The sequence below is a fragment of the Carassius gibelio genome, chromosome B4 (assembly GCF_023724105.1).
Source record: "Carassius gibelio isolate Cgi1373 ecotype wild population from Czech Republic chromosome B4, carGib1.2-hapl.c, whole genome shotgun sequence".
Lineage (NCBI taxonomy): Eukaryota > Metazoa > Chordata > Actinopteri > Cypriniformes > Cyprinidae > Carassius > Carassius gibelio.
In genome coordinates this window covers 1,374,692-1,446,563 of record NC_068399.1, presented here as the reverse complement: position 1 = coordinate 1,446,563, position 71,872 = coordinate 1,374,692, and the positions used below count along the sequence as shown (strand labels likewise).

Below are 71,872 nucleotides of genomic sequence, written 5' to 3'. Positions count from 1 at the left end.
CTAGTCATAATTGACATTTTCTGAGTGATAAACTTCTACCTAGGTTTATGCTTTATAGGGAACCCTTTTACATTATAACGTTTTACGTTTCAACTTTACCCAATACTACGTATTTACTATTTATTTAACTTTGAAAGAAAATGTATGCAAACATTTAAAATTGCACATAATACAGTTTTTAAATGACCTTATAAATAATGAAATTTGGAGTAGCCTATATACTCAACACGTGCAAATGCGTGCAATGGACAAAAAAAATACATTTTAGTTATTAATAAACTGTCCGATTGTGAGAGAGGTCTGCCAGGCCCTTTTGAAATCTCTGAAAAATTAGTTTCTCTCCCTGCCAAAAAACAATGAGTAGCTCTCGATAATGCAAGATTTTTGAGACTGTGGAATCTTCCCAATTGTTTGGTGTGTGTGGATAGAAAGCATATAGTAAAACAACACATGTGTACCATTGTCCTTTTTCTCCGTAGTGTTGTGCCCTGTGTATTGGAATAGGAAATAACCCAAAGAAAGGTTTCAAAAGTGTTAATAACACACCTGTACTGATCATCAGTAAATACAATCTAATCCATATTCAAAGAGGAGACGAATGGAAAACTGCAGTCATCACACCTTTGGGTCACTACGAATATCTGGTCATGCCATATGGCCTTTCAAACTCACCATCCATCTTCCAAAACTAACAAATTATTTCATATTCTTTGTTTTGCCACCTGTGACCGTCTTGGGTGGTCAGTCCAAGTCTGGCAGATAGGGAGACGTGTCTGTGTAAGGCACACGAGAATCTTACCTTCATAGTGAATCAGCTTCACCAACACAAGCTTGTCTCACACTGCAACCTTGAAGAGCTAGTAAAAGAAATCATGTGTGACTCACAAAGAAAAGCGTGCATGTATGATGAGTGTGAGACATGCAAACTCACCAACTTTCCAATGAAGGCCCCTTACACACCAGAAACCATGGTCTCCTACGTTCAGTGGGGAATGGACTGAAGGAGGTCTGAAGGAAGTGAAAGTGTAGCATTCAAAATCACGGTAAAAAGGTAATTGTAATGGAGAGCACTCTGGGTGACTTTGTTGAAAAATGTAATGACCAGCTTGTAAAGTTCAAATAGTAGAGTTGGGTCCGAGTCCACCTTTGTCGAGTACGAGTCAAGACCAAGTCCACAAACATCAAGTCCAAGTCCGAGTCCGAGTCCAAAAGGGGCCGAGTTGGACTCAAGTCCGAGTTCTTAAAGGCCGAGTCCGAGTCGAGTCCGCCCGAGTCCAGAAAGTAATTAAATTAAAAAAGATTATAAATTGGTATTGTACATTTTTACATTCTATTAATATTTTAACCTTTCAACCCATTAAACCAATGGCAATATAAAAATGTAATAAAAAATACCAATATTACATCTTGTCATTGCCATTGAACATTTTTATTTTATGTCAACGGAACTAGTTTCCTATCAAAAAAGGTTTCAAAGAAAAGAAGGGTACATACAGTATAGAACTTTTATTGTATTTCAAGTGCATGAAAATACAAATGAACCTGTTTTATTTTTGTATCACACTATATTGTCCTAAATATTGTTGTTATTTAATGCTTCTCCCCCACATTTAAATAGGCTGAGGAAATACTTAGACTAGAGTTTAAATCTATCAGCTAGTCATAACAAACTTAAAGCTTTATTACGGTGCTTAATCAACAACAAACTCCTTTCTGAACACAGCTCTGGTCTCTCTTGGTCGAGTTGTAATGAACACTGAACATGAAATGTACTATAGTGCACAGTCAAGCACTAAACCAGGGCCATATTGCTTTTCAAAAATACAAGAGCTGTGACCATTTTATGAGTTAAGCGTGCATGATGTGGTCTCATGATGAGGCCACCGTTGCTAAAGACACGCTCTACTGGTGCAGAGGATGCTGGAATAGACAGCACTTTTACAGCCAGAGAGTAAAGCTGTGGGAATCTCTCCCTGTTTGTCGACCAAAATTCAAGTGCTGTATTTGTGTCTGTGTCTTGAATGGCATCAAAGTACTTGTGTATCTGAGTTGAAAGGCATGCATCCTTAGCTGAGTGGCTCAGGTGCTTGTGGGCTCGGTAGCGAGCTAGAAGTCGTGGGCATTTGCCAGGAGGAGAATCTGTGGTTTCATCAGCATCACCTCCAGAATGCAACATGTCTCCATCCGCTATGACCTCAACTTCTGCAGTCAAAGTATCTGAAAAATAAGAAACATGCACAAATAACAACGTTAAAATGCATTTGGATTTAGGGACCTAAGGACCATTATTGTATGCCTACTGCATATTTTTATGCTCTGCAGTATACAGAGTATATAGTAAACAATTAAGAAGTTTGCTTCAGAATAAAAAGCAGACATATCATTTTTAGCTTATTAAAGCAAATAAAATGAATTACCTATAAGTGTTCTTTTCAGATCCTCTCTGATTTTCTTCACCGAATCTGTACTCTCATTGTTGGTTACATCTAGATCAACCCAGTTCAAGCCAAACTGAGGATCAAGCATTGTTGCCAAGAAATAGACATTATGGTTGAACTGGTCCTCTTTCCCAGTTTGCTCAACCATTTTGGTTCTCAAAAAGATCCCAGTGAATCTCTTTAAAAGTGATTGCAGAAGGGCTGTGGCTAGTGGCCGGCAATGGCTTCGTGACTCTGAGATTTGGAGCAGATGAGTGTTTAAATCAAGTAGTGGGGACCACCATACTAATAGTGACCATTTTCTCACCCTCTGTAAGGTCTGTTGCTTCCGCAAAAGGAAAGAGAACAGAAACTAAATCCTTCAGTTGATTCCATTCACGAACTGAAAAAAGAACATGTTGAAAGTCTTAACTGCAAATTTGTGTGAGATCCCTATGGTCAAGTGCTGTAAGGGCCTGTAGCTGTTTGAATGTACTGTTCCAGCGTGTGGATGTAGCTGCAGGAATTGATCTATCTGTCCCAAATGTAGCCTCAAATCGTTCTTTAAATGTAGTACTTGTGTGAAGTAATGAGGTTAATTTTGACATTTTGGCAAGTGCTGAAGAAAAGGCCTTGGCTTCTTTCATTACATCCTGTACAACTAATTGCAGAGAATGTGCAAAACATGACAGCCTTTGTCTTGTTCTCACCATGATAGTCTCGTCTTCCCAGGTCACATCCTCCCAAAGACTCTCATCATCTAAATTTTCCTCTTCTGCATCACTGCCATCACTGTGCTGCTCTTCCTGTGGTAGCTTGACTTTGAATGCACACTTCATATTGGCTGCATTATCAGTTATAATGTACCTGACTTTACTTGCTATGTTATATTCATCAATGATCTCGTCAAATGCCATAGCTATGTTGTCTCCACTGTGTCTCCCACAAAACCTCCTACAGTCTAAAAGAAAGGATTCCAGCTGATTTCCATCTTGGTTTAATCCATGGGCTGTAACACCGAAGAAGGACCGCATGGATCGATCAGACCATATATCAGCAGTTATGGATGATTGGGTCTGGAGCTTCCTTTTAATTGAATCTTTCACCTGATCAACCAACAAAGGAATGTGTTTTTCAGTTATTGTTTTTCTTGCAATGGGAGTATATTTGTTGTCCATTACTTTCAAGACATGCCTGAAATGCTGATTTTCAACAATTGATAGAGGTAAAGTGCAGCCAATGAGGAGATCCTTAATTATGGCATTATTAATTTCTTGTTGTCTTGGGGAACTTGCATCATAAAGTTGCACTGCTTGTTTGGTCAAGTCTGGTCTTACAAATCCTGCAATGCTGGGCTGTGCAGCATCTGTTGGTTGTTTTTGCTGTCTTTGGTACTCTCTTATTCTGGGGAAAAAAATAGAAAACTTTAACAATACTAGTTATTGCAATTCAGATCACATTAAGTAACTGATAGAAAATAATTACATTAAATTAAGAGCAAATCATTTTAAATTAAAAAGGATTATATTTACAGTCCCTGCATTTCTGTGGTGATATGTTAATTTCCTTACTAAAATGTAATAAACAAATCTCAATCAGCAGGGTTTATATTATTTCCCACATTAAGAATTATATTTAATATTTTGTAAAATTAAAGATTGGAATCACCCAATGCTAATGTTTAGGGGTGGGCGATACTAAAATCTTATTTCACAATTATTGTTTTTTCAAGTAGGTCCAAATAGTAGTAAGAGTAAATACTACTGAAATTAAATAAATCAATTAAATGTAAAATAACACATGACATGCACATTGAATTTCACTATATTTAATAAGTTATTTATCAGTAGAGTGAGTGAGTGATTTTGTTAACATTATGGCAACAGATTTTTGATATTTGACTGATATTGACGATTTTTCCCAACTTTTTTTTTACATTCACTTAAGACACCAATGTAGATAACCGACTGTTTACATGAATACTCGGCCAAACTTACATTTTGACATGATGTGTGTGAACTTATTTGACCGTGCAAGTGTAAAACCATTTGATAATTCATCAGTGATGATGCACATTGAGGGCGGCCTCAATTCTGACTGCATGATTTAAGTTTGTGCGCGCACAGACGCGTCATATCGCCCAGCCCTAACAATGTTATTTGGATTTAAATCGGTATAAAAGTTATAATAAGCAACTTACCTTTCTTTATGTTTTCTCTGAACATGTCGGTAGAACTTTGAAGTCGTGCCAGAAACATCAGTAAGAGTTGTTTTGCAAAATTTGCAATCTGCAGAGTGCTTCTTTTTACCCGATGTCTTGCAAATAAATTCTTTATGATTTTCATAAAGCAAAACATATTATCGCTGACTTTGAAGACATCGTCCTAGCCACACATTGATAGCCAGTGATTGATGTGCGTGTTTCGCATGCAAGCATTGGATCATATGCTACTGCTGCCTGCCGGTGTGGTGCAGTAAAATGACAGACGGGGAGACATTAATTAATTTCACATCTCAATTTTATGCTGGTTTTATTGTTACACATGACGCGGACTCGACTTCACTCTGAATATTTTCCGAGTCCAAAATGTTCAAGTCCGTGTCAAGTCCGAGTACAAATTCAACCGAGTGCGTGACAAGTCCGAGTTCATTCAAAATTGGACCCCAACTCTATCAAATGGAATAACTTCAACATCAGCAAGCAATTTGCCTTTTTCAGAGCCCTGAAGGCAGGGCTCACCGATTATGAATGTATAATTCATATTGATTTCTCAGAGAACTAAGTGGTCCTCCGAGATCCAGGCCGCGCAATTTGGGGGGTCACAGCAACAGGCCATCTTGCATTTAGGTGTACTATACACCGCGCCAAATGCCACACCCACCTGTTTCTGTACGGCGACTCCCTCAGGGAAAAAAGGATCAGCTGCAATATGAGCTTCTTAGGCCAGTGCTGACATACGTCAAACAGGAGCATCCTACTGTGAAGGTGAGGCAACTTTTTCCTCTTCTGCACATAATTTCACAAATGGGGCTTCACACAAGGCACATGGAACTACTCGAGGTCATGGGAAGGGGGCTCCTGAAGGAGTAGGAGGTGCACTGAAGGGACAAGCTGATGGCCTTGTCATCAAAGGCCATGACATCATTGACGCTAGGTCTCTGTGCTCAGCGCTGATCAGAGCACACACCTCCATCAAGCTGTTCTATGTGGATGAGGATGATATAGATCAGGCAGTGCAGGCTATGCCTCAGAACATCCCAACAGTTCCCTCAACCATGCACCTTCATAAAGTTGTGACCTAAGAAAGAGGTGTCCTTATCTGCTGTGAGGCTTCAGTGCCAGTGCCCTGGATCTCAGGCCTTCAGTTTGCTGCGTGATAACCAAACTCCAATACACGACAACACCGTTGACTGGACCAATTCCAAGGTCATTGGAAAGCAGGCATGTACTGGCCATCGGGACTACCGGGAGATTCCCGGTGGGCCGCGGTCTGGTTGGGCCGGTGCGTTATGTATTTTGTTTTTAAATCATTAATAATCGCAAATATGTTCGTTATTATATTGTTGTATGGTACAATTCCGGCCTTTTTTTTTTTTTAAGGTTAGTAACAATAATTTATTTTAAACATTACAAAAAGCAGTATAAAGAACAGATAAAACGACGCGTGCGCATGATGCTGATGCGAGCTGCGAGGCGTGACGTGTTCACTGCTCATTGGCCAATAAGAATGAAGTTCTAGCCTTGAAAAGCGGCCCATTACAACAACGAAATTAAATACTTTAAATAATAAAATATCTAAGCGTAAAGGAGGGGCCGAACGTTGAGAGAGAGAAAACGACAAGCACTTGAGGCAGATAAATGTGTCAAGATAAATAAATTATTTGCTGGAAGGCAAAGAACTATAGACTCAGTGATCTATATAAATTACTTTAAAAATTCTCAGCCCTCAGGTTCTGTCCATTTTATTACAAAATTCAGACAATACCGTTTTGGCGTAAAAAAAAAAAATGTGACGTGGCAGATCGCTTTAGCGCCCAGTTCAAGTAAACGGATCATCTGTTACTTTGTTTAAAGATACAGTACAACTTACCGAAATGTATATATGCCTCATAAATAATATCGATCAATCAGTCATCAGTAAAAACAGCAGGAGAACAATTTTGTCACAGAACATTTACATTTACCTCAAGAAAGCCATTTAAAGACCATAGCAGGTTAGTTGAGAAAAATAGCCATAAGAAAGGAGTATTTTGCTAAATATGTGCACTATAGTACATATTTATTAAATATTTTTTTTACCTGTCATTAAATAATTGTTATTATAATGAAAACTGCATTACATTTAATTATTTTTAACATTTAATAATACAAGCTGATGCTCTATGTCTCTGTATATTTACAGCATTTATGGAAGATATATTTTTTCAATTTGTAATTAATTGAGAAAAAAATCTCTTAAAGTGCCAGGCAGAAGCCTTATACCTGCTGTCGGTCTGTGTCATTGTGAACAAAAGACAAAGAGAAATAACTCACTGCTCTTGAATAACAGCTTTAACAAGGATATATGTGTGTGTGTTAAGTGAAGTATTTTATATTTGGATGTGCAATATCTGTACCTGAAAACGGTGCTATTTATTATATTTTTTTCTTATTTTATTACTGACTGTTCACTTGTCTTCATTACTGTTTGAACTTAATAGTTAGTGTTTATTGTGGTATTGAAATTGGAATTGTGAAATGAGATTGCAGCTTATTTACAAAGAAAACAATAGCAATTTTTGTAAGTATTTATTTTTAGCAGGGCAAGTACAGTTTTGAACCCTTGCATCGAGCTCTGCATTTGAACATATCAGCCAGTCTACTTCAAGGATTTTTAAAGGCCTTTGATCATGTTAAGAATTTTTTTTAAATAAATCACTACACAACGTTCTTTGTCTTAATTACTCTTTTATTTTATTGTAGATCAGTGGTCTTTATAAAACATTTAGTGTAGATCAGTGGTCTTAATACTAGCCTACTATAAGCAGACAACAGGTCAGAGGTAATATGTGTAATATAATTAATAAAAAAATAAAAAAGTGTTATGTTGCTGCACTATTAGATTAATAAGAAGCACATCAATTAAGACCTTTAGATATATATATTAATAAATATCTTTAATCTTTATTGCAACATACCAACCTGACTATGTCCTCCTTCCCATTTGTCACGGTCGTGACAAATGTGGGGGCTCGTCCTTAAATTTAAGTGATTTGTTTGGTAAAAATATTACTCAGTTTTATTGATTTGATGATTGATTCGTTAAATTAATATTTCTGTTTGCTCTTTTGGTAAAGTTTAATATTTGGTTCTACAAATTCTGGAGGATCTAGTGGTTGGTTTGTTTGTTTTGTTGCTCTGCGGGAGTTCAGGTTTGGTAAGTATTGGCTACTCTTTGTATATATTTAGAGGGGAAGTTTATTATTGGATTTGCTTTTCCCTGGTTAGGCTTAGCGGGGTATCCTTAACGGGATACTCTGATCTTCTTTATTTTAGTTTTTTTTTTTTTTTTTGTACGGTCAGCAGTCAGAGCAGTTGTCTCGGGAACACATCCGTGTTTTGTGGTAGTGACTTGTTAATGGGTTGCTATTGCGAACACTGGTTTATGGTGTATAAGAACCCACTGCAAGTAACTGTATGAAGATTAGGGATGATTTTATGTAGTTTTGAAGTTTAGTTAGAGGGAATTGCTTATCCAAATTCTACCCCTCAAATATGTTTGGAAAAATTAAGTAGCCAATTTGTTGTTTGACCATGGCCTCAAAAATTGGGGAGTTTATTAGTGCTCCATCTGAAAGTTTGTTGAATAATTTAACTAAGGATCAATTGGTAGAACTTGCAGGTCACTATGAAATTAACTTGGTAAGCCAAGATAAACGATTATTTTTGATAAAAACAGAGCTAATTGAACGTGGAATTTTAGACCCTCAGTCTCCAGAAGGTGCTTCAGGTTTCATTGATGCATCTGCAATGTCTCCTTTAACGTTTGAGCAACAAAAACAACTCTTGTTAATTCAGAATGAGATGAAAGAGAAGATGTTAGAAGCGCAAAATCGCGTGGAGATGTCTAAAATTCAATTACAACAACAGCAACTTGATCTTGAACGTTGTCGTTTAGATTTGATAAGAGGAGGAAAACTTGGGGTAATGGCAGGTGTAGACCGTGACTTGACTTTGTGTAAATTTGATGTAGTGACTAATAGGAGATTGATCCCTAGGTTTGACGAGAAAGATGTCGAACGCTGCTTTTTGTTGTTTGAGCGTGTGGCAGATGCAAGAAAGTGGCCTGATGAGGAACGTACACTTATGTTGCAGTCTGTTTTTACAGGCAAAGCTCAAGAAGCTGTCTGTTTATTTCTTCCTCGTCCGTGATTTAGTTAAGTTAATGTTGTACCCTACGTTTCTATATTGTCTTATGTTGGATGTGCCCTTATTCTCCTACGATTATTAAAAGTACCTTTTTGTATATAGTCACCAGCATAACAGTAACACTCTCCACAAGGACTTGGCTAGTTGGGCTACTGCTACAAGCCAGACCCACAAGACACTAAATTAGCTTCTTTATGTGCTCAGATGTCATGGCCATAGGCTTCCCGAAGCATTCTTGATACTCCACAAGGACATGCATTTCACAATAAACGCAATGGACACTATATTTATAAGTGTCATTTTAATTAAGAACTTTTCAAAAGAGACACTGCCAGGGCAAGTTCACCTGTGCATTAAATTGGATAGTGTGGCATTGTTTAAATGAAGTAAATGTAAGAAATTAAGTACAGATGTAATTACATGTCGTTTTTTTTTTAAAATATAAGTACAATGTAAAAACATGTATGTACACAATAAATACATTGTACTAAATTATTAATTAAAATGTAAGTACATAGTAGTTAAGGCCACTTAATATAAAGTGGGTCCAGTGTATGGTTGAGAATGGCCCACAGAAATGTCCTGATGGACCAGAGTAGAAGGAGTTTTTCCAAAGCTTACTGTTTTCGCTCAATGTCCAATGGAGAAAAAGTGCTGCGGAATTGGTTACTGTACTCTAAAAGCACAAATAAAGTGTATTGTTTTGCATGTAAGCTTTTTGGTAGAGCTAGAGTTGTTGGCACACGTCTTATTGTGGGGTACAATAACTGGCAGTGGTGATCACATAAATGCTTATCTGTTGTGGAAAGAATTAGCATCACGCTTATGCCTTGGTAAAACTATTGACAACATTGCAAAGATCCATAGATGCTGAAAATGCACACTACAGAAGTGTGTTAACGAGAGTGATTGACTGCATACTATTCCTTGCAGAAAGGACCTTCCACTAAGGGGGAAGAATACTAAGTTAGGAGATCCTAAAAAAGGAAATTTCCTGGGTGTCCTTGAGGTCATAGCACAATATGATGTCACACTAGCAAAGCATCCTAGGAAGGTAGCTTCTAAAGAAACCACAGGATATCTTCCCTGGTGCACTCAAAATAAATTTTTAGATTCAATTTCAAAATGTGTACTTGGTCAAATTTGTACCCAGGTCCAAGCCTCCAAGTACTTTGCAGTGGAGTTGGATTGCACACCTGACATTTCAAAGCAGGAGCAGGCCTCCATAATAATCTGGTATGTTCATACAGACGACAAAAAGAATGCCACCTTCAACTCTTTTGTTAGTTTCATAGTAGTGAAAAACACAACTGGTAAAGGCCTCACAGAAACACGGACTGGGGTGCTGGATAACCTGGGGTTGGAGTTGGCTAAATGTAGGAGCAGAGCTATGACAATGGCTCAAATATGAAGGATATACACAAGGGTGTGCAAGCATTGGTGCAGTAGAAGTGTCCAGAGGCACTATTTATCTCATGCTCTAACCACAGTCTGATCCTTCGGATATGCGATGCTGCGTCATCAAACAGAATGTGTCTAACCTTTTTTGGCTCTCTCCAAAGACTTGATGTTATGTAAAATAGATACTGATGCAAGTTGCAAGTAAAATATCTTTTATTTGAGAGAACAGTAGAGGTCTTTCCGTTGCAGCCAGCAGGAGAGTGGTGACGCAGGGACTTCGGTGGGCAATCCAGGTTAGAGCTGTAATCGGGCCTCAAAAGTTAGGCCCGACATGACCCGAGCCCGACAGGTTTCGGCCCGAGCCCGACAAGTACATTTTGATTGACAGCTTTTTTTAAAGCCCGAACCCGTTTACAGCCCGACATTATTCAAATGTGCGCACGCACACAGCTCTTTTGCCAACAATGAGCAATTTATTCATGTTTTAACATAATTTACTCATAACTAACGTAGACTAGACCACTTGGAAGTTGGAATAAAGAAATAAAATAAGTCCTGTGTCACATCAAAACATCTCAGCATTCTAGACATAGGGCTCATTTAACCTATAAATAGACCAACGCACCAATAAAAACGAGTAATTAAAAAAAATTAAATTAAGATAAATTTTAAATTAAGATGGGTATTTGGCAATAACGAAATTAAGATAAAGGCTCCGCCGGATTTGTTTTATTTAATAAAAGAATAATGCCAACATTAGCGTAAACACTCTGTCAACATTATGCATTTAAGACTCAATGAATATTTAGTTATCATTTGAAAAACCTTTACTCACAGAGATTAGGCTAGGTCTACATGTTTATGTGGAGGAAAATGATTGAATCCACTGTAGATGTCTTCAGCGCGCTCCTGCGCTCAATGATGGTGCGTCATTATTCACTCATTATTCTCATTATAAGCATGGTCAAAACTTTTCCACACCTCAGACTTCGCTTTAGTTGCTGGTGCAACCAAAACATAATCACCAGAGGCAAGCCTCCGTTACACCTGCTCAGCATTCATTTTCGCATCTTTCTCGCGCTAATCGAAACACATCACATGACCGCTCGTTTACCTCGCAAACCGGAGCGCAAGCCCGAGCCCAGCCCGAGCCGGCGTAAGATGATAGAAATTAAGCCCGAACCCGACCCGCATTAAATAGGCTGGGGAAATTACATGCAGCTGCCGCTGATCACTGATGATCCCACATCAACAATAAGTGTAATGAGCCATCTAACATACACAAACACACAAGACTAGGATGAGACAGCGGATCACCAACCGTGACAGTACCCTCTCCCTTAGGAATGCCTACTGGCGTTCCCAGACGATCCTACCTGTCGATTGTAATCATCGATAAGGGAGTGATCCAGGATGTCCCCAGCAGGTACCCAACTTCTCTCCTCGGGACCGTAACCTTTCCAGTTCACCAAGTACTGGAATCCACGTCCCCTCCGTCTCGAGTCCAAAATACAGTTGACCGAATATGTCGGTTCCCCATCCATGAGTCGCGGCGGTGGGGGAACCGGAACCGGCGGATTAATATGTGATTGAAACACGGGTTTGATCTTTGATACATGGAAGGCAGGATGAATTCTCCTGTACACCGGAGTAGTTTTTGGTAGAAAGCCACACTTTTTGACCCACGATGTATACGGGAGGCTTCAACCGGTGGTGATTGGTCTGAATCTTGGTGTGTGCTCCCACCTGAAGAAAAGTCTCACTGGCTGAACTCCAAGTTTGGCGGCACCTCTGGATGAAGTTGTGGAAGAAGGGGACCGCGACTTCGGATTCCAGACTGGGAAAAATAGGTGGCTTGTAACCTAAACTACATTCAAATGGAGAAAGGCCCGTGGATGACACTGTTAATGAGTTATAAGCGTACTCAACCATAGAGAGTTGCTGACTCCAGAAAGAAGGATTCTTGGATACCAATCATCGCAAAACTCTCTCCAAATCTTGGTTGGCTCTCTCGGTTTGGCCATTGTTTTGGGGATGGAACCCCGAAGATAGACTAACAGATGCACCCAGTATCAAAACTCCTGCCAAAATTTGGACACAAATAGGGGTCCCCTGACGGAAATCACGTCCACCGGGAAGCCATGTAGCTGAAAGACATGACCTATGACAGTTACCACTGTCTCCTTGACAGATGGTAATTTGGGCAAGGAAATAAAATGAGCCGCCTTCGATCATGGTTATATCAATCAATCAATCAATCACCTTTATTTATATAGTGCTTTAAACAAAATACATTGCGTCAAAGCACTGAACAACATTCATTTGGAAAACAGTGTCTCAATAATGCAAAATGATAGTTAAAGGCAGTTCATCATTGAATTCAGTTATGTCATCTCTGTTCAGTTGAAATAGTGTCTGTTTTAATTTGCAATCAAGTCAATGATATCGCTGTAGATGAAGTGACCCCAACTAAGCAAGCCAGAGGCGACAGCGGCAAGGAACCGAAACTCCATCGGTGACAGAATGGAGAAAAAAACCTTGGGAGAAACCAGGCTATATCTCTCTATTAGTTTTATTGGATCTTAGTGCTGCGTTTGACACAATTGACCACAACATTCTTTTGCATAGACTTGAACACTTTGATGGCATAAATGGAAGTGCATTAGCATGGCTTAAATCGTACTTATATGACTGCCATCAGTTCGTAGCAGTGAATGAAGATGTATCATATCGATCACAAGTGCAGTATGGAGTACAAGGCTCAGTACTAGGGCCGCTACTCTTCACGCTTTATATGTTACCCTTTGGAGATATCATCAGGAAACATGGTGTTAGCTTTCACTGCTATGCTGATGATACGCAGCTCTATATTTCCTCGCAGCCTGGTGAAACAAACCAATTTGAAAAACTAATGGAATGCATAGTCGATATAAAAAAACAAGATGATGAGTAGGTGTTAATTATAGGACCTAAAAACCCTGCATGTAACAATATAGAACACTGTCTAAGACTTGATGGTTGCTCTGTCAATTCTTTGTCTTTCCTTAGAAAGCCACGCTTTTAGCATTTGTATAACTGCATTTTCCCATCTCAAAAATTAATCTAAATGACGGCCTATGCTCTCGATGTCAAATGCAGAAATGTTAATCCATGCATTTATGACTTCAAGGTTAGACTATTGTAATGCTTTATTGGGTGGTTGTTCTGCACGCTTGGTAAACAAACTACAGCTAGTCCAAAATGCAGCAGCAAGAGTTCTTACTAGAACCAGGAAGTATGACCATATTAGCCCGGTCCTGTCCACACTGCACTGGCTCCCTATTAAACACTGTATAGATTTTAAAGTCTTGATTATTACTTATAAAGCCCTAAATGGTTTAGCACCTCAGTATTTGAACAAGCTCTTGTTAAATTATAGTCCTCCACGCCCGCTGCGTTCTCAAAACTAATATTATTAAACACCCTATGTACTTGCTACATCATTAGAAGAATGGCATCTACGCTAATATTTGTCTGTTTCTCTCTTGTTCTGAGGTCACCGTAGCCACCAGATCCAGTCCGTATCCAGATCACAGGGTCACTGCAGTCACCCGGATCCAGTACGTATCCAGACCAGATGGTGGATCAGCACCTAGAAAGGACCTCTTCATCCCTGAAAGACAGCGGAGATTAGGACAACTAGAGCCCCAGATACAGATCCCCTGTAAAGACCTTGTCTCAGAGGAGCACCAGGACAAGACCACAGGAAACAGATGATTCTTCTGCACAATCTGACTTTTCTGCAACCTTAGGTGAAGCTGTGCACTTGTCATGGCATCATCCTATGCAATGTGGTGAATTATTAATTGCTCATAGGCTATTTTTGTAATTTAAATAACATTGGTTATCTTAATATATTGATTAATGAAATTGTATTATAATAGCCTATTACACCACTCAAATATATATTTACTTCATTCTAATTTTTGTTGTCAGTGCAGGATTGTTTAGCTTCTTAACTAATTGTTATGAAAAGTGTAGCCTGCATAAAAAAGTCTTGAGCATAAAACAACAGGACAAAAATATAGTTAATGACTAGACATAATCGTTTCATGTCACTTAGACACTTCTTTGTGAAGACAGTAGCACTTCTTTAGCCATATAAAAACAGCTGGTATATGCGTGGGTAAAATTTACACGCTGGCACTTTTATGTATACATCGACCTCTGGCGGTTCTAGTGTTAAGCTCTACATAAATAAAGGTGACTTGACTTGACTATTTGGTGCAAAAAGATATGTGAAAAGTAAAAAAAAATGTGAGTTATTTTATTTCTGCTGAACTTTAGCAACTGTATTAAAGTTATTATTATAATATTACCTATAAAATAATAAATATATGACCTATTAATGGTCAGTGTTGGGGGTAACGAGTTATTTGAGTAATTCAACTAAAATTGTGAAACTTGTGTTAAAATCATTTCTAGTGAATTGTTGTCCTTCTGGAAACTATGTTCATTTACTGTACATGTACTCAATACTTGGTAGGGGCTCCTTTTGCTTTAATTACTGCTTCAAGGCAAGGAGGTGATCAGCACTGCTGAGTGAGTTTGCTTGGTGAGGCCTACCTGGAGCCCTGGGCTGTGCTGATCTGACTTGGGTCTGTGCTGAAGGTCTGGGCTGTGCTGGTTTATGAGTATAACTGGTCTACACTGCTTCTCGTACTCTGGACGCTATATCACAACAAGTTATCATTAGCATAATTGGAAACAGATTGTGAAAATAAACAGTTTGCTGGTGGCTGACAGGTCAACAGCCAACATTTACCCTTACAGATAGGATATTATGTAATTTCCTTTAGTTACCTTCCAAAATAGTCAGTTAGACTGACTTTCCTCTTCTCCCTTATTCCCACCATTTTCTATATATGAGAAAAAGGCCAGACAGACTTGTATTATGCATCATTAAACTACCATGGTCCACATAATCTAATGTTGAGCTGCTAGTGTTTTCAATAATCTGTGTGTTTTGTTATTTAATGCTCTGCACCACAATGGTTTACACTCTCATCACCATACAATTAAATTATATATCAAATTGCTTTGGATAAAAGCCTCTACTAAATGAGTAAATGTAACTGTATTCTTGATAAGAACTTTTCAACAAAATATTGAAATAGGCTATAGCCAAGTCAGCCTTTTGTGTGCATCCTTGAATAACCTCATAATGTTTAATTAATTCCTAAAAATCAGTGAGTAATTCCTTTTATTTTGTTGGTGGATTAAAATAAATAACACGGCCACTAACAATTTTTATCACAAATGTTGCATTTAATTAATACATAACAGACTATGTTTGATGCAAATACTCACCACTCGTTTTTTTATCGTGAGGCGCCTTACCAGGCTCACGTGAAAAAAAAGGGGACCTGTACCTAACTGTTCTAAGAACTGTTTGGCCCGATAGTGGACCAGCATTAATTAGATTGTGTACAGCACTGAGTTTGTCTGTGGCTTGTCTAACAGGCTAACTTTAACTAATTCAAACAACAAACAGGCACCGTCTTTGATTTTCTGATTCATGCATGCTTCTTTATCAAGCTAGAACATTAATAACATAAACAGTCCTGTGCTGCTTGAGTATATCTGGCGATATATGAAACCATCTGGAAAAGGCATACATTTATCTAAATAATGACAGCTGAAGAGTCTAATTCCCAGTAGTGTTGAGCACACTTAAAACAAATTTCAATTTCAAAATCATGCTGTGTGAAAAGTGTTCTGACTGACAACTACATCGGCGATGACCGACTGGTAATAAGAGAACAAGATACAGAGCAGCGGGGAGTTCGGGGAGGAGTTATACACCACAATATCAGCAAGCATGGCTTCATTTCAGAAAAAAGCTTTCTTCTCAGTCTATTTGGACCCAAGGAGCAGGAGGAGCAGCCTTGTTTGATGTTTCATCTGAGCTATCCCAGTCTAACGTGAGAACTCCGGTCTTGCACGTGTGATATAGTTGTTTACTTGTCACATCTCTCATGTGTTGGTTGTGAATTGAGTTTGCGTCCCAGACAGTTGTCTGCAATTCTTCCTATTGTAAAGTGATGCAGTGTGAAACCTTCTGTCACCGATCCATCTAATGGGAACACGGCAGTGATTGAATGCTGGCCAAGATAGTCATGCAGTGTGAAAAGAACAGTTACACGACTACTTTGAAATCGTGCAGTCTGAACTCGGCTTAAGATTTACTTAGGTTTATTAACTCTAATTCTTAATGAGTAAATTTAAAGGAGTCATGCACTGATAAAATTACCCTGATCTTTTGACATACAAGAGGTCATTGTACTATAAAAACATCCTGCAAGTTTCAACCTTTCAGTTTAATCTAAAAAGCCCCCTCCTCTTCACTCTGCTGACCCACGACTGCACACCGTCACACAACTCCTACCTCTTCATTAAGTTTGCAGATGACACGACTGGTGGATCTCATTAGCAACAAAGATGAGACAAACTACAGAAGTGAGGTGAGCCGCCTGTCCGGGTGGTGCAGTGACAACAATCTCTCTCTGAATGTGGAGAAGATGAAGGAGATTGTTGTTGACTTCAGGAGAGCGCACACTCAGCACGTTCCTCGGTGCGACTGTGGAGAGAGTGAGTAGCACCAAGTTCCTGGGTGTGCACTTCACAGAGGACAACGCCGGTCACAGGTGATCCCACCCACCCATCACACAGCTTCTTCAGCCTGCTGCCATCAGGGAGGAGACTGCGGCGTCTCCAGGCCAGGACCAGCAGACTGAAGGACAGCTTCATTGATCAGGCTGTCAGGAAGCTGAACTCCCTCCTGACCTTGCCCCCCCCCCCCCCCCCCCCCCCCCATCCCACTTCTGCCACTGAACTATGACACCCCCCCACCCCACATCCCCAGCTCATTCCACCCCCCACCACTAATATACTATGACATGCACCAGTCACTTTGTGCAGCATTGGTCTGCTCACTACCTCATTCAGCATGGAACTGACGTCATTCCACTACCTCATCAGTTAGTTTAAATAAAACAACTGTTCTTGAGCCCTTTGTCACTTTAATCAGACATAATAAGCTTTTGTTGCACTAAAAATCTTTTTATCTGCAGTTCACTTCTCTGATTTGCTCTCTGTTTGCCATGTGCCTTGCACTGCTTTACTTAGAATTTTATTATATGTCTTTTTTTACATTCTCTTATTGTATAGCTGTATCTTATATTTGATCTAGATTTTCAGGCTCTACTGTTAATGTTATCTGTGTCCACTGGGGGTCTGACAGTAACGCAGTTTCGATTCTCTGTATGTCTGTACTGTACATGTGGAAGAATTGACAATAAAGCAGATTTGACTTGAAAAACAGCTTAAATTGAAGGCAGTTTTCCAAAACAACAGCTTTTAGATGTTCTACTCTATGAAGTAATATCAGGGGCGCAGATGGGATTTTTTAACTGGGGGGGACCAAGCTGTCCAGCAGTCAGATTTTTTCAGTCCAGAAAAATCACCAGCTCAATCATAGACAAGGTCTTTATTTTTTTTGTAACAATTCAAAAAAGAAAACTTTCTTATATTCTTAGATTAATTGCACACAATCTAATTTTTGTTTTTTTAATTTGTTTTAATTCTCATGGTTACGACTTACATCTTAAGAAAATTCAGTATCTCAAAAATGTTAATTTTCTATTTTGAGGTTGATTAGTTTGGTAAATTTTGATTATAAATACAGGGTACCTCCTGGGCTAGTTTAGAACATGCAACCACAATTATGGGAAAGACTGCTGACTTGACAGTTGTCCAGAAGAAGTTCATCAACACCCTCCACAAGGAGGGTAAGCCACAGAAGGTCATTGCTTAAAGGGCTGGCTGTTCACAGAGTGCTGTATCAAAATATATTCATAGAAAGTTGACTGGAAGTAAAAGGTGTGGTAGGAAAAGGTGCACAAGCAACAGGCATGACCACAGCCTTGGGAAGCTTATCATGAAAAGCTGATTAAAGAACTTGGGAGGGTCACAAGGAGTGGACTGTAGCTGGAGTCAGTGCATCAAGAGTCACCACACTCAGACATCTTCAGGAAAAGAGCTAGAGCTGTCACATTCCTAGAACCAAGCCACTCCTGAACCAGAGAATAACATCAGAAGCATCTCACCTGGGGTAAGGAGAAAAAGAACTGGACCGTTGCTCAGTGGTCCACGGTCCTCTTTTCAGATGAAAGTAAATTTAGGATTTCATTTGGAAATCAAGGTCTGGAGTCTGGAGGAATACTGGAGAGGCACAGAATCCAAAGTCCAGTGTGAGGTTTCTGAAGTCAGAGATGATTTGGGTGCTGTGACATCTGCTGGTGTTGCTCCATTGTGTTTTATCAAGTCAATGCAACCATCTACCAGGAGATTTTGGGAGCACTTCCATCTTCCATCTGCTGATTAGCTTTATGGAGATGCTGATTTCCTCTTCTAGTAGGATTTTTCTAAGCTGTAAGTCACCATCAGAATTAAAACAAAAAAACTTTTATTTTCACTCTGTAAATCTAGAATATAAGAAAGTTAGCTTATTTGAATTAAATTACACAAAATAAAGAACTTTTCCATGACATTTAAATTTTTTGAGATGCACTTGTATATTATCACTATGGTTACCGCTACAGGCACATTTGAGGCAGCTACCAGCTCTTCGTAGGACCCCGGGGTCAGGAGTCATAGCAATACACACACAGAACGTAAACGTCAGTGGAAGTACCATTGTCATGTGTGTTTATTAACAACAGAACAGTGTGTAGTGAGAATGTGGGTAAAGTAACGGTTAGACTATTATTGTCCTTCAGCCTGCATCTGCCCAGACCCGATTCTTTAGCACCAAAACAAACACACCCATACCCCAACAGGACCTGCTACGGTGGCCGAGAGAGAAAACATGCTGCAATTGACAAAAATACCTGTAAATTATGAAAACATCTTCATCAGTTTGACAACACGTGCTGCAAATACTCACAATACAAACAAATAAAGAAATGTGCTCCAAAAAAACAGACCACATCGGAAATATTTAAGGGAACCGTAAAGTGACAAATGTGGCTGGGACATCATTTATAAATGTTTGCTCTGAAAAAATATATTTTGTTCATTTTAACAATCCTAGTCATACGATTCCTTAGCTTTATGGATATTATTAGCCTAAATAAGCTGACTAAATACACAATTTCAGTACCTGTGAAATGTTATGTAAGCTTGCTTACCTTACAAAAACTAACCATAGCCTGTGGTTTTACTATTGAAATGAATTAATAAATAAATACATATATATATATATATTAAAAAAATGGTTTCTGTAATCATTAACAAATTAACCATGGATTTACTACTATAACCATAGTTTAACCATGGTATTTGTACAAATATGGTCATAAAAATGGTAATCAATACTCAAAAAAAAAAAACACATTGTTTAAATTTTCTTTTTGTTGGGGTAATTTTGTTTGGTTTGACTGAGTATTTGCTGAGCGTTTCTTTACTTGTTTGTGTTGTGAGCATTCCTAGCTTGTTTTTGTATTTCATTGTGTTGAGTATTTGCAGCACGTGTGCTGTCAAACTGATGAAGAGGTTTTCTTAATTTGCTGGTGCTTTTTCTATTTGAATGTGTTTTGTTAAGTTGAGCTCTCTCGGCCACCGTGCATCGCCCCTATTTTGAAATCTTCACCCTACACGTACATCCGCAACCATGGCAACAACGATCGCGGAAACAAGCGAAGATGACACACAAGCATATTCAAACAAAAGCCAACATGGATAAGTTGTGTAAAACAACGCAAAATCGTTACTCACCTATCAAAAAGAAACAAATAAAACTCGGCGTCCGATTCGAGCCCTTTCCAATCCTTCAGTTTCTCTCCACCGCTGGAAAGCTGCTCCGATATTTAGGCGGGTCCTACCTCTTTCTTGATTGTAAACCCTCTTTTTTATCCGCCATCCCTCTTAATAAAAGCGTCACCTAAATGACTAAACGTAAATGTAATGTAATATGCGTCCTGTCCACTCAAATTGAGCGCTCTCTTCTCGCTATCAGGACAAGACACGCCCCCTTACCGCTGATTGGCTACAAGTGTGTTTTGGGACTCGGTCAGACACAGCGGTCAAAAATCGTGTAGTACACGTTTAAAGGAGCGGCGGGCCGGGTCGCTTCTACTTAGGCTAATGTACATCGCGGAAACTCAGATGAATCCTCTGTTTACCAATAAAACCTTTCATTGAGAAAGTGAGGGGGACGGATCTAGTTACTATGAATCTGGGGGGGTCATGTCCCCCCCGTCCCCAGTGCCATCTGCGCCCCTGAGTAATATATTATGATACTTGTGAATTAGCTTAGCAAAGAGCTGTCCAGACTTGGTCTTACTAGGCATATTAGAAAGTCCAGATGTGTTTTGGGGCAGTTTGGAGCTAAACTCTACTGGACAGTGGCCCTCCATCACCAAGTTTAGACATTTTGAAAATACACAATGTGTTTTAATTTAAAATTATGCATTAACGCAGTGATCCTTAAATCTGGCTTGCGAGATCCACTTTCCTGCAGAGTTTAGCTGTAACCCTAATCAAACACACTTCAGTTTGCCAGTCAGTATCTTCAGGATCATTAGAAAATCTAAACTCTGCAAGTAAGCAGATCTCCAAGCCAGAATCGAGGATAAATGCACTAACCTTACATACTTGTCAAAGTCAGACATCACTGTTTCCCCTACACTAGCTAAAGGTGGTCTGGATTTAGGATTAAGAACTGGCATTCTACAGAGGGTTTTAGCTTATAGGCTGTGTCTCATGTTCTTCTTTAGTATTAAGTCAAGCAATTATCAAGTATTTTTCAACAATTAAACTGCTAATGCAGGACATAGTTTAAACATTACTAAATCCAAATCCATATCTCACCAACATGACCTCCATGCAAGCAAACATACTTACCTCTGAATAACAAAATCATGGTTAGCACACCCATAGTTATCAATAAAAATGTAGGATCAGTTTTAAATTGTTGTTAATAGACAACCCCCAATTGTAACTGTATCCTATTTTAGTGTTGAGGAAGAATTAATTATGAGAAAAGTAAAAAAGTAAAGAAGACAAGCTTACACAAATGTTCCAAGCAAAATTGTGGCATGTGTTTACAATTCTCAACATAAAAGAATGGAGAAAAAAAGAGAGCAAGACCAACTCACATACATGATATGCACAACAACATGTACAGTTTCAATCATAAACATTAAATTATGTTGTTTTTAAAGTTTTCCTTTAAGTTTTCTATACAAAATTAAGCCTTTGGGAGCTCTATAATAAACCCTGACTTGCTTCAGCAGTGATGCATAAACCCCACCCATGAAGGTATTCACAAGGTGATCTACATTCATGGGAAAAACAAAGGAGCTTCCACAAAACCTGAGAGAGATCATTTCATCACACCTGTAAGGCCTTAGGTATAATAAGATTTCCCAAAAACTTACATTACAAGAGACACCATCAGGAGCATAACGAAGTTTAAGGCTTATGGAACAGAGGCAAACATGCCTGGCCATGGAAGAAAACCTAACATTACATCAAGGGCACATAACAAGTTATGGTGCTTTTCCACTGCATGGTACAGCTCACTGAACAGCTGGATTTAAATCAGCACAGACAGCAAAGGATCGAATGCAACTGTTTTGAATGAACGCACCTTTTTTAACAACCAAAAAATGGCTGTTTCGGTGTCTGTTGAGGAAGTACAGACTTTCCTCTTGTTGACAGCAGAGGAGCAGATCCATCGAGAACTTGATGGGGGTTATTTTTTCGCAATGACGCAAGTAATCCCACGCACTCTAAGGTGTTACTAAACTGCAGTGGAAATGCAAACTGAGCCAAGATGTACCACACAGTGGAAAAGCGGCATTAGTCAGGATAACCAAGAAAAACCTGTGTGACTGCGAGACTCCTAGCCTGGAACAAGACCTTCAGGAGCAACTATAAGACATGCACTGAATAAACAAGGACTTCATTGCTGGACTCCAAGACGCACTCCACTCTTGACCACAAGGAACATCAAAATTCCACTAGAACATGCCAGGAGGAATTTGAATAAAGCCGCGTTTCCACCGAAATTACCCGGAACATTTGTACCAGGAACTTTTTCCCCCCCCAGACCTGTTGCTTTCTGCGTTTCCACCGCGGTGTAAAGTACCGGGAAGATTAGGCAAATAGACTGGTGACGTAGGTCTGCGCGCGTTTCTCAATACAAAGTACCGCTGATTTAAAAAAATAAATACAAAAAAAATAATAATAATTACTGATTTTGGACGTGCATCATCGGTAGTTAGTTCAGACTTTGTGCATTCGACTGGGGAGTGTGATGTCAGCGACGACGCGAATACTGTATATTACCTCTGTATATTTACAATAAAACGAAATAGGATATCAAATACCAACGCCTCCTTTGGTTTTCATTTAAGCATAATAACAGCTGCAGAAATGTACTTAGTTCAGGGATATGTGTATATGCAGCCATTACAATGAAACGAATATTATATAGATTCGCCTTTTTATTTTCATTTTAACATATAGATAAATTGAATACAGACCAAAGAAAACCTGTTAGATTTACCCTGCAACTGAATTATATGTTATGTTTAACCACTAAAGACACATCAGAGCCAGCGGCACATATCAGAAGGTCTATCCCAGGAGAGGCTGCTCTCTGCGGATACATGAGGACTGAGCTCCCGCTGATCGAGTGGAGCTCACCGTCTCAGAGATCGGCGAAACACATTTTTAAATAGGCGCTGTCTTTGTAAATAAACCACAGATTTGAGTTTTAAACAACTACATTCTCGCCTGAAATACTTTTAAAATTACATTTCATGACACAATAACAGTAATATTTTGAAAATGTTGATCCGAATAAATGGTGGTTAAACTCAACCAATGCTGCGTGAACTCAACCAATCAGGATGTTTAGCGCCAAAGTCCCGCCCCCGAAAGTTCCTGAACTTTGAAAAAGTACCACCTCGCCAGCAGGGACTTTCTGAGGGGCATTTTTTTACCCGGAACTTTATTTAGTTCCTGGTTCCTGCGGTGGAAACACACCAAGTACCAGCCCAAAGTCCCTAGTTCCTGTGGTGGAAACACGGCTTAAGACTTTAGAGTTTTGGTTGGACATAAACCAGCAGTATTTCTGGCATGTAATTGTTTTCATGATTGTTCATCGATATCACTATAATGTATTTTGAGTTGAGGGGGTTGAATATTTCTGATTGCACCTGTAAATACATAGTATGGTGATCAAAATATAAAACAACAACATATAACATTGTGCCCTGAATGTAAAAATATGTTCATATTCATTCTTGTTTATCTTTTTACCCTGGCCATTGCAACATTTTTTTTGTTCATTTTGTGAAACCACATTTTTAAATATAAATAACTAACAATGTGTATTTTTAAGAGTAAAGACAAAACAAATAATACAAATATGGTCTCACATTTCTCACATCTTATATTGTTTTCCTCCAAAATGAATGCACAACTGATTACTGAAATTGCTCTTTTTTTGTAGCACTCCACATTTCAGGGCCGTTTGATTTAACTCTTCACACTAAAGATGTGAAATTCTTTCTTTATCGTCTCATTTAAGACTTCTGTCAGATGAGAGTTACTACATGACTCCAGAGTGGTAGGAGTTTCAGACAGGAAACAGTTTGATGACATTCTCTCTTAAGTGAATCCTCAAGGAGTTAGCATCTATCTGAAACTCCACACTAATCACATATAAATGGCTTCTTATTGTTCTGAGCATTCATTAGCAAGATATGGATTTATTTTCAAACTTAACTTCTGCCGAAAGTTCCACACTGTTGGTAGGTAAAAGGGTCTCTTCAGTATGATTTCTCATCTGAACTTCAGTGTGAATTTTCATGTGTCTGTTGAGAATCTCTTTTTGAGTGAAGCCCTTTCCACACTGTTTGCAGATGAAAGGCTTCTCTCCAGTATGAATTTGTGTGTGGTAATTAAGGTTTCTTTTTCGGGTGAATCCTTTCCCACACTGTTGACAGTTGAAAGGGCTCTTTCCAGTGTGAGCTCTCATATGGACTTTAAAGTTTCCATGTTGATCAAAACTCTTTCCACACTGAGGGCACTTGTAAGGCTTTTCTCCAGTGTGAATTCTCATGTGGACTTTAAGATTTCCATGCTGATCGAAACTCTTTCCACACCGAGGGCATGAGTAAGGTTTCTCTCCCGTGTGTATTCGCATATGCCTGTTAAGGCTTCCTTTTTGAGTGAAACTTAGTCCACACTGCTGGCAGGTGAAATGGCTTTCTCCAGTGTGTACGCTCATGTGATAATTAAGGTTTCCTTTTCGTTTGAAACATTTTCCACACTGTTGGCAGGTAAAAGGCCTTTCTCCTGTATGAACTTTCATGTGAATTTTAAGGTTTCTATGTTGATGAAAACCCTTTCCACACTGAGGGCATGTGTAAGGCTTCTCCCCAGTCTGAATTTTCTTGTCCACATTCAGTAACCCTTTTTGAGTGAAACTTACTCCACACTGTTGGCTGGTGGAAAGGTTTTCTTCGGCGTGAATTGTCATGTGTTTTTCAAACTCTTCATTTTGAGTGAAACTCTTTCCACACTGATGGCATGTGTAAAGCTTTTCCTCCCTGGAGTGAATTCTCATGTGGTACTTAAGGTTTCCTATTCGTTTGAAATGCTTTCCACACTGTTGACAGGTAAAAGGCCTTTCCCCTGTATGACTTTTCATGTGGATTTTAAAGTTTCCATGTTGATCAAAACTCTTTCCACACTGAAGACACTTGTAAGGCTTTTCTCCAGTGTGAATTCTCATGTGGACTTTAAGATTTCCATGCTGATCGAAACTCTTTCCACACCGAGGGCATGAGTAAGGTTTCTCTCCCGTGTGTATTCGCATATGCCTGTTAAGGCTTCCTTTTTGAGTGAAACTTAGTCCACACTGCTGGCAGGTGAAATGGCTTTCTCCAGTGTGTACGCTCATGTGATAATTAAGGTTTCCTTTTCGTTTGAAATGTTTTCCACACTGTTGGCAGGTAAAAGGCCTTTCTCCTGTATGAACTTTCATGTGAATTTTAAGGTTTCTATGTTGATGAAAACCCTTCCCACACTGAGAGCATGTGTAAGGATTCTTCCCAGTCTGAATTTTCTTGTCCATATGGGGAATCTCATTTTGAGTGAAACTTACTCCACACTGTTGGCTGGTGGAAAGGTTTTCTTCCATGTGAATTGTAATGTGTTCTTCAAGCTTTTCATTTTGATCGAAACTCTTTCCACACTGATGGCATGTGTGAGGCTTTTCCTCCCTGGAGTGAATTTTCATGTGGTACTTAAGGGTTCCTTTTCGTTTGAAATGCTTTCCACACTGTTGGCAGGTAAAAGGCTTTTCTCTTGTATGAATACTCATGTGGAGTTTAAGGTTTCCACGCTGATGAAAACTCTTTCCACACTGAAGACATGTGTAAGGCTTCTCTCCAGTGTGAATTCTCATATGCCTGTTGAGAATCCATTTCTTGCTGAAACTTTCTCCACACTGTTGACAGGTGAAAGAGTTTTCTCCAACGTGATTTCTCATGTGTACTTGAAGCTTTTCATTTTGATCAAAAGTCTTTCCACACTGTTGGCAGGTAAAAGGCTTTTCTCCTGTATGAATACTCATGTGGAGTTTAAGGTTTCCATGTTGATGAAATCTCTTTCCACACTGAAGACACATGTAAGGCTTCTCTCCAGTGTGAATTCTCATATGCCTGTTGAGAATCCATTTCTTGCTGAAACTTACTCCACACTGTTGACAGGTAAAATGGCTTTCTCCTGTATGAATTTTCATGTGGACTTTGAAGTTTCCATATTGATCAAAACTTTTTCCACACTGAAGACACTTGTAGGGTTTCTCTCCAGTGTGACTTCTCATGTGGACTTTGAGATTTCCAAACTGAATGAAACTCTTTCCACACTGAGGGCATGAGTAAGGTTTCTCTCCAGTGTGAATTCTCATGTGCCTGTTGAGGCTTCCTTTTTGAGTGAAAGGCTTTCCACACTGACAGCAGGTTAAACAACTTCTAGTTCTTATCCCTTTTTTAACTATTTTTCGTGAGAAAGTCTTTGTAGTCTGTGAGCAATTAAAAGGTTTTTCTTCAAAACTGAAATCATGACTCTCATTCTGATGATCTTTCTCTTCCATTTCCTCTTTAAAAGATGTCAGGTCTAAGGTGCAAAAAAAGAAAAACAAAGAAAACAAATATTTTGAACAAGTATTTTTGAACAACTTAAACAACGTGTTATACATCTTTCTACAGACCAAGGTACTGAAAGTGGTGTAGAATGTAATTTCAAAACCTTTTTTAAACATTGTTTCAGTATTTTGTAACTGATTGTATTGTATCTTCCATGTTTAGCATATCTGATGCACACTTTTGTAACAAATCACTCAATTCAGTTATATACTGTGTACATTTATCTGCCATCAGAGTATAAGACGTTGTCAAAGCATTACATTTTTACCTTTATGTTTGGCAGGACATTGTTTTTACTGCTAAAATCACTTATTTTTCTTTTTTTTTGTAATGGTCTAAAAGAAAATAATCATAAACACCTAGAATGGCTTGAGTGTTGATAAATCTTGGGGTAATTTTCATTTTTGTGTGAACTATGTTTTTTACTGCCATTAGAATGTGAAGACACTTTCTACCAGTATAACAAAACATTTTTTTTTTAATCAAATAAGCTACTTCGCCTTTAAACAAACACACCTGATTCAACTCATCTGCTCAGTGGACTTCTAACATGGGGGTAGTCACGAAAAGGATAAGGAAAAGCTAAGCCCCTTTCACACTGCACATTGGTGGGTTCCCGGAAAATTGCCGGATCGCCTTCTGTGAGAACGCAAACACATCCCTGGATTAATCCCTGGTCGGGGATCTAGTAACCAAGTTACATTGCCGGGTTCAGTCCTGGAACAAGCTCTGTATGAACAAAAGCCAGAACTAATGCCGTAAAGGGTGTGTCGTAGTGATGACGCATGTTATTCACCAGTAAAATGTGGAGTGCCACAAGGATCCGTCCTAGGTCCCCTTCTACTTTTCATATACATGTTGCCCATTGGTAATATTATTAGAAAATACGGGATTAGTTTCCACTGTTATGGTGATGATACTCAGCTATATATCTCAACGAGAACAGATGAAACTTCTAAATTATCTAAGCTAACAGAGTGTGTTAAAAATGTTTGGATGAAAAAGATTTGATGACCAATAATTTTCTCCAATTAAATTCGGATAAGACGGAAATGTTAATTATTGGACCAAAAAACACTACACAGAATCTTGTAGATTACAATCTGCAACTAGACGGATGTACTGTTACTTCCTCTACATTCAGAAATCTGGGTGTTATATAAGACAGCAACTCTTGAAAATCAATCTTTTGAAAATCATATTTCCAATGTTACAAAAACTGCACTCTTCCATCTTAGAAACATTGCCAAGCTACGAAACATGTTATCTGTTTCTGATGCAGAAAAGCTAGTTCATGCATTCATGACCTCTAGACTGGACTACTGTAATGCACTTCTAGGTGGTTGTCCTGCTTCGTCAATAAACAAGCTAAAGGTAGTCCAAAACACAGCAGCTAGAGTCCTTACCAGGTCAAGAAAATATGATCATATTACCCCAATTTTACAGTCTCTGTGCACTGGCTATTATCATTACTTACCTATAAGGCCCTAAATGGTTTAGCTCCTGCGTACCTAACTAGCCTTCTACCACATTACATTCCCATCATGCTCCCTAAGGTCACAAAATACTGGACTTTTGGTAGTTCCTAGGATAGCAAAGTCCACTTAAGGAGGTAGAGCTTTTTCACATTTGGCTCCCAAACTCTGGAATAGCCTTCCTGATAATGTTCGGGGTTCAGACTAGAGGTCTTCAAAGTGCACCCGAGACCCGTCGACCTAGGACCTGTAAGGGTTCGAGTCTATACTTGAATTGATCAGCCGGGTACGGGTTGGGTCCGAATCTATTACTTCGGGTCCCGGGTCTGTTTAACATTGTGTGTAATACCCGTGCGATCGGAGTCTTTGGACTCGGAGAACACCCGGCCGTGATCAGACACTGCTTTTGTTTCTTGTAACTTGCAACTAGGAAAATTAGGAAAAGAAAAGTTTGAGCCAAAGAAAGAAAGAAAAAAAGCGTCTCTATCTCTCTCTCTGCAGTTAGAAGCAGAGTGCGCAGACTCAGAGTTAATGCAAGGGCACGCGCGGTAATAATGCTTGCACTCTCGACACACACATATTTAATATATTTCAAACCAGCAACAAGATCTGAGGTGAACTGTCACATGAATGTTTGCGATGCATATTTCAGGTTGATCCGGCTAGCACGCATGTGCAGTCTCTCGAGCGCGTGTCATGTTTCTATGGCAATCAGTGAGGGACAAACCGCGCTTTACATTTTCTACCGTTTAATCTTAAAGTTTTAGTGGTCAGATTCAGACTCGATGCCGAGCAGAGAGTACAGAGATGATAGCAAATAAATAAGGTCAGCGGCCGTGGCACTGAACGAGCAATCGTTATTATAGTTCAAAAGGGCAAACAGTCTAAGTTATTATGCGAGTTGACCCGAGTCAGAATGTACATGTGCACAGTTGCATTTGTCATCCGTCACTGTGACATCAAGTGGACTAGTGTTGTCAAAAGACCTGGTACTTCGGTACTAAAAAAATTTAAATTTGACGGTACCAGGTTTCTATAAGAACCGGTAGTACCGAGTAGAGGTCGACCGATTTATCAGGCCGATATTTGTAATTTTTGAATATATCGGCATCGGCCGATATCCGTGTTTTGTAGCACCGATTTAAAGTCAGGCACGTCGGCGGGCAGCCCCGTGTTATTGGTGCGGTGGAAAGTGCTTTACTGATAGCACTGTTCCTCACACATGCAAAGAGGGAGAGAGAGCGAGAGTCTTACCACGCTGAATCGACACGCTATAAACTATTCTTTGTTGTCTCCTCCTGTCAAAAATAATGGAGTTCATTTACAATTATTCATATTCATTTTTGAACAAGCAGTTCGAAATCAGTGGCGGTTCTAGGATTTTTCTGTAACAGGGGCCAATAAGGGGCCACATGTTATTCAGGGGCCAAGTACAGGGTACATTCAAGCACACAAAATAATTTATTCAGTACACAACTTATTCACTTTGTACAATTCAGAACATCATTCCACACTTTGACATGGCGAGCGGCGGTGAAGTGAGGCAGTACGAGGAAGCGCCGGCATCTTTCAAATCTGTGGTGTGGAGACATTTCCGAGCAGTTGAGTATAATTCAGAGGAAGAAAAAACGGTAAACAAAAAAATTACTGTTTGCAATCATTGTTTTACACATGTAAGCCTACTAAAACGGAAACACTTGCAACATGACTGCACATCTGTGGACCATCACCCAGCAATATCACTGTCTGAAGACAGGATAGCAGAGCAGCTAATAAAGTCCTCCTAAAACACTGTTGTGAGTGAGAGAACCTTCTCCACTGCCGGGGACACTGTAAGTGTAAAACACTCTCGCCTTGCTGCAGGCTTATCTTCATACAGAAGAACCTCAAAATACAGGAATAGATAGCTGACCTACGTGAAATGGCACTTTACATTCTGAATGAAGGATACTGTACTGGAGTACTGTTACGTTTAATCAAGATGGTATATTTATGTTTACTGAAGTACGTGTATGTTTATTTGAAATGATCAATTTATGTTTACTAAGTTTACTATGTTCATTTTCAAAATTTAGGAATTTATGTGTTAAAATAAATGTTATACAATACACTAGAAATTAGTAACTTTTCTTTGCTTTTAAGTAAAATATAGGAGTATTGCAATAAATGGTTTTTATTACTCTTATGTGTCAAGCCATCAGAACCGAACAGAACTGAAAACTGTGGTTAAAAATAGAGCCCGACCGATATGGATTTTTGGGGGCCGATGCCGATATTAACTCGAAATGAGCCGATTTATAAGCCGATATTTTGATTTTGAAAATAAACTGGATATTAGACCCATTTCCTATAAACTGCACTTACACAACATTCAATAGCAAAATATCTGCCTGTTCGATGTATGTGGGCTGTATAAACCATTTTCCAGAAGGGATTTATGTAAAAAAAAAAAAAAAAAAAAAAAAAAAAAAGCCTTAGATTACGGTCTCCATCACTAAACAATTGCACATCAAAAGTACATATTTTTTAATGATCAAAAAACAGTCTGGTTTTAAACATTTAACACTTTTACTTTCTTCCAGTTGAAGCTGGTTTTAACAGTCTGTGTGTGTACTGTAAATAAATTATAATACTAAAGTTAAAGTATTTGCAGAAGTAGTCCCATACTTCGCTGCTACAGCATTCACCTTTTTCAGCCATCTGTAGGGCAGAAAGAGAGAGAGAGAAAGAATAAGCATGTGTATTAATAATATCACCATGTATCATTACTCATGTCATCATTAGAATTATAATAATAATAAACAGGGATCTCCTACATAGGCAAAAATGAGAAAAAAAATAAATATTTTTTTTATTTGTCAAGCAATAGGTATTACCTACTTATATTTAACTATATTATTTCAACATTTCCCTGTTATGTCTGTAAAGCTGCTTTGAAACAATATGTAAAAAAAGAAAAAAAGAAAAAAGCGTGTGTTCAGCTCACATTTATTTACATGTCCCCTCTGGTTAATCATTTCTGACGCATCTACTGTAGTTACTGTAACTACACTATATTTGCTCTCACAGACACATTCACAACGGACCCGTATATCTTCTCCTCTTCTCTTTGTGCAGTCTGAATCAAAACATCTCATGCGCTGGCGAACGTAAAGTTAGCCTACTGTTACCGGAAGATTACGGAATCAATTCGAAGTTGAATGGTTAACGTTAGTGTCATGAACACACCGCTGTCAATTTTGAGAAGAACCACCTTCAAACAAGTTAATAGCAAGCATTTAAGGGGCCTGCTAAAAAGGAAGCTATATTAGCGTTAGAGTAACGTAACCAGCCTGAATTCACCAAATTGAATTGGGTAGCCTCTTCTTCCTTGCATCTCTCTTAATTCTCATCAGCAGGACTAGCGCTATCGCTCGCTTCTTACAACGGGACAGATACATGTTTGCTGCTGACCGAAAGGAGTAACAACAGACTATGAAAGAGCTCCCGCTAAAAGTTTTTAAAACTCCGGCAAAGCCATAGCACAGCGCAGCGCAAATCGCGTTGTATCTGAAGGGCAACACTAAACCCAGCGGCAAGCGCCGTATATACCGCGTCCTGTGTGAAAGGACCATTACGCGGTATTTATGTGGGAAACACACCTCAATAGAATAAGAATAAGTTAAATGCTAACGTTATAGTTTGACCTCTTATTAACGTTCACGCTCTTCCACTGATAAACATGGTATTAGCTTTGTGGCTAATCTAATATAGCAATGCATTAGCAGCTGTAAGTGATGTTGCAGAATATTTATAAGTGATGATGATAGGACCGTTAGCTAGAACTACCACATCATTTTATATACAGTGTATGAACTAAATCATTTCACATGACGAACGACAGACTCACCTGGGTGGCTTGGCTGATCGCTTTCTTCTTTGTGGATTTCTGGCGCTGTTGTCAACTCTGGAGTTGCAGACCGCCCTCTGGTGGGCAAACTATGCAACACTCATAACATGAGTGAAGCATGAGACTCCGTTTTTCATGTTTCATCGGCCGTTATAAACGCCGATGCCGATTTAAATGCAATTAGCTCATATCGGCCGATATATCGGTCGGGCTCTAGTTAAAAACCAAGGTATGTATTGAATCGTGGGCTAACTGTATTGTTGCATCCCTAGTTGTTACATATTCATTTTGAGTTTTGTAGCTGATTTTTTGGGGGGATTATTATTATTATTATTATTATATATATTATTATATTATTGTGTGCTGTTATTCAAGTTAAAAATGATTCTTTTTAATTCATTTTAATTTCATTTTAATTGGTGGGCCGTTATCGGCATTAACGTGCTGCGTTAACGCGAGACTCTTATGGGGCGATAAAAACAATATTGCCGTTAATCTATTCTCAAAGTTGGGTTGGGAGCTGGGTCTATACTAAGCAAGCTATTATGCCTTTCACCTTGATATTTTATATAACTGACTCGCTGAGGCCAGCCTAAAAAGATGCTCAGGACAGTTGACGGGCCACTGCTGCGCATCGTCACGAAAGCTAATCTTTTTCACATGATTTTAAGCCTTGCCGCTTGTCGATTTAAACTTTAAAGCATCCAAACACAAGACGCGGAAAAGCTGAACAAAGTTACTGGTGTTCGGTGCGAAGAGAGAGAGAGAGAGAGAGAGAGAGAGCCGCATATCACGGACAGCGACACTGAACCGAGCTCTCTTCTGCAAAGAGAAAGGCGTCTCAAAACACTTGAACATCGAATTTGCTTATTTTTGCTCTAGTGCCGACAAATATATACAAAATGTCAAAATATCCACATTGGAAATTATGCTCGAAAAAACCGTCAGTTATTTCTTAAGTGAAAGTAAACCGTTGAGGGAAAAAATGGGATGTGTATTATATTGTGTAATAATATACAACTCCATATACATCGGGAAGGAGGAGGCGGGAACTGGCGCACAATCAAAAACATAATTTTAATATTCAAAAATAAATACAAAACGGCGCGTCAGTCGCAAATAAAAGCCAAAACATAAAATATTGTCCAGGCCTGGTCCTCTCTCGTCCTTCACGGTCGTCACTCCAGTTTTATATCCTTCCATCTCCTACGTGGGACTCGATACGGGCGGTGGGGCGCAGGTGTAGCTCATCTCCAATCACTACACCTGGCCTCACTCCTCGTTCCCACGCCTCTTGGCCCCGCCCCACTCGCCACATATTGGATGCGTTCATCGTCTCTTAAAGTGACCGCGTCTAATTTAGCTGCTGTCTGCTGTAATGTTAATCCAAGAAAACTCACTGCTCTTGACTGAATTACTTTGTATTTTTAACAGTCAAACCAAAAATTATTCAGACACCAGATATAAGTTTTGATATATATAGCAAAACTAATAATGTGAGAAATGTTGAAGGTGTCTGAATAAATGTAGGTTTGATTGTATATTTAATTTTTACATTGAAGACTATACAGTGCTATTTTACATTTTATTATTTGGTTTCTGTACCTTGACATCTACAAACTTGAAAAAAACGTAAACATTGGTGTGAAACAGGCGTAAGGTTGTTTGCACCTTGTGTAATGTGGAATTAGTTTACAGCTTTTTCAAGCACTTTGTGATGCATTTTGGAAACAGGAGATGAGCCCCTTTTCTAATGCACCACCTAGCTTGATAAACCCCTTCTCAAAGACTCACTGTTTGTCAATTTTATTTGGGTAACACACATATTCTGAATGCCTTCGGCAGAATTAGAATTAGCCATTTTAATCTAGATTAATTTCAAGATCACAGTGAGATTAACCTAGATTAAAAAAAATAATCTATGCCCACCACTAATTTTAATATACTGCAAATGTATTCAAAAATGCGATGGGGGAAGAAACCCCTGTATGTTCCTTCTTCAGGAAACTCTTCCCGCATATAAACGCTGAAAGAGAGGTGGTGCACATGTATGTTGAAGTGGAGGATACAAAAATGTTTTATTTATTTTAAATGCATTTAGTTGTTTCCTATTTATTTATATAAACTTTGATCTTTCTTCCTGGAACTAACCTGTTTATAACGGTCTCTTCCATCTCCCTGTATAACTGGACGTAAGTGCCATATACTGCTGGTAACACAGGTATCGGTACAAGGTGCATAAAATGCTTGAAGTACTGGAAATTCAGGTCAATCATATTCATGAGGTGAAAAATCAGTTTGAATCTTTCTCATGGTAACCTTTCAATCGTTAAAGTTTCCACAGTCATTGCATCTGCTGCACTTTATTTTGCACCTTTGTTTTTCCTGTTAATTCATATGAACTCTGTCTTGTGTATAGCACGTATTAGATTAACTGGACCTAACACTCGTGGTCTTGTCATGTTTCGTAGCTATACCCGGGGTATCTCCCTACAGCACACCTCTCTAGCAGGGAGCACACCTGCACCTGCTGAGACACAATCATTTATAACTCTAGAGGGAGACTTAAAATCTCGGTTTTCACTTAATTATTAACACTAAATCATACCAAAATTAACCTTAATGCATGGGTTTTAAAATGTTGGTAGTTTGTTAGCATTTGCGATTAACCTTAGCCTAATTTAGTCATGATGCTAATGGCTCTGACCAGGGGTTTAATTACACTTTAAAGCTCAATAACTTTTGTGAAGAAGGACATAAACATTTTTTTTTAATCTCTTTTTACTGGCGTAGAGAGGATTCAAAAGAATCCACCTTCAGGGAAATAATCCAAACAGGTTTCAAATAAAACACACTTTACTGAAAAAATTTCAACAAATCTGACTTTTTACCTGCATTTATTATGAAATCGTGAATATATACAATAACATAAATTTAATATTCCACCTCTGTGCTTAAATTGAGAGGTTTTTCTGTAAATTGAGCCAATGTTTTATCAATTTTCTCCAGTGTATGTGAGAAGGGCGCTCTTTTAAATTCAGATAAGGCTAATTCTCCAAAAAAAAAAAAAAAAATGCTGCAGAGCTGAAGTGGTTTTAATAAGGATCAGACTCTTTGAGAAAGAAAACCAACCTGTTTGTTTCTGGAAATCCTCTAGTTTGAGACTGAAAACCTCTTCGATCCTGAAGTCTTCGCTCTCCTCTTTAATAAACGCCATGTTTCTGTGTCTCTGTCACTCTGTCCTGATGAAGAAGAGAATAATTAACAACAGAAAGACAAAAACAGGAAAACTAAGTCTTCTGTGTGCGTCTCAATCAGAATGAAGACCAAAAACAAGCCAACAAACAGACTTACACCTAGCAATACACTTTATAATCCAAGCTCATATGTACATTTTTTACATATTATTCCATGACAATATTTATTACGCTTGAATCAAAAACATTGCGTTTTAGTAATTGTAAAACTTATCACCTGTTTGTTGTTGTCATTTAGAAGCTCCTGTTCTCAGAGACACAATTCATGTTTACTAAACTGATTCTCGACTCATATGAAGCGAAATGAGACGCTACTTTACTGTTGCTCGTCCGTGGATGCGCTTAACTTACACAAGAAAGTATTACGATGTTAACATAAACAATAGTTAACGCATTTCATAGTTCGCTAGGCCTTGTGATGATTTAAATGCGTTAAATGAATGAAAACACAAAGTTTCCTCAGATCACAGATGACAGGAGCGCGGCGCAGCCTTATGACGTCACCTCGACAGACCAAAACAAAAGTCTTGTCCACGAGAACCACGCAAATTCAAGTATACGGAAGAAAATAAATAAATAAATAAATAATAAAAACGGCTAGCAGATTCACAAAGTTATCAATACCATTTTTTTTCAAAAGCTTATAGTGTCTCTCTGAATGTAATTATGAAGTGCTCACAATTCATAAAATCAACTGCAAAGCATTTGTGTCATAGATAACTTCATCCTGGATTAAAATGTCAAAATTACAGCCAGGATTGGAAAGAAGAAATATATTGAAAGAACCAAGAGCTTATAATAATAAAAAAAGCATCCTGTTTTTCTTGATACTACAAATGAAAGCACAGTATTTTAATTGATCGTGAGTGTACACAAATAAAAGTAAACTGTTTTTTTTTTCTCATGTGTCAATTATTTTTCACACATGTAGATTTTTTCAGATAAGCTTTAGGCTGTAAAAGGACGCAGTAGTTTGCAAATGTTTACAAACAGACTGCTAGGTAAGCATCCAAACAATCAAACACAGAACGTTCCTCTAACGTTTGTTTTTGGTGTCAGTTTGGTTATATATATATATATATATATATATATATATATATATATATATATATATAAACATTAGAGGAATTTTTTTTTAGTTTTCTTTTTTATTATTACTATTATTTTTTTTTAAACCATAAAATAATGTAAATAACCTAAACATAACCTATACAGAACACCAAACAGGGGACGTCCCCCGGAGGGGTACATCCGCTTTATATCGTTCGCGGACGGATTTTCAGATTTGGTCAGCTGTGTGATGTTCCCTGGCGGACGTTTTGAGGACATTTGTCCGAGCCACGTCCCTGTTTTATCCCTCATCTCCCATCTCCATCACAACACTTGCAATTTAAATGTAAAATAAATGTTTAACTGTAATCTGTTACAGTTACTGATTAAATGTAGTAATAAAGTGTAATTAACTGACAGTTACTTATGAAAATGTTCATGATTACAAAGAAAGGTAGGCAACATCTGAATATTTTCACACATTTACATATTTAAAATATGAGACACCAATGTTTTAGGAGTTAAAGACAGAATATGACACATGCTTATTCCATAACTTTTTTATTTCCTAATTTGGTTTATGTATATAATTATTTTATTATATTTTTTTAAATGAACTGCCTTTTTTTCAAGGCATTGTTAGATGCCAGTGTTTCCCATCATAGCTATGCAAAAGATTGAAAAACAGTAATAATAACAGAAAGCAAAATGCAGAATGCAAAAAAACTTTATAATGCAGATTGATATTATTATTATTATTTACTATATAGATTTGAATACATTGTAAAATAAAGTTAATGTTAAATGAATAATTTTCATTTCTGGTAAAATTAATTTGGAGTAACTTAAAGATGTCGTCAAATCAGAATCATGATGCCCTTCAATAATATAATTTAACATATAGCAAGCCTCACCAGACAGCTTCAGTTCATATCTTATGTACAGGATGGAGTTAAGGGTCTGCAAGGACTTCTTATCTTACTTTTGACCACACTCATCCGGCTGAATACTCTCTCGACTTCAGCGTTCGAGTGTGGTGAGGACAACACGGACACAGCATCCATGGCAAGCTCTTGAAACAGGTTGCTATCAGCTGCATCTCTGAACTAAATCTCACTCCACAAACCCAGTGTGTTTTGTCTCATTTCATTTACTAAGATGGATGGCACGCCATTGCTGGATAATCTTGTCTATCTCTGCAAGGGAGTAGTCGAGGAGCTCGGCTATATTTTCTATTTCTCCAGGACTCTTACTGTGCTTTAAAGTTATCTCCACATTAAAAACTGACATGTACTGCAATGCTTCGATGTAGATGAGGATCTACTTGCTCTCCCTCAAATGATGGCCAACAGTAGCTCACCCAGCACTGAGCTCAAAAAAGTCAGATACAAGATGTTTTGAGGATCTCTATACATGGAATATAAAACCTCAGCCATGTAGCAGTGTTCACTGGACTTAGTAACCGAGAAATGCAGCCTAAGCTACTCCCACTGGTCCAAAATGCGTGAAACTGCAGGTTCAATGGAGAGCCAACGTGTGGCACAGACTGTGGTAATCTGTAAAGGTTTTTCCCCACAGCTGATGGTCTCATATTTGGCCTTGTAGGCCTCACTGCGCTTTGGAGACACTGAAAACCAGTTATAAGTCTCTCGTACCAAGTATTCCTCACTAGGGGGATGGTGTCATTGGAAGCAAGACTTACAGCAAGCTGCAGAGAGTGGCACACACAGCGAATAAGAATCAGATCTTTGCGGCCATACTCTTCCTTCAGGACTTTATGGACTCTATTATTAATCCCTGTCATAACAGAGGCATTGTCAGTCCCTATCCCCAGGAGTTTCTCTTTTTTAAGACCACACTTCTCAAGGAAAGCTACAACAGCACGGGCTATAGATCTGGCCTCTCCTCCGTCCAATTCAATAAGCCCCAGAAATGTTGAGACAATTGTTTGGTGTCACTGAAGTACCTTATCACAACCCCCAGGTATTTAGAAACACCTATATCCGTGGACTCCTCGAGGAGGAGGCTGAAACGCTGGTCACCCACATCTGCAACCAACTTTTTCATAAAGTATGGTGCTAGAACACCATTAATCATTTCTGTGCACTTTGTCCTGTGCATCTTGAAATGGGTAGCAGCAGTGCAGTCTGATAAAGCAGCATTACATGCTTCTCCAATGTGGTCACATGCTAGCATGGAACAGTGCTCAGCGATAGCTAATGCCATGGTGGCCTCAGCCTTTGTTTTGGGTGGAACGAACATAAGGCTTTGCCTTTTGAGTGTGTTTTTGAGTTGTTTTGTGTTTCTTTACATCGCTAAGTTTGGAGTAGAAATCATCCTTACAATACAGACAGTATGCCCGTGTATTATCTCCAATAAACGGCTTTAACCAGCCTTTGAATTCAGAGTCTGATTCCCACTCCTTTCAGTATTTTTGAGTGTACAGTTTCGACATGATGAGCTAGTCAGCTAGTTTAGCTTATGTCAGAGTGATTTAGCTGTTTTAGACAAAGATTTAACATCCCGTGCTGAATGTAAGCAAGGGTGGGATCAGCCAGCGGTGTGTTTGTGGCAGTTCACGCACATGATGTGCTGCCGCGTGATTCATTTGCAGTCTGGACACGGAGGGGTGAACATCTCCTGCTCTGACTGCAGCTGGGAGCGGATGCTACGTCGTTAGCCTGTTAACTGTCACCCGTTCCCTCTGTGGGACGCCTACATTTACTTCACTATATTACAACTAAATCTAATCTAGACAAACTATATATCGTTGGAAAGGTCTAAGTCTCCCAAATATATATTTTACCAATGTTTTTTGTTAAATATTATGTAGGAAAAGTAATCAATTAATTTCTGACAAGAGTGCACCCTCAAAAAATCTACATTATAACAGGAGTTTTGACCCTTGTTAAAAAAAGGTTTTGTTTTAAAGACATTAAAGATCATTACCCCTTTTGAAAAGCAGCAAGGCACATCTATGGCCAATCCTCTGTGCCATTCATCAGACACCATCAGAGTTGTGAGACTTGGTCCATTCAAGCCAACAAACCCAAATTTCATGAGGAAACCCTAACGACAATCAAGAAGTTGTTAGAAGGGAAAACTTGAGAACGAGAAATATTAATTCACTGATAGAACTTCACGTGTCGACTAAAACTGTTCATTAGGATATTGTTCATTAACAACATTCATGTTAAACTATATTTTAACTGTAAAATATTCTGATTTTGTACAATGATGATGATGTACTATGATGTAGACTTTGATTTTCAGATTAAACCTTTACTGTTTTATATACAATAATGAATAATGAACAATGTAATATACTGCACATACTTAAACGCATTAAACTCTGACAATGTTTGAGATAAAGGTATTAAACCAACTGAAAAATATTCCAAATATTATCCCCTATATTGCACAAGGCTTGGTTTTCAGATTATGTTTTTCCTATACAGTACTGAAACCATATTTTTCATGTTTAATATACTGTACCTACTTAAATTCATTCAACTCTGACCCCGTTTCAGTTAAAGGTGTCAAACCAACTGTAAAATATTGAGAAAATGATTCACTCTAATGCACAGGGCTTGGTTTTTCAGAGTACGCCTGTATTGTTTTTCTATACAGTACTGAAATCATATTTCTAATGTTAATGTTTAACTCTGAAACAGGGCTGACTTGCATCTCATATCTTCATCCTGCTGAAATGTTCCTATTATTTTTTTTCAAAGTGCATTCTGAACAAATAAATGTATTTCCAAACTAACATGCTTCAGTCAAGTTCGTCTTCTCATAAACAATGTTTCCTTTACTGATTATATTTTAAACCTGTTTACATTTTGTACAATTAATTTGATTAAACATCCTTACAAAATTAACCATGGTTTTAATGTAGTAACATTGTTTATATATTTATTATTTTGCAGAATGATTCCCATTTATATTACCAAATTATCTTATTTATATTTGGTCCTGGTCCACTTGGCGTTCACAATGGCATTTTCGACAGCCATCCTAGAGGCTGATTGGTCGGCTTGAATGATGTATATATCGTGACGGAAGTATGGTGACCCTTACTCAGAATTTGTGCTCTGCTTTTTAACCCATCCAAATTGCGCACACATAACAGTGAACACACACTGTGCCTTGCTCAAGAGCACCTCAGTCATGGTAATGCCGGCCCGAGACTCGAACACACAACCCTAGGATTAGGACTCAAACTCTTTAACCACTGGGTCACGACTTCCCATAGGGATGCTTTATAGGGAACCCCATGTGTATTTATGTCACTTGGCTGTTAAATAGTATTTTGCATGTTACTAATCTTTAGTAAAATGTAAAACTTTAACCAATTGCCAATAAATCTATCTGAATCTAAATCTGCATCTATTGTCAGTTTCAAATTGACAGACATTTGTTTGAAAAAAAAAATAAAAAAAATCCAAAACTGGCCACTAAAGATACTTTATTTGGCCAATCTCATTACATGATCCATTTCAACACGGCTGGGCAGCTGTGACCTAATGGTAAGAGACTTGGACTAGTTACCGGAAGGTCGCCGGTTCGAGTCTTGGGGCCTGCAGGAGTAGTTGGGTAGGTAGTGAATAACAGCGCTCTCTTCCCCCCCTGCAAACTCCAAGAAGAGTCAAATCAGTGACAAAGTCAGGGATGGAGTGTGTCCATTTTAACTTAAGGGAGAGCCTTAGTCAACAGTTGCAAAACTACCCGAGGGATATAACTGAAGGAATAACAACACTGGAGATTTCTTTCAATATAGATGGATTGCCCATTTTCAAAAGCAGCAAAGCACATCCGTGACCATTCACCTGAATCTTGTCAAAGTTTTCCCTGTTAAACTGACACTTAGTTCTTCTAAACCATCAAATTTGGATTTTGGCGAGGATGGCATCAAAGACATCCAGGAACTCCTTGACTATGGTTTCGAGGGAAAACAAATTAAAATTAAATGTGTTGTCTGTGATGCTCTTGCAAGAGCCATGGTTAAAAAGATAAAACAGTTCTCAGGATATTATGGGTGCGATAAATGCACTCAGAGGGGCATGTGTGTGTCTGGACGAGTGACCTACCCAGAGGTAGAGAATCTCACTCTACACACGAATGAGGTATACTGTACTGAAATGACAAAACGGCAGAAAGATGAGGCCATTTTAATGTCCCCATTTGTGCGGCTCCCTTTGGACATGGTTAATCATTTTCCAATAGATTATATGCATCAAGCCTGCCTGGGAATCACAAAAAAAATGATCACAGAGTGTATGAGAGGAGAGAGGAATGTGCGGATGTCTGCTGGACAAATCAATCAAGTGTACCAAAGGCTGCTCTCACTTCGGAAAGCCATTCCAAGCTGTTTTGCATGAAAACCAAGGGGGGTCTAGAAGACATCGATTGGTGGAAGGCAACTGAATTATGGCAGTTTGCAGCATACACTGGCAAGATTGTGCTAAAAGGTATTCTGGCAGATGAGTTGTGTTACCACTTCATGGCATTCAGTGTTGCCTTGAGCCTTCTTCTTTCACCAAACCTGGCAGTGGAACACAACAGACTTTCTTTGTTGCAAAAACAAAAGAGCTCTATGGAGATCACTCCATGGTGTACAACATACATTCCATGCTACATCGACCAGAAGAAGCAATTAATTGCAGTGCTTTCCCATTTGAGAACTTTCTAGGAAAGCTTAAGTGACTCATAAGATCAAGAAGTCAAGCACTTACTTTTCCAAGTGGCCAAACTGTACATGGAGCAGGCAAATTTTCCACACATACAATCTGTGGCGACAAAAAAAGTTGAAAATTACAAGACCGAACAATGCTTTCATTCTCCAGGAGGGGAAGTGTTGTGTGGCCATGGAAGAAAGAGAAGAGATGGATGAGTCCAGATCTCCAAAGATATTATGCAAGGTTATTGAGTAATCCAAACCTCTTTTCAGAGATCCATGTGACTCACGTCTGATTGGCTGTTTCAAAGTGCAGCCAAGGCAATCAGGAATGAAACTCATCCCAGAACAGCAGCTGACAAGAACTGCCATAATGGTGGAAGAAAACCAGGAGATTTTGGGCTGTCCTGCATACAGTTTAACTCACTCTCTCTCTTTCTCTCTCTCTCTCCAGCCAGTCCAATGTGGGCCTCATATGGGCTTTAAATAAAGGTCCCAATGTGGGCCCCTCCTGAATGAGCCCATATGAATCTCACTTACAGTCTGAATAGGGCTATCTGGCAAGAGCCCGGTATCTGTCTTATGTTAGTTGCCCAATTTGGGAGTAGCCCTAGATTGCAGGCTGGATGATGGGGCGGGGCGACACATGTAGCCCAGCCCACCCCCAAATTTGGTTTATCATTAGCCAGAGCTTATTGGCATAGACGCTTGAGACATGAGCATGCACATTCCTTTGTGTATGTTTTGAAGGATCTACACTGTTTGACTGTACCACAGAGTTATTAATCGCTAATCACAGCGATTTCAGTTAGAATCAACTGGCTGATATTTTTTAACTTAAGGTGAATTAGATTAGTTAGATTCAATTACAAACAAACACTTGGTAACAGCAAGAGTTGTGTAACATGTATTATAAAAAATGCTTATGTGTTAAGCCACAATATAGTCCTATGCCTATATCACGTTAAATAAAGTAATAGACATACGCAGAAAAGCAGACATGTATAATAAGATTTTTATAATAAAATATATATTCTTTGTGTTAACATTAAGGTCAAATAAGCACAAACTGATGATGTAAGTACTCTGAAGTACTTGCAATTGGGCCCCACAAACCCATAAGGGACCCTTATTTAAAGCCTATATGGAACCCACATTGGACTCACCATTTAATGTTGGCTGCTCTCTTTCTCTCTTGCTCTCTTTCACACACATACACATAAACACACATGACCAGAACATAGAACCAAGGAATACTGCCCTTAATGGACAACAAAATGTTACCATATAAATAAAAAATCCCTTCTGATGACGTGGAATCCCTCATGAAAAAAGGTAGATCCTTCAACTATCATATGAAAGATAAAACAAGAAATCTAATGAGTATTTTATTTTATTGTGTTGTTACATGTACTTACTATAATAATAACAATACATTATTCATCAGAGAAGGTAGAGTATGTGTAAGAGATGGTAGGAGATAAAAGCAAGAAAATGAGGAAGATTTTCATTTGGCCAGTGATTATGAAAAAAAAATTATGTTCACACCCTTTCTATGTAAAAATCAGTGAAACTAAGTAACTTGAATGTCATACAGTGTGCCTCAAACCCTTTCCATGAGAATTATTTGAGACGTAGTGAACAGTATTTATTTTCTTTTAACAGATGGAAACAAAGACATTCTCAGTAGCTGAATTTGCAGATGACAATTCTGTAGAAATTGTCCCAACCACACTGCTGGAGGAAATCACCAAAGTATTTATATTCAAATCTTTATACATTAACTAACATAATAAAAACCCAACTGGTAATGCGAAACCTTTTCTTTTTACAGGGGACCGTTTGCTTTTGGACGTTTCTAAACACAAGGCAGCTGGTGAAAAATAAAGCATTGCCTGATGAACAAAAGCGGAGGCGGATATCATTAAAGAAAATTTGGCTACAAACAGGTAATAGTGATAGCATTTAACTTGTTGTAAATAAAGCTGTTCATTTGAAATCATATATTTTCCAGACTCGTATACCAAAGCCTTGCAAAAATGCCAGCTTGTTGCAGAAACGTCTAATATCGAAACAGAGGAAACAACACATAAAAAAGGGACAATGAAAAATGAATTATTTTTGAACATATTTAAGGCCTGAGGGCAAACTCCCATTTCTTGAAAGCTGTACTATGTGATCGTGAATAGAACACATTTGACCACTCAATTAAAAAACGAATTTAAGAACCTCGCATAATGATAGCAGCTCCCAGATGCACAAAAATTTGAATTAAGTAATGAAGTAAACAGTTCCCCACAGAACATTGATATCAACCAATTCAGCACCACCGCAACGGACAGCACCTCACAACGACGCATGCAAGAAGGTATATACCTCAAGTAACCCCCTAAGGCAGAAAAGCTGGCATTTTGAGATGTCCTTAAAAAACTGAATTGTGAGGAAAAAGTCACAAATACTTGTTTATTTATCCAAAAACAGGCTTCCATTAACTTATATACATTTCCTCAGAAACAAGAATGAAGCGGCTTGATCTAGCAGAGATCATAAACATTTTAGTCTTTTTTACTTATTTATATACTTATATTAGGTTTCACATAATGGGCAAACATTTTACTAGTTAGACTTTTTCCAAACTATAATTCCTGAAGAAATGTATAATCAAATGAAATATTATGAAGTTTCATTCACAGCATCTAAATGTTTCATGAAGCCAGGATGTTTTTTTTTAATGTTCTATAATATAAACAGCAAAATGATATAAAAGTAATACAAGTAATAATGTTGCAAGCATAATGTCATTAAGAATGATATAACAAAACTTTTGCTTTTTACTGTGATAGGCTATTCTCGGTTCATGAATATAGCCATATGTTTATAACTATACAGTACAGACCAAAAGTTTGGACACACCTTCTCATTCAAAGAGTTTTCTTTATTTTCATGACTATGAAAATTGTAGAGTCACACTGAAGGCATCGAGGGCTATTTGAGCAAGAAGGAGAGTGATGGGGTGCTGCGCCAGATGACCTGACCTCCACAGTCACCGGACCTGAACCCAATCCAGATGGTTTAGGGGTGAGCTGGACCGCAGACAGAAGGCAAAAGGGCCAACAAGTGCTAAGCATCTCTCGGGGAACTCCTTCAAGACTGTTGAAGACCATTTCAGGTGACTACCTCTTGAAGCTCATCAAGAGAAAGCCAAGAGTGTGCAAAGCAGTAATCAAAGCAAAAGGTGGCTACTTTGAAGAACCTACAATATGAAATATTTTCAGTTGATTCACACTTTTTTGTTATGTACATAATTCCACATGTGTTAATTAATAGTTTTGATGCCTTCAGTGTGAATCTACAATTTTCATAGTCATGAAAATAAAGAAAACTCTTTGAATGAGAAGGTGTCCAAACTTTTGGTCTGTAATGTATATATTGTATAGGCCTACATACAAAGCATGATTGTGTTTATGAATGTAACTAAGCTTCGGTTCATGAATGTCTACTCTGGTGTAAATATTTTGGATGTGTTATACCCCGTCATTGGTGTTTCATTGGTGTTTGACATGCCTAGGACTGTAATAAAAGGTAAAAAAAAATATCCAGTCCACAACCACTTTTTAAATTGAAAATATGTAATTTTGTGTTTTTTCCCCCCAAATCAGTGACACAATTTATGAACTTGGTAATTAAAGAGTTAAAATCTTGGATATTTTTTAAACATTTGGTAGTTTTGATCAGGACTGAGGTTGATTAATAGATTTATGCAAAAAAAAAAAAAACTGAAAAATATATTTCTGATACATTTTTACAGCAGTTTATTTTAGTGGATGTTTTCATCCATGATCATAACGAAAGGGTACTGAATTTGCCCAGAGTGTACAGTTAAGTTGTTGAAAAATTTCAAAATATGGGTCAAAATAAGATTTGCACCAAAAATCATTCCGTAAGCTCAAACACAGAGAAAGTTGTGGCTAAATAAGACTCAACTTTACCCCCTAGTGGACGAAAACGTCCCCAACAACGCACAAGGGTTAATCGTCAAAAAAGTGCAAACGATCAACTTCAATCCGTTTCACCTAGGGGTGTAACGATTCATTCGTTTTCTCGATGCATCGATTACAAACCCTGTCGATTCATATGCATCGATCTTGAAACATGATTTTTGAATCGTGAATCACCGATCTTGGACAGTTATCGATTCAAAATGCTAAGAATCGAACGAATCGCGATTTCTATAGCGATTCAATGCTTTCAAAATATATACACATTAAATTACTACAGGCACAAATTAATGGAGACCTTGAAGAGTGTTTGTGAATCGTGCCTCTTATCTGTCCTTCACGCGCTCCACTGTTTACTGCCTGAGACTGTCACAGGATTGCGCTCGTGCTCCGTTCATCTCTAAACTGATTCTGTGCTAGGTGTCTCCAGAATGTGTCTCTGAAGTTTTCACTCAAAATACCCCACAGATCATTAATCATAAAATCTAGAAAATTCCTATTTTGAGTGGAAGCAGAAACGTGCTGTTTTTCGGCCATGTCTCTTTAAATGTAAATAAGCTGCTGCTCCCTGCCCCATATGACAAGCCCCAAATTATCATGTCCTTCCCTCGGTGTAGGGTTGGAGAGGAGTAACAACTAAAAAATCTATGAAAAAAGTAAAGAGGACAAGATTTGACATTTCCAAACAAAAGCTACATGAGAAAGTGAAAAAAAGTGAAAGTGACGTGACATTCAGCCAAGTATGGTGACCCATACTCAGAATTTGTGCTCTGCATTTAACCCATCCGAAGTGCACACACACAGAGCAGTGAACACAAACACACACACACTGTGAACACACACCCGGAGCAGTGGGCAGCCATTTATGCTGCGGCGCCCGAGGAGCAGTTGGGGATTCGATGCCTTGCTCAAGGGCTCCTAAGTCGTGGTATTGAGGGTAGAGAGAGAACTGTACATGCACTCCCCCCACCCACAATTCCTGTGGGGACTAGAACTCACAACCTTTCGATTGGGAGTCCAACTTCCCCGTACATTTCTGTTTAGTGAACTTGTGACTGTATTTATTTTCTTCTATTGCTTGTATTATGGTTTTCTTTAGAAAATAATTTTTGGCACCGAGTCCACAGTAGAAGCCATAATTGTTTGTCCAATTATTTTCTTTATTATAAAAAGAAAAAAGCCCTTTTTTTGTGGATGTCCCAATTGAGGTACAGGATGTCAAAATTTCAGGTAAATGTTCATGTTATATATTTTGGTTGCATGAGCAAGTTAATACACCAATCTTTCGTTAACAAGACATTTAGGTGAAGTTAGACATCAATGTTAAGTTGTGAATATGGATGTTTTTCTTAAACAAATGCATCGCTTTGTAAGGCCTTTATTAATGACCCGGAACCAAAAAAAAAAAAAAAAAGAAAACAAAATCACTAGTGTACTGTCTATGAAAGCACTCTATATTTTTAGTGTATCCTCAATGATTGAACTTAAGATGACTTTATGGACCGTTCAACTTCAACACCCATTGACTGCAACGACAAAGCTTGAAATAGCCAGAACAATTTTTAATATAACGGACTGGATTCATCAGAAAGAAGAAAAGTCATATACACTTAGGATGCCTTGAAGGTGCGTAAAACACAAGCTAATTGTAATTATTGGATGAACTAACCCTTTAAGGTTTTTTATGTTGATTAAGACCTTTTCTCTCTGGTTTCTCTCAATGTCCTTTTATTGACAGTTGAGGGCTCTCTCCAGTGTGAGCTCTCACATGGACTTTAAGATTTCCATGCTGAATGAAACACGTTCCACACTTAGGACATATGTATGACTTCCCCTCCAGTGTGGGCTCTCATGTGACTGTAAAAGTGTGTTTTTTGATTAAAACTTTTTCCACACTGAAGGCAAGTGAAAGTGCTTTCTCCAGTCTGTACTCTCATGTGGTCCTTGAGGTTTCCTTTCCGGTCAAAACTTTTTCCACACTGCCGGCACGAATTAATTTTTCACGATTGTGAATTCTCATGTGTACTTTAAGGTTTCCACGCTGATGAAAACTCTTTCCACACTGACGGCATGTGTAAGGCTTCTCTCCAGTGTGAATTCTCATGTGGTACTTCAGGGTTCCTTTTCGTTTGAAATGCTTTCCACACTGTTGGCAGGTAAAAGGCTTTTCTCCTGTATGAATACTCATGTGTACTTTAAGGTTTCCACGCTGATGAAAACTCTTTCCACACTGAAGACATGTGTAAGGCTTCTCTCCAGTGTGAATTCTCATATGGCTGTTGAGAATCCATTTCTTTCTGAAACTTTTTCCACACTGTTGACAGGTATAAGGGTTTTCTTCTGTATGAATTTTCATGTGAGCATCAAGGTTTCCCTGTTGAGCAAAACATTTTCCACACTGTTGGCAGGTAAAAGGCCTTTCTCCTGAATGAATTTTCATGTGGACTTCAAGCTTTTCATTTTGATGAAAACCCTTTCCACACTGAGGGCACGAGTAAGACTTCTCTCCACTGTGTATTTGCATATGCCTGTTAAGGTTTCCTTTTTTAATGAAATGTTTTCCGCACTGCTTGCAAGTGAAATGGCTTTCTCCAGTGTGTACTTTCAAGTGAGCTTCAAGGTTTACATTTTGGTTGAATTGTTTTCCACTCTGTTGGCAGGTAAAAGGCCTTTCTCCTGTATGAACTTTCATGTGAACTTCAAGGTTAATTTGTTGATGAAAACCCTTTCCACACTGAGGGCATGTATAATGCTTCTCCACAGCCTGATTTTTCTTGTCCATATTGAGAATCAAATTTTGAGTGAAACTTACTCCACACTGTTGGCTGGTGGAAAGGTTTTCTTCGGTGTGAACTGTCATGTGTTCTTCAAACTTTTCATTTTGAGTGAAACTCTTTCCACACTGATGGCATGTGTAAACCTTTTTTCTAGTGTGCATTATCATGTGGTACTTCAGGGTTCCTTTTCGTTTGAAACTCTTTCCACACTGATGGCATGTAAAAGGCCTTTCTCCTGTATGAATACTCATGTGGAGTTTAAGGTGTCCATGCTGATGAAAACTCTTACCACACTGAAGGCATGTGTAAGGCTTCTCTCCAGTGTGAATTCTCAAATGGGTGGTAAGGTTTCCTTTTTTATTGAAACATTTTCCACACTGTTGGCAGGTAAAAGCCCTTTCTCCTGAATTAATTTTCATGTGGACTTCAAGGTTTCTTTGTTGATGAAAACCCTTTCCACACTGAGGGAATGTGTAAGGCTTCTCCCCAGTCTGAATTTTCTTGTCCATATTGAGAATCTCATTTTGAGTGAAACTTACTCCACACTGTTGGCTGGTGGAAAGGTTTTCTTCTGTGTGAATTGTCATGTGTTCTTCAAGTTTTTCATTTTGATCAAAACTCTTTCCACACTGATGGCATGTGTAAAGCTTTTCTTCCCTGGAGTGAATTCTCATGTGATACTTAAGGGTTCCTTTTCGTTTGAAACGCTTTCCACACTGTTGGCAGGTAAAAGGCTTCTCACCAGTGTGAATTCTCATATGCCTGTTGAGAATACATTTCTTTCTGAAACTTTTTCCACCCTGCCGGCACGAATTAAGTTTTTCACGATTGTGAGTTCTCATGTGTACTTTAAGGTTTACATGTTGATGAAAACTCTTTCCACACTGTTGGCATGTGTAGGGCTTCTCTCCAGTGTGAATCCTCATATGCCTGGTAAGGTTTGCTTTGTGACTGAAGTGTTTTCCACACAGAAGGCAGGTGATAGGTTTTTCTCCACTGTGAACTTTCACGTGTACTTCAAGCTTTTCATTTTGATCAAAACTCTTTCCGCACTGAAGGCATGTGTAAGGCTCTTCCCTAGTATGATTTCTTATATGCCTATTGAGAACCACTTTTTGAGTGAAACTTACTCCACACTGTTGGCTGGTGGAAAGGTTTTCTTCTGTGTGAATTGTCATGTGTTCTTCAAGCTTTTCATTTTGAGTGAAACTTTTTCCACACTGATGGCATGTGTAAAGCTTTTCTCTAATGTGAAATCTCATGTGGTATTTAAGGTTTCCAATTCGTTTGAAACTTTTTCCACACTGTTGACAGGTAAAAGAGTTTTCTTCTGTATGAGTTTTCATGTGAACATCTAGGTTTCCCTGTTGTGCAAAACTTTTTCCACCCTGCCGGCACGAATTAAGTTTTTCACGATTGTGAGTTCGCATGTGTACTTTAAGGTTTACATGTTGATGAAAACTCTTTCCACACTGTTGGCATGTGTAAGGCTTCTCTCCAGTGTGAATCCTCATATGCCTGTTAAGGTTTGCTTTGTGACTGAAGTGTTTTCCACACAGAAGGCAGGTAAAAGGTTTTTCTCCACTGTGAACTTTCACGTGTACTTCAAGCTTTTCATTTTGATCAAAACTCTTTCTGCACTGAAGGCGTGTGTAAGGCTTTTCCCTAGTATGATTTCTTATATGCCTATTGAGAACCACTTTTTGTGTGAAACTTACTCCACACTGAGGGCACGAGTAAGACTTCTCTCCACTGTGTATTTGCATATGCCTGTTAAGGTTTCCTTTTTGAGTGAAATGTTTTCCGCACTGCTTGCAAGTGAAATGGCTTTCTCCAGTGTGTACTTTCAAGTGAGCTTCAAGGTTTACTTTTTGGTTGAAATGTTTTCCACACTGTTGGCAGGTAAAAGCCCTTCCTCCTTTATGAACTTTCATGTGGGCTTCAAGGTTTCTTTGTTGATGAAAACCCTTTCCACACTGAAGGCATGTGTGAGGCTTTTCTCTAGAGTGAATTATCATGTGGTTCTTAAGGTTTCCTATTCGTTTGAAACTTTTTCCACACTGTTGACAGGTAAAAGAGTTTTCTTCTGTATGAATTTTCATGTGGACGTCAAGGTTTCCCTGTTGAGCAAAACTTTTTCCACACTGTTGACAAGTAAAAGGGTTTTCTTCTGTATGAATTTTCATGTGGACGTCGAGGTTTCCCTGTTGAGCAAAACTTTTTCCACACTGTTGACAGGTAAAAAGGTTTTCTTCTGTATGAATTTTCATGTGGACGTCGAGGTTTCCCTGTTGAGCAAAACTTTTTCCACACTGTTGACAGGTAAAAGGGTTTTCTTCTGTATGAATTTTCATGTGGACGTCGAGGTTTCCCTGTTGTGCAAAACTTTTTCCACCCTGCCGGCACGAATTAAGTTTTTCACGATTGTGAGTTCGCATGTGTACTTTAAGGTTTACATGTTGATGAAAACTCTTTCCACACTGTTGGCATGTGTAAGGCTTCTCTCCAGTGTGAATCCTCATATGCCTGTTAAGGTTTGTTTTGTGACTGAAGTGTTTTCCACACAGAAGGCAGGTAAAAGGTTTTTCTCCACTGTGAACTTTCACGTGTACTTCAAGCTTTTCATTTTGATCAAAACTCTTTCTGCACTGAAGGCGTGTGTAAGGCTTTTCCCTAGTATGATTTCTTATATGCCTATTGAGAACCACTTTTTGTGTGAAACTTACTCCACACTGAGGGCACGAGTAAGACTTCTCTCCACTGTGTATTTGCATATGCCTGTTAAGGTTTCCTTTTTGAGTGAAATGTTTTCCGCACTGCTTGCAAGTGAAATGGCTTTCTCCAGTGTGTACTTTCAAGTGAGCTTCAAGGTTTACTTTTTGGTTGAAATGTTTTCCACACTGTTGGCAGGTAAAAGCCCTTCCTCCTTTATGAACTTTCATGTGGGCTTCAAGGTTTCTTTGTTGATGAAAACCCTTTCCACACTGAAGGCATGTGTGAGGCTTTTCTCTAGAGTGAATTATCATGTGGTTCTTAAGGTTTCCTATTCGTTTGAAACTTTTTCCACACTGTTGACAGGTAAAAGAGTTTTCTTCTGTATGAATTTTCATGTGGACGTCAAGGTTTCCCTGTTGAGCAAAACTTTTTCCACACTGTTGACAAGTAAAAGGGTTTTCTTCTGTATGAATTTTCATGTGGACGTCGAGGTTTCCCTGTTGAGCAAAACTTTTTCCACACTGTTGACAGGTAAAAAGGTTTTCTTCTGTATGAATTTTCATGTGGACGTCGAGGTTTCCCTGTTGAGCAAAACTTTTTCCACACTGTTGACAGGTAAAAGGGTTTTCTTCTGTATGAATTTTCATGTGGACGTCGAGGTTTCCCTGTTGTGCAAAACTTTTTCCACCCTGCCGGCACGAATTAAGTTTTTCACGATTGTGAGTTCGCATGTGTACTTTAAGGTTTACATGTTGATGAAAACTCTTTCCACACTGTTGGCATGTGTAAGGCTTCTCTCCAGTGTGAATCCTCATATGCCTGTTAAGGTTTGTTTTGTGACTGAAGTGTTTTCCACACAGAAGGCAGGTAAAAGGTTTTTCTCCACTGTGAACTTTCACGTGTACTTCAAGCTTTTCATTTTGATCAAAACTCTTTCTGCACTGAAGGCGTGTGTAAGGCTTTTCCCTAGTATGATTCCTTATATGCCTATTGAGAACCACTTTTTGTGTGAAACTTACTCCACACTGAGGGCACGAGTAAGACTTCTCTCCACTGTGTATTTGCATATGCCTGTTAAGGTTTCCTTTTTGAGTGAAATGTTTTCCGCACTGCTTGCAAGTGAAATGGCTTTCTCCAGTGTGTACTTTCAAGTGAGCTTCAAGGTTTACTTTTTGGTTGAATTGTTTTCCACACTGTTGGCAGGTAAAAGCCCTTTCTCCTGTATGAACTTTCATGTGGACTTCAAGGTTTCTTTGTTGATGAAAACCCTTTCCACACTGATGGCATGTGTGAGGCTTTTCTCTAGAGTGAATTATCATGTGGTTCTTAAGGTTTCCTATTCGTTTGAAACTTTTTCCACACTGTTGACAGGTAAAAGAGTTTTCTTCTGTATGAATTTTCATGTGGACGTCGAGGTTTCCTTGTTGAGCAAAACTTTTTCCACACTGTTGACAGGTAAAAGGGTTTTCTTCTGTATGAATTTTCATGTGGACGTCGAGGTTTCCCTGTTGAGCAAAACTTTTTCCACACTGTTGACAGGTAAAAAGGTTTTCTTCTGTATGAATTTTCATGTGGACGTCGAGGTTTCCCTGTTGAGCAAAACTTTTTCCACACTGTTGACAGGTAAAAGGGTTTTCTTCTGTATGAATTTTCATGTGGACGTCGAGGTTTCCCTGTTGAGCAAAACTTTTTCCACACTGTTGACAGGTAAAAGGGTTTTCTTCTGTATGAATTTTCATGTGAACATCTAGGTTTCCCTGTTGTGCAAAACTTTTTCCACCCTGCCGGCACGAATTAAGTTTTTCACGATTGTGAGTTCGCATGTGTACTTTAAGGTTTACATGTTGATGAAAACTCTTTCCACACTGTTGGCATGTGTAAGGCTTCTCTCCAGTGTGAATCCTCATATGCCTGTTAAGGTTTGCTTTGTGACTGAAGTGTTTTCCACACAGAAGGCAGGTAAAAGGTTTTTCTCCACTGTGAACTTTCACGTGTACTTCAAGCTTTTCATTTTGATCAAAACTCTTTCCGCACTGAAGGCATGTGTAAGGCTTTTCCCTAGTATGATTTCTTATATGCCTATTGAGAACCACTTTTTGTGTGAAACTTACTCCACACTGAGGGCACGAGTAAGACTTCTTTCCACTGTGTATTTGCATATGCCTGTTAAGGTTTCCTTTTTGAGTGAAACGTTTTCCGCACTGCTTGCAAGTGAAATGGCTTTCTCCAGTGTGTACTTTCAAGTGAGCTTCAAGGTTTACTTTTTGGTTGAATTGTTTTCCGCACTGTTGGCAGGTAAAAGCCCTTTCTCCTGTATGAACTTTCATGTGGACTTCAAGGTTTCTTTGTTGATGAAAACCCTTTCCACACTGAGGGCATGTGTAAGGATTCTCCCCAGTCTGAATTTTCTTGTCAATATTGAGAATCTCATTTTGAGTGAAACTTACTCCACAATGTTGGCTGGTGGAAAGGTTTTCTTCGGTGTGAATTGTCATGTGTTCTTCAAGCTTTTCATTTTGAGTGAAATTTACTCCACACTGTTGGCTGGTGGAAAGGTTTTCTTCGGTGTGAATTGTCATGTGTTCTTCAAGTTTTTCATTTTGAGTGAAACTTTTTCCACACTGATGGCATGTGTGAGGCTTTTCTCTAGAGTGAATTATCATGTGGTTCTTAAGGTTTCCTATTCGTTTGAAACTTTTTCCACACTGTTGACAAGTAAAAGGGTTTTCTTCTGTATGAATTTTCATGTGGACGTCGAGGTTTCCCTGTTGAGCAAAACTTTTTCCACACTGTTGACAGGTAAAAGGGTTTTCTTCTGTATGAATTTTCATGTGGACGTCAAGGTTTACCTGTTGAGCAAAACATTTTCCACACTGCCGGCATGAATAAAGTTTTTCACGATTGTGTGTTCTCATGTGTACTTCAAGCTTTTCATTTTGACCAAAACTCTTTCCGCACTGAAGGCATGTGTAAGGCTTTTCCCTAGTATGATTTCTTATATGCCTATTGAGAACCACTTTTTGTGTGAAACTTACTCCACACTGAGGGCACGAGTAAGACTTCTCTCCACTGTGTATTTGCATATGCCTGTTAAGGTTTCCTTTTTGAGTGAAACGTTTTCCGCACTGCTTGCAAGTGAAATGGCTTTCTCCAGTGTGTACTTTCAAGTGAGCTTCAAGGTTTACTTTTTGGTTGAATTGTTTTCCACACTGTTGGCAGGTAAAAGCCCTTTCTCCTGTATGAACTTTCATGTGGACTTCAAGGTTTCTTTGTTGATGAAAACCCTTTCCACACTGAAGGCATGTGTAAGGCTTTTCTCTAGAGTGAATTATCATGTGGTTCTTAAGGTTTCCTATTCGTTTGAAACTTTTTCCACACTGTTGACAGGTAGGGTTTTCTTCTGTATGAATTTTCATGTGGACGTCGAGGTTTCCTTGTTGAGCAAAAGTTTTTCCACACTGCCAGCACGAATAAAGTTTTTCACGATTGTGAGTTCTTATGTGTGCTTTAAGGTTTACATGTTGATGAAAACTCTTTCCACACTGTTGGCATGTGTAAGGCTTCTCTCCAGTGTGAATCCTCATATGCCTGTTAAGGTTTGTTTTGTGTCTGAAGTGTTTTCCACACTGAAGGCAGGTAAAAGGTTTCTCTCCAGTGTGTATTCTCATATGCCTGGCGAGGCTTCCTTTAAAAGTGAAAAGCTTTCCACACTGAAAGCAGGTAAAACAACTTCTAGCTCCTATCGCTTTTTTAACTGTTTTTCGAGAGGAAGTCTTCTTAATCTCTGAGCAACTGAAAGATTTTTCTTCAGTTATGAAATCATGATGGTTCTCATGCTGATCTTCTTCCATTTTATTCAGCACTTCATTCGTCTCTTTAGTTGCTGTCAAGTCTAAGGCAAAAAAGAAAAAGACAAACATTTAAACATGTAAAACATTAATAGCTTAGTCCAGAATCAGGCCATAACTTACTCACCCTGAATTCATCTTAGGTGTATATGACTTTTTTCTTTCAGACAAATCCAGTCTGAGTTAATTGAAAAATTCTTATATTTTTCAAGCTGTTTGATGCCACTCAGCGGGTGTTGCACTGCATCAGTCCAAGAAAAGTTTAATAAAAAGCGCAACCGGGGGTCAACAAAGGCCTTCTTTAGCGAATCTATGTGTTTTTGTAAGAAATATATCCATATTCAAACTTAATCACTTGAACCTAGGCCTGGGCAATATAGCTAAAAAAATAATCAACTGTATAATCGATATTATATATATATATCGATCGATCTCGATAATTAACATTTTTCATGACCTTTTTGTAAAACAAAGAGAAATAGAAAAAATGTGTACATTTAAATACTGCATTTTTTAATTAACCCAATTTATTTAAATTTGTTTTAACAGTCAAAAACAATTAAAGTTACACATTTCTAAAATTAAATAATTTCTAATGTTTTCTATGCAGATTAAATGGGTCACATAAGGAAACTTTTTTTCTTGTCTCCCAAGACCACAGGAGGGCACAATGAGCAAAATAACGCAGCACATTAAAAACATGCACTACATCTAAATGAATTCATAAATATCAAATATAATTTCAGAAATTGCATTAACAATAATGAACAAAACAGCATCATGTTTTTATGCATTGCTTAAGACACGAGTGCAGCAGTCATATTTTTCCATGTAAAATTGCGCTAAATAGGCGTTCTTTGTGAATGGCTTGGTTTTAAACTAATCACGATATTCTCCACACTGAACTTCTATATTTCTCTAATATTTAGAATGTATAACACAGCAGCGGCACGTCTTGCAGGCTAGAGTAGACTAACAAAACATTAAAATGCAACGTCATTTACTTCATCGCATCTTGCATGCCACTGATGACTCTCCCTGACGCACTCCCAACATTTAAATGTTCATTTTAGATTAGACTAATATATATATATTTTTTTATTATTCACAACCTCCTCATCACAGGCAGGCACAGCACTCAATTCAGCATGTGTTCGTGTTTGTGTGAGCTGTCTGCATCACTGCGTTTATAAATGATGCACCATCGATAAATACTGATACCTTCTTTAGCCTAGGCCTACTTGAATCTAGCTTGCACCAACATTTGTAAACTAAGCAGTTCTGGGAGAATGACAGAGGTCAGCGCATGAGTCTCGTGAAAACCAACGTTTGTTTACAGGAGCAAAGGAAGCAAAGTTTCATTACTTCATTAAATGAAAGTTTTCCTCTTTGCTTATATCGAAATCCTCTGACAATCTTTACAAATCCTCATTTTGTACTGTAGTTAGTGACCGTTGTTTGATCCCTCCACAATATTTCCACGTGTGTCACTTCTGAGCAGTGTATGCACAGCGATGACCTCCATACATCATCCTCAATAGAGTGCAAGTTAGAATCAACTGAATATTAGGTTTTGAATATGGATAATTTTCTTACAAAAATGCATCAATTTGCTACAGGAGACCTTTGTTCACCCCCCCGGAGCCATGTGAGAAACTTTTCTTGGACTGATGCAGTGCAAAACCCCTCTAAATAAACCAAATAATTTAGACCATTTTAATCTTTAATTGGTTTGATAAAATTTGTATTGAAAAAGTACTGTTCATGGACTGTCGTTGAAGTCAAGGTATTGTTATCAATATCTGAAAGATTTCAACCCAACTCTCTGACTAAGTGATTAATAAAATAGATTGACTATGCCTCATCTCGTCAACTAACTGTTAGGGGGCAGCCCTAGTGTTTTCACATATAGTCCATTTTTAAAAGCGCAGTTACTATTTAATTTTAACTATAATAACCAACATTTAAATAAATAGGTATATCGCACAATGCCTTTTTTTGATGTGTGTGACATATACCTCTGTAAATAAATACAATTTGAATAATAATAATAATAAACGGAGCAATTCCAATAGGGTCCTCGCACTGCAGTGCTCGGGCCCTAATTAACTTCAATGCACTTTGAATGGAACAAATACAGTGGGTACGGAAAGTATTCAGACCCCTTACATTTTTCACTCTTTGTTATATTGCAGCCATTTGCTTAAATAATTTAAGTTCATTTTATATCCTCAATGTGCACACAGCACCTCATATTGACAGAAAAACACAGAACTGTTGACATTTTTGCACATTTATTAGAAAAGAAAAACTGAAACATCACATGGTCCTAAGTATTCAGACCCTTTGCTCAGTATTTAGTAGAAGCACCCTTTTGATCTGATACAGCCATGAGTCTTTTTGGGAAAGATGCAACAAGTTTTTCACTCATGGATTTGGGGATCCCCTTTAGTTCTGTCAGGCTGGATGGTAAACGTTGGTTGACAGCCATTTCCAGAGATGCTCAATTGGGTTTAAGTCAGGGCTCTGGCTGGGCCATTCAAGAACAGTCACAGAGTTGTTGTGAAGCCACTCCTTCGTTATTTTAACTGTGCTTAGGGTCATTGTCTTGTTGGGAGGTGAACCTTAAGCCCAGTCTGAGGTCCTGAGCACTCTGGAGAATGTTTTCGTCCAGGATATCCCTGCACTTGGCCGCATTCATCTTTCCCTCGATTGCAACCAGTCGTCCTGTCCCTGCAGCTGAAAAACACCCCCACACATGATGCTGCCACCACCATGCTTCACTGTTGGGACTGTATTGTACAGGTGATGAGCAGTGCCTGGTTTTCTCCACGCATACCTCTTAGAATTAAGCCCAAAAAATCTTGGTCTCATCAGACCAGAGAATCCTTCAGGTGTTTTTTAGCAAACTCCATGGGGGCTTTCATGTGTCTTGCACTGAAGAGAGGCTTCCGTCGGGTCACTCTGCCATAAAGCCCTGACTGGTGGAGGGCTGCAGTGATGGGTGACTTTCTACAACTTTCTCCCATCTCCCGACTGCATCTCTGGAGCTCAGACACAGTGATCTTTGGGTCCTTTACCTCTCTCACCAAGGCTCTTCTCCCCCGATACCTCAGTTTGGCCAGACGCCCAGCTCTAGGAATGGTTCTGGTTGTCCCAAACATCTTCCATTTAAGGATTATGGAGGCCACTGTGCTCTTAGGAGCCTTAAGTGCAGCAGAAATGTTTCTGTAATCTTGGCCAGATCTGTGCCTTGCCACAATTCTGTCTCTGAGCACTTCATGCAGTTCCTTTGACCTCATGATTCTCATCTGCTCTGACATGCACTGTGAGCTGTAAGGTCTTACATAGACAGGTGTGTGGCTTTCCTAATCAAGTCCAATCAGTATAATCAAACACAGCTGGACTCAAATGAAGGTGTAAAACCATCTCAAGGATGATCAGAAGAAATGGACAGCACCTGAGTTAAATAAATGAGTGTCACAGCAAAGGGTCTGAATACTTAGGACCTTGTGATATTTCAGTTTTTCTTTTTTTTATAAATCTGCAAAAATGTCAATTTTACATTGAGGAAAAAAATTAGATATAACAGAGTGAAAAATTTAAGAGGGTCTGAATACCTTCCATACCCACTGTAGGTTTGCTTCGAACTGGAACCATGGTGGAATCATGTGATATCCACTTCACAGAGCACTTACGTTCAAACAGAAAAAACATTTAAGGCCTTACACATACAGTCATGGCCAAAAATATTGGCACCCTTGGTAAATATGATCAAAGACGGCTATGAGAATTCATCTGCATTGTTAATCCTTCTGATCTTTTATTTAAAAAAACTGCACAAAAATGTATCCTTTCTTTGGATAATAAGAATTTAAAATGGGGGAAAATATCCTTATGAAATAAAGGTTTTTCTCAAATACTCGTTGGACACAATTATTGGCACCCCCTAAAAATTCTTATGAGTAAAATATCTCTGAAGTGTATTCCCATTCATATTCACAATTTTGAGCACTCCAGCATGATTATAAACAAAAAATTACCCAGCCATGGCTTCCTGTTTCACAGAAATATAAAGAGGAGGGAAAACAAAGCCCAAATTCCCTTAATCATCCATCACAATCAGAAAAACCAAATAATATATTTCTGATGTGCAGCAAAAGATAATTGAGCTTCACAAATTGGTGAAGTGGCTTTAAGAAAAGAGCTAGAGCAGTGACAATTCCCATTCCCACCATCAGGACAATAATTAAGAATTTCCAATCAACAGAAAATGTTATGAATCTGCCTGGAAGAGGACGTGTGTCTATATCGTCCTAATGCACGGTGAGGAGGAGAGTTTGAGTAGCTAAAGACTCTCCAAGGATCACAGCTGTTATTGCAGAAAATAGTTGAGTCTTTGGTTCAGAAACCCTTCAAAAAAAATTGTCAAACAGAACCTACATCAACGCATGTTGTTTGGGAGGGTTTCAAAATAAATTTTCCTAGCTCATCCAAAAACAAACTAAAGCATATTCAGTTATCAGACATGACTGGAATTTCAAATGGGACTGGCTTCTATGGTCAGATGAAACTAAAAAATGAGCTTTTTAGCAGTAAACACTCAAGATGGGTTTGGTGAAAACAGGGATAAAAAGTACCCCGTGTGTACAATGAAATATACTGCTGTATTTTTGATGTTGTGGGCCTGTATTTCTGCTGGAGGCATGGCATTCACATGGCATCTATGATTATATCAAATACCAACAGATAAAAAATACAAAAAGTGACTGACTCTGTTAGAAATCTTATAATGGGCCATGTTTGGATCTTCCAACTGTACAATAATCCAAACACAAACCTCAAAAACAACACAGAAATGGGTCACTGAGCTCAAAACCAAGCTTCTGCTACAGCCATCCAGTCCTGACCTGAACCCTACGGATCATGAGAGGAGTGAACTGAAGAGGAGAAGCTGGGAATCTGAAGGGTCTGGAGTGATTCTGGATGAAGGAAATGGTCTCTGATCTCGTCAGGCATTATAGGAGAACATTTAGACAAATAGAGGTTTCAAAAAGTACTGAATAAAAGGGGTCCATTAATTGTGGCCAAAGCGTATTAGAGAAAAACATTACATAATGATATTTCCCTCCCATTTTAAATTCTCATTATCCAATGAAAGGTTAGGTTTTTGTGGATTTTTTAAATGAAAGATCAGAAGGATTAACAATCCAGATACATTTTCACAGCCTTCTTTGATCATATTTACCAAGGGTGCCAATATTTTTGGCCATGACTGTAAATGGAATATAAAAGATGATAATTTGAGAAACATCTCCCTTTTTTTCCCTTCATGCAATGAAAGTCATTGGTAACCAAAATAACTGTTACCAACCATCTTCAAAATTTCTTCTTTTATGTTCTACAACAGTAGTCGGGCAGTCATTCAGGTTTGAGTAAATTGTGTCGTTACATTTTTTTTGGGATGAACTATTCCTTTCAAGGTTTTTTTCCCTTCTTTATTTTAAAAGAAATCAGAAATAATTAGAGGTAGACCGATGTATTGGTTTTGCTGATTACGAGAGCAGCCTTTAGTGGCTGAATCACCGACAGCACATGTTGTTTGATTAGACACGTGACGCTGCACGCTGAACAGAGCGATAAACTTCCGGATTTAAATGTAGTGGACAGAAAATCCTGCCGCACATCAGAGCGCCATTCACATAGTTTTCCATTAAATTACATTATATTTGCCCCAAATCGTTGTTATTGTACATAATGGATTGTATATTGAGCATTTTCATTGAAACATCTGTCTTTTTTGTGGCTCTAATAAAGTCTGTACGCTTCATTTATAGAGCTATAATATAGATCGCTCTTTCCATTTGCTCCATTTTTTTCCCCCCATGTATCAGTGATGCGTGGGTCAATATATAAACAACCCGCACCCGACTGATATTTTCAACGAACCCGCCCGCAACTCCGACCGCAAAAAAAAGAAAAAAGAAAATATTTTACCCGACCCGCTTCCTAAACCGCGTTTTTTTACAAGTAGTAAATGCGTCGTCCCTGTATATTAAATTTAATTACTTAAATAGGCTGTAGCCTACAGGATGATAAGCGTTATGACCACACACATAAAGCTTGCAACAAAGAACCGGTTAAAGTAATGATTATGACTGTGTCTTAATTAGCAAGGAGACATTTAGTTGTTTAGTAATAAACTGGTGTTTTCTGTGTCCCTGCTAAGATGAAGTTGACGATGCGGACTCGCCGTGAACGCCAGAGAGAAATGCATATTTCATATGGATTACATCATCAGAGAGTAGCCCATTTATTTTGGTTTGAATATTTGTTTAAAAACTGACACTACCTGACCCAAGATACCACCCAAAGTGTCTACAGCGTTTTCTTAGCTATTTCAGAATCAGTAAAAATGACTGGGGCAGTAAGGACATAAGTTAACAGTACGCCTATGGACATATCCGTGTATTTATTAGGCAGGGTCGCATGAAAAAGTGGGAAGGATGCTCAATTTGCTTGAGGCGGGACAAAGGGTAAAATTGCTGTACAACATAAAGCAGGACAGGTGGTCACGCTATAATAGCGCCAGTTATTCAGCCAATAAAGTGTAGGCCACTTTCAATATTGTGTCTAGTACTATATAAATTACAATAAATTTCAAACGACCCGACCGACCGCGACCCGAAAGTCATTAAAAATATTTTTGGATGACTCATTTTGGATCAACCCGCGCAACACTGAAATGTACATTTGGAGCATGGCGGGGTACAGTACACTACTGAACTTTTATGTAAATTCAGTCATAATAACCATCTCTTGATGACATTTTAATAAGAATCAGACGCTTTGAGAAAGAAAACCAACCTCTGAGTTTCTCGAAATCTTCTTGTTTGAGACAGAAAACTTCTTCAATCCTGATGTCTACGGTCTCCTCTTTGATAAACGCCATGTTTCTGTCGTGAAGAAGAAGAAAATCAAATGAAACGAAGTCTCAATCAGCTCCTCAAACAAGACAAACAAACCGCGTTTCAAACTAAAGAACACAAATAATACAGAAAGTGACTCGTGTCGTGTGTATGTGTTGTTCACTCTTTCACAGTAAAGTGATTCAGGACACAGAGAGTGAAATGAGACGCAAATTTGCCGTGACTCATGCAGAAGCGCTTAACTTACACAAAGTCGTGTGTTTTAAATGCTATGTAAAGTATTACGTCGTTAAATTAAACAACCGGTACATATAAAACAAATTAGTAGTAATTATTTAAACACTTCGGATGATTAAAAACGCGGACGTCTCGTCAGCAGAATCATAGATGCGAGGTGCGCGGCGCAGCCTTGTGACGTCACGGAAGCAACCCAAAATAAAAGTCTTGTCCACACGATTATAGAACTTCACACTTCACACGTAAAACTTTCATTCACAATAGCAACTACAGAGCATTTGTGATATTGTTTAATAGTCTGCATTGTCTTAACATATTAATGTTGCATTAGTGTGCATAAATGTTTTTGATATTAATGAAGTAACAGAAATTACAAAACACCCAGTTACAGGTGTTGGAGACCCAGAAGCAGGGACGTGCACAGACATTTTGAGGGGCAGGGGCTCAAGTGAAATAAAGGGCACTTCTCATAATTACGTATTTCTTTTTCTTTTTTGAAACAAAAAAGTATATATATTAACGCAACACTGACTTCCTTTTTTTAAAAAAAAAATTAAAAAAAGTTAATTAATTTTATGTTCCTCAAACTCTAATTTTCAAAAGATGTCTACAAAATAATCAGTTCACACAGAAACCCTGGTCTCCTTAGTATTCACTAGGTTTATAGAGCAGCGAAGGAAACCATCCCACAATGTGCATGTTTTGAAAACATTTTCTATGCTACTAGTTTCAAGTATATATTTAGAATAACCAAAATAACTGCATCAAGCAGAGGGGTGTGTTTTACTAATAATTTTTTTTTTTTGTTTTTTTTTTGCACAAGGCACTACATCATTTTAGTTATTTTGGTTTTATCAGAACACATAACACTTTTAAATCAACACAAATATTCACTCTAAACTGAAGAGGGTTGTTGCTGCTATGTTGTTAACTTTGCATTATGCTGCCTGCCTGGCCCTGCACTGCAAGCATGATTAACATTAATTGTTTAAATACTTTTTGTTTCACAAGCAAAATAACTTTTTAGCTTCACACAACTAAACATCAGAATACTGAATTGCCTTAATGTTTTAATCAAATACATTAATATTATTATTGCTATGCATGTACACATACACAATAACTGATGGTGACTGACAAGGACTTAGTTTCACATTTGAGGGAGGACTGTATCATCACCATCATCAAATAAAACCTTCAAAATCCACATTTAGATGGAGTTTGATTTAAACCTACTACACTCAAAAAATATTATGTGGCTTAGTAAATATTTAACTTAATTAACTTAATAAAGTCTGAAAATCTTACTTGATTGTTTGAATTAAACTTACCAAAATAATTGAGTAAAAATTAAATAAAAGCCAATGTCATGTATGTATTTGTGGTTGTATGGAATACTATTTTATAAAGGTTTAGAGGAAATTAAAAAAATGTTCATAATTAAAAAGTTAATTTATAAATATTGTTATTTTTAATGTTAACTTATTTCTACTCAGTTTTATTTATTAATGTACAGATGCAGTTACTCAGATTTACTAAATTTTTTAGAGTGTAGCCATTTGTTTGCATCTGTAGATTTCTTCTAGATTCAACAATTTAGATTTCTAAATTTCAGGGGGAAAGACTCTTGATGTAAGTCATTAACTAACTGGGGACGTTCTTATTTTATTAACTTATTTTATTACATGGCTTGTTTGATCTCCGATGTAGAATGCGGTCTGTTATTTCTTGATAACAGACCGCTGTGCGGAGTATAACAGACCGTTGCCATGAAAAACAGAGCGTTGCTATGGACTCACAGGATTCTAACCGTAGAGACGGAGCGTACTATTTTCTTTAGCGGAAGCAATACAATCGGGTTTAAATCAATAAACTCCCTTTTAATATTTTGTGTCAAATTATTTGTTTATTTGGTAGGTAGCCATGTAAAAAGCAGGAGGATAATGTATAGCGATTATCCCTTACACAGCTCTAGTCTAGTAGCTCATGAGGCATGCATGCTAGCAAAACACAGGTTAACTTATATTTGCCTTTGGCTAATCAGCAGTAAATTCGAGCATTATTCGGGGCACTGGTATTTTAATATTTTGTCCATCACCAGCTCCACTCACCAGAAAATCACTGCTGGGAGGGGCTGCTGCTGCCTGCAGGTGTGTGTCTGTGTATCTGATGTGCGCCGCTGCGCGCAAGGGGGCAAGGGAGTTGGGGGGGGAGGAGGGGATTGGTGGTCAATGAGCGCTTCAGAACTCCTGACCTGATATTTATACTATTCTTCAATAAATATATTTGTTTGACAGGGAAGCTGTGCGCAAACAGGAATATATATTATTTTTTCAAAAAAAAAAAAAAAAAAAAAAAAAAAAAAAAAAAAAAGCACCCCAGAAAAAAGGGCACTTTCTCTCCAGGAATAAAAAGGGCAGGTGCTCAAGCCCCCTTTGATGTCTATGTGTGCACGTGCCTGCCCAGAAGCATCTTCAGCAGATTCTTGATGGAGATCAAACTGTGGCGCTGCAGTCTTGAAGTCCGACTAAAGCAGTGAAACAGATTTCAGTCCTTACAGGTGAAGACCAAGCAATTTAAACACTGAACAGATGTCAGCAGCTCTAGAAGCACTCAGACTCAGTAGATCTACAGACTCATTATCACAGAGATCCGACCAAAAATATGTTTAAATACTGCAAACACATCCAAGCTAAAGGTTGGGATTATTTTCATCTGTATCAATGCTGTTTAACAATATTAAGCATGTGATCATTTGAAGCCGATTGTAAAGCCATTGATGCTAGTCATTTGATTTGTGTTTACAGTGTTGATCTAAAAGCAAACTTGGCTCTAACTGAACGTCCAGTTGTGTATTCACAAGCTGAAGGTAAGACATAACATGATATTAACCCTGAAACAACAACACAAAATCAACATTGATTCAATTTGCAAATATAAAATATAAACCAATGTGGATTTAACCATGGCACCCAACGCTGATTCACAGGTTTAAATGCAGTGGGTGGTAAAAGGTCCTTTAGAAGCAGCATTAGTGTTTAAATGTTTTATAGGTCTGTAGAGGGTGTGTACTGACCGTAACAGTAAAGCATTAACTAACACTGTGTCAGTAGTGTTCAGCTGGTGTTGGGAGTGTTTGCGTTATCTTCCTTTACTCAACATGAAGATGATGTTGTGCCTGAGGTGTGTTGCAGGGGTCATACTTCTCAACATAGCAGGTGAGATCGGATAAAACTGAAGCAAAACTAATAGACCTAAAATGTGCTTGTTGATAATCAATAATTGGTTAGATGATAGGAGGTGTTTGAATCCCATACAAATAAAGGGCATTTATGAATTAAGGTTATTATTTTTCTTTGATTGCTCAATGACTATCAATGTCTACACTTGATTTTCTTAATAAAACTAGTGTGAATAGTTTATAAAACACAACTTTTTTTTCTCCTTTACGGTTACAGTGAGTAGATTATAAATGGATGAAGATATATTTTCTATGCATTTTTGTTTTAACATCAAAACACTTTAATCATAAATATATGTTCACATCAAGGTGAATAAATTATGACCTAGTGAGGTTCACCCAACCTCCTTCATATGGTCTCCTATTTTCTCACTATTTTCATTTAACCTCTCATTTTCCCCTTTATCTCTTTTCTTAAAGAGACACCTGCAGCTTAAAAAGTCATAAAACAATGGAGTTATCAAGATGCCTGCAAAGAGAACTGATGACTTTTGATATAAGTCTTTCACATTAGCACAATGAATCATTAAGTTTCCTTAATGAGGCGTAAGTTGTGTAAAGGGTTAGTTTAAAGAAGAATTGTGATAACTTAAGTGTAGCACGATTTATTAAGTGTAAACAATTCATCTTTATCCTAAATTTCACATGCACAAAGGGTCATCATCACTTTCAGTCACATTTTATATTTAAATACAGTTCTAAAATAAGTTGTGTAACAAAAAAAAAATTAATAATAATAAAGTTACATTATTAGATTATGCAGCAGTAAAGTGGTTACTTTGAAGTAGGCTTTTATTTGAGAGACAGTGGGTTAATATGACTTATTTTTCATTGTACAATTGCCCTTGATGCAGAGGCAAGGCAATGCAAAGTTTTGTCACTTCACAGCATCTTGTCGTCTTTGGAGCATCTTTATGTTTGGCTTCTGTGTAGACCTGCATTCACCTCTTTTGTTATTCACACTATGGGCCCTGTTTTAATGATCTAAACGTATGGTCTAAAACACATGGCACAGTTGTGTTAAGGGTGTGTCCGAATTCTCTTTAGTTAGTTTAAGGATGGGAAAAATGGTCTGCGTGCCCTACGCATGGTTTAAAAGAGCTGTCCCCATACTCTAATGATTAATGGGTGTGTTTTGGGAATAATGTTCAATAAACCAATCAGCCATTCCCTTTAAACGGCAGTTGCGCTTGTGCCATGACGAGTTCAGGATTTACACAGTGGAAAACTGGACCGCTTCTCTAGTGAGGGAACAGATCTGCTCATGCGTGTAATTCTGATACATATATAAAAAAAATATAAAAAAAATAAAGACAATTTTGGTTTTTGAGGTCGTGACCCCTTTAACATGGCTATACATACACACACACATACATATACAGTACATTTTATCCTAACTATATATAAATTATACTTCATCCTTGATATATTTAGTCACATACAGTGAAAGAAAGCTGTATTCGCCTTTAGCTCAAGTTAAATGAATATGATTTATGAGAGCTAGGTTTGTATAAAAGGTGTTTTATTGTGTTTGAACTGGTTTTGAGGATTGCACACTTGGCATTGCTCAAGATCTGGCGAGTGTGTGCCGGTAGAAAGCGGCAAATGGGGTTTCATGGAGATGAGTGCGGAAAGTCCTTACATGGAGATGGTTTGGGTGCGTTTTATGCAAATGTCTAACCTCGCACATGGCCGCTCAGTTAGAACACTGTTCACCATTCATTAACATTCGGATGATGTAAAGAACAAATTCATGTGCATATACATGTTGTGAATTACATGGGAAGTTTTTGTGAGAAGTTAGAATGTGCGTATAAATACTACAATCTTTAAAAAAAAAGATGGATGACATGTCTCCGCTTTCTTCCACTATTGAAAAGTGAAGCCTCAGTATGGCCAGTCATCTTCTTAAATGTCCCACCCAAACTCCTGCAGACCCAGTCACAAGAGCACAATCATTACAATCTCTAATTCCTTCACTAACTCTAATCAAATCTTATTCTGTTTTTCTTAATATAGGCTCACTCTGTCAGTTAAATGGTAAGTTTTTACATTTTTACTTAAATTCTGATTTTGACTGTTGTGCAATAAATTCTCACATCTTTATTTCTCGCATCAGTGTGCGGCAAAGCCCCCCTGAACCACAAAAAGATTGTTGGAGGGCAAAATGCACGTGAGGGGTCTTGGCCTTGGCAGGCCAGCATTCACACCATTATACCTAGAGAATACATCTGTGGTGGGACTCTAGTAAATGCACAATGGGTTTTGTCCGCAGCTCACTGCTTCGAAGGGTATGAAGTAGTATAACATTACATACACTGACCAAAAAAACCAAAAGAGGAATTAATTTTGTTCTACTTACAGGTTCTCTGGAGGGAACATCAGAATATACCTGGGACGTCATAGACAAACAGGCTTAAACCGAAATGAAGTATCTAGAACAGTAATGCGACTCATCATCCATCATGATTATGATGAAGATAGCAAAAACAACGACATAGCACTGCTCCAGCTCTCTTCTACTGTAACGTTCTCTGATTATATTAAGCCAGTCTGTCTGGCATCTGCTAGTAGTGAATTTAATGCGGGCACTAAGACCTGGGTCACTGGTTGGGGCTCGCTTAATTTTGGAAGTGAGTGCAACTCGAAAATCAATCAAACAGATGTTTACAAGCCTAAAACTTTGTTTAGGGATTTATACTTAAGAGTTTTTATTATTATTATTATTATTATTATTTTATATACTATATAGGTAGTGAGACTGCAAACATACTGCAAGAGGTACAGATACCAGTCGTCAGCAACAGTGTTTGTCAATCTGCCTACGGAAGCATCATTACAAGCAACATGCTGTGCGCTGGATTAAAGGAGGGTGGGAAAGACTCGTGTTTGGTAAGATGTCAGTCACTTTCTGCTTACAGTTTCTTACTGCATATTGTCAGAGATAAATATGTGAAGTGTTTGACCCTGCAGGGAGATTCTGGAGGTCCACTGGTCGTCAAGAAACTTTCTCGGTGGATTCAGGCTGGCATTGTGAGTTTTGGTCACAAATGCGCACTACCCAACTTTCCTGGTGTGTACACCAGAGTTTCCAAATACCAGGGCTGGATCAACTCTCATATAATCGGCGATAAGCCTGGATTTGTGTCCAGCTCCATCCGAGGCTCACCCAATCTCCTCTTGTTTTCCCTTTCACTTACTGTATCCAGTATTCCTCTTATTTTTTCCCTTTATCTCTTTACTTAAAAAATGAGTCATAATTGTTATCAAAGGAGTTATCAAGATGCCCGCAAAGTGAACTGACTTGCTTAAAATGGACTTTGATATGAGTCTATAGAATTTTACTTTCACAATTGCACAATAAAACATCTTTATAATTTCTCTTTGAAGTAAGTAGTAAATGAGAATTGTAAGAACTTGATGAAATAAAGCAACTGAGCATACTCCACTTTCAGTCACTTATATATTTGCTTTGTATTGGGGGTTAACAATTTATGTTATAAAATTATATTAAAACCTTTACTTGATTGAATTTTATATTAGTAGAATACATTTAAAAGCTGTCTTACATTATTCTGTGACTACCTCTTGCCACTATCTGGGAGGCAGTCCAGAGAGAAGATTAGTTTAGTTAGTTTACAGATAACCTCAAAATAACAACTTATTCTGTGAACCTAACCTGTTTAAGGGTTACTTTACTTTAGAAGTATTCAGCCCTATTGATGAGGCTCCAGCAGATATGACAGATTTAGTCACTGCTGGAAAGGGTTCAAATATGCAAAGATGCTGGAAAACTGAAGAATCTGCAGGACCTTAAAGATTTTTCTGAAGAACGCTGCTCAGTTTAACTGTTCAGAACAAACAAGGGACTCATGCACAACCATCACAAAACAGAAAGACAGTCGAGGATCATCAGGAAACAGAACACAGTATTAAGAACCAAGGGTTCCCAAACTTTTGAGTGGAGTTATTTTAATAATTTCAGCATTTTTTTTTGTCTTGTGGACTAAATGTTAATATCTTTTATGTACAATATCTTACTCAGGACAGTACTAAATAAAAAATAACATGCATTTAGTATGATCTCTCCTATTTTTTGAAAATTACTCATATTTTCACAGATTCTGCAAGGGGTGCCCAAACTTTAGATCCCCACTGTGTATATATATATATATATATATATATTCTCTAGAATAACATAACTGATTTATTTGCTTAGTACTTATAAACAAAGTGAAGTTAAAAGTAATTAAAAAGTTGTTGAAGTGATTGGTAAATATAATGTTTGATTTTTTTCAAGCAGCCAGAAGAAGAACTTCGGGCACCTCCTGAGGATGGAGACAGTGACTGATTGTAATGTGGGAGTGTTTTAATCTGTTTCATTGCAGTTTCCCTGGTAGCTTTTTGAGGTTATTCTGGGTGGAGACTTGTTCTCTGTCGGGGGTGAGCATTTCAGAACTGTGACCAGTGATTAATTGGTTCACAGTTACTGAGTTTGTGCTTTTAATGTTGCCTCTTGCCCAGTCCTCAGAAGATAGATAGGATTTAGTAGTGTTAGGCAGGAATCCGAGTGGATCTATCTTATGTGTTTTTATGTTTGGGCTCCGCGACCATGCTCACTTTGTTTTAATAGGAATAAAAGAGGGATGCGTAAGTTAGGTGAGTTAAGCATTTTGAGGCACTTTTGTGTTTATTTGGTCCATGATCCTAACTTTTAGTGTTAGCAGTGTTTTGTGACCAGTTTCTTGTGTGGACTAATGTCCAGTATCGCCTTTAGATATTTGTGATTGCTTGGGTTAAGTAATCTTCTGTGTTTGGGTTAGTTCTACTGTTGTTGAAAGCTTTAAAAACTTCGTTTGAGTATTTTTGCTGCTATTTGTTACTTTTGTAGCTGTGTGCTATTGGACCTGTTGTGTTGGTTGAACTTCTGTGTAGGAAGTAGTTACTAAAGGGTAGTTGGTAATGGCTTCTTTAGAAGTCTTCCTAGAGGAACCTTCAGAAGAGTTACTTGAGGTTTTTACAAAGGATCAACTTTTGCAGTTGTCTTATTATGATATTTCCATCACAAGTAGTGAGAAGCGACTGAAGGTTAGTGTGAAGGAAACACATTACAGTTTTTCTCAGTCGCTTTGGTACATTTCTTGAATCAAACTCACAATTTGCAAAACTGTAAGTGCATTTCTCAAAACAATTTGTACAAATAGCAAAACACCATGGATAACCTGCAAAAGCCACTCTCTTACTCAAAATCCTTAGTTCATCTCTCAAAAGTAAATATCTGTGTCAATGAACATGTCAGTGTCATCAGAATGACAAGTCCTTGTGTACGGATAAGACAAATTGTTTAGTCATGTTGTCAATATAAGTTTACTCTGGAGGGATGTTCTGATGGAAACTATGGCTAAAGTTTTGATGACAATTGTTAGTTTGAATGGTTTTAAGAGGGACAGACAAGCTTCAACTATATTTGCAACAATTATAGGTAAATATTGATGCATAATATGTATTGATTATTATGTTGACACTTGCATTACATCCATATAATAGCATTTTATTTCTGTGGAGTGGCGGAAACATGGCATTAATCAGTTCTTGTTTAATTTGGGAGGGAAGATCGGGCATCTCCTATAGCGTAAAATACATTTACAGCAACGACTAAATTACAGCATTTTCCCGGCAAATATTAACGTGTATGAACTGATTACTATGTTTACTACACTTAAAGTGTGTTCTCTTTTCCTAAATACGATCCATAACATTACCGTTAACGGGATTAATTTCAATATGGTTAACCCCTTCATCCTTCCCTAAACATAGGCTAAACCTGCCCTAAACATAAGTGTACTGTTTATATTTACCTACAGTATGTCTGTATACTAATAATATATATACACACATACAAAAAAAAGTTTTAGGACAACTTTAGATTCATTTCAAATGATATATAGACATAGATAGATATAGATAGAATAAATAAATGTGTATATATAATATAGAGTAGTCAAAATTAGAAATGGATCAAAAAAGTTGTCTTAACCTGCTTCTTAGGAATTGGCCAGCCACTTCGGACCAGATTTCTCCAGATGATAGATGGATGTACTAGGGTCCCAGTTTTCTGCAGCTCGGAGCTGATGGTACTGCTGGACATCTTCTAATTGCAGGGCAAGTAAGCATGATGTGCCTTTCATCTGCTGCAGTAAGTTTCTTTGGGTGACATTGCTGACCAGTCCTCAGTTTCTTTGTGCTTCTTCAACAGAGCTTGGGCAGCACATCTGAAGCAGCGC

At 38.2% G+C, this 71,872-nt stretch overlaps 2 protein-coding genes and 1 long non-coding RNA gene across 14 annotated transcripts; 1 reads left to right on the top strand and 2 right to left on the bottom strand.

Annotated features, from left to right (window-relative positions):
• Window positions 1-21,346: 21,346 nt before the first annotated feature.
• Window positions 21,347-62,519, bottom strand: LOC127955905 (zinc finger protein 585A). 12 transcript variants are annotated; one of them, XM_052553525.1, is made up of 7 exons: window positions 62,358-62,519; window positions 62,049-62,137; window positions 54,183-55,225; window positions 52,917-53,006; window positions 52,705-52,748; window positions 48,042-51,948; window positions 21,347-25,933 (listed from the first exon to the last, which is right to left on the bottom strand). In XM_052553525.1, exons 2-7 carry the CDS (start codon window positions 62,131-62,133, stop codon window positions 24,035-24,037), a joined length of 7,068 nt encoding a protein of 2,355 aa, XP_052409485.1. In that variant the 5' UTR covers window positions 62,134-62,137; window positions 62,358-62,519; the 3' UTR covers window positions 21,347-24,034. The 12 variants fall into 12 exon arrangements, with proteins under 12 accessions (XP_052409485.1, XP_052409489.1, XP_052409492.1 ...); XM_052553529.1 differs by having other exon boundaries at window positions 48,042-50,940; XM_052553532.1 differs by lacking the exons at window positions 52,705-52,748; window positions 52,917-53,006 and adding an exon at window positions 53,805-54,098 and having other exon boundaries at window positions 48,042-49,181.
• LOC127956115 (uncharacterized) lies at window positions 26,347-35,104 on the bottom strand. The gene is made up of 3 exons (XR_008153481.1): window positions 34,992-35,104; window positions 27,012-27,134; window positions 26,347-26,466 (listed from the first exon to the last, which is right to left on the bottom strand). It is a non-coding gene; the product is annotated as an uncharacterized LOC127956115 (long non-coding RNA).
• Window positions 62,520-65,507: 2,988 nt separating the features above from the next.
• LOC127956320 (prostasin-like) lies at window positions 65,508-69,721 on the top strand. The gene is made up of 6 exons (XM_052554159.1): window positions 65,508-65,565; window positions 67,608-67,628; window positions 67,708-67,879; window positions 67,953-68,221; window positions 68,341-68,480; window positions 68,562-69,721. Exons 1-6 carry the CDS (start codon window positions 65,508-65,510, stop codon window positions 68,832-68,834), a joined length of 933 nt encoding a protein of 310 aa, XP_052410119.1. The 3' UTR covers window positions 68,835-69,721.
• Window positions 69,722-71,872: the final 2,151 nt, after the last annotated feature.

What these genes read in the sequence shown, in the direction of transcription:
- LOC127955905 (XM_052553521.1), bottom strand. Translation starts at nt 62,133, where the DNA reads ATGGCGTTTATCAAAGAGGAGACCGTAGACATCAGGATTGAAGAAGTT. An exon ending in AGATTTCGAGAAACTCAGAG is followed by an intron (nt 55,226 to 62,048) that starts GTTGGTTTTCTT and finishes TTTTTGCCTTAG; the next exon opens with ACTTGACAGCAACTAAAGAG. An exon ending in GTTTTCATCAGCGTGGAAAC is followed by an intron (nt 25,934 to 48,041) that starts CTTAAAGTACAC and finishes CAACATGGAAAC; the next exon opens with CTTAAACTCCACATGAGTAT.
- LOC127956320 (XM_052554159.1), top strand. Translation starts at nt 65,508, where the DNA reads ATGAAGATGATGTTGTGCCTGAGGTGTGTTGCAGGGGTCATACTTCTC. An exon ending in CTCACTCTGTCAGTTAAATG is followed by an intron (nt 67,629 to 67,707) that starts GTAAGTTTTTAC and finishes TTCTCGCATCAG; the next exon opens with TGTGCGGCAAAGCCCCCCTG. An exon ending in GCAGCTCACTGCTTCGAAGG is followed by an intron (nt 67,880 to 67,952) that starts GTATGAAGTAGT and finishes TTCTACTTACAG; the next exon opens with GTTCTCTGGAGGGAACATCA.